The 56,834-nt window shown below is 29.6% G+C and overlaps 5 protein-coding genes across 11 annotated transcripts; 2 read left to right on the top strand and 3 right to left on the bottom strand.

Annotated features, from left to right (window-relative positions):
* The first annotated feature begins 6,913 nt into the window (after nt 1–6,913).
* Nucleotides 6,914–9,458, top strand: LOC137808676 (protein RGF1 INDUCIBLE TRANSCRIPTION FACTOR 1). The gene is made up of 4 exons (XM_068609921.1): nt 6,914–7,379; nt 7,528–7,725; nt 8,134–8,349; nt 8,755–9,458. Exons 1-4 carry the CDS (start codon nt 7,377–7,379, stop codon nt 8,983–8,985), a joined length of 648 nt encoding a protein of 215 aa, XP_068466022.1. The 5' UTR covers nt 6,914–7,376; the 3' UTR covers nt 8,986–9,458.
* A 19,439-nt stretch (nt 9,459–28,897) lies between these two features.
* On the bottom strand, nt 28,898–30,687 carry LOC137808675 (protein TORNADO 2). The gene is made up of 2 exons (XM_068609919.2): nt 30,106–30,687; nt 28,898–29,402 (listed from the first exon to the last, which is right to left on the bottom strand). Exons 1-2 carry the CDS (start codon nt 30,601–30,603, stop codon nt 29,091–29,093), a joined length of 810 nt encoding a protein of 269 aa, XP_068466020.1. The 5' UTR covers nt 30,604–30,687; the 3' UTR covers nt 28,898–29,090.
* Nucleotides 30,688–34,902: 4,215 nt separating this feature from the next.
* Nucleotides 34,903–36,617, top strand: LOC137808674 (putative RING-H2 finger protein ATL53). Its single transcript, XM_068609918.1, has one exon. The coding sequence runs from the start codon at nt 35,416–35,418 to the stop codon at nt 36,463–36,465; it is 1,050 nt and encodes a 349-aa protein (XP_068466019.1). The 5' UTR covers nt 34,903–35,415; the 3' UTR covers nt 36,466–36,617.
* Nucleotides 36,618–46,174: 9,557 nt separating this feature from the next.
* On the bottom strand, nt 46,175–48,282 carry LOC137808673 (transcription factor bHLH71). The gene is made up of 3 exons (XM_068609917.2): nt 47,534–48,282; nt 46,677–47,087; nt 46,175–46,563 (listed from the first exon to the last, which is right to left on the bottom strand). Exons 1-3 carry the CDS (start codon nt 48,002–48,004, stop codon nt 46,465–46,467), a joined length of 981 nt encoding a protein of 326 aa, XP_068466018.1. The 5' UTR covers nt 48,005–48,282; the 3' UTR covers nt 46,175–46,464.
* A 1,387-nt stretch (nt 48,283–49,669) lies between these two features.
* LOC137808672 (transferases, transferring acyl groups) lies at nt 49,670–56,139 on the bottom strand. 7 transcript variants are annotated; one of them, XR_016519360.1, is made up of 16 exons: nt 55,912–56,129; nt 55,759–55,822; nt 55,631–55,676; nt 55,008–55,129; nt 54,754–54,827; nt 54,552–54,627; nt 54,380–54,469; nt 52,314–52,387; nt 51,868–51,955; nt 51,175–51,301; nt 50,990–51,086; nt 50,740–50,866; nt 50,572–50,623; nt 50,440–50,484; nt 50,014–50,112; nt 49,670–49,923 (listed from the first exon to the last, which is right to left on the bottom strand). XR_016519360.1 is itself a non-coding variant. In XM_068609913.1 (16 exons), exons 1-16 carry the CDS (start codon nt 55,965–55,967, stop codon nt 49,771–49,773), a joined length of 1,398 nt encoding a protein of 465 aa, XP_068466014.1. In that variant the 5' UTR covers nt 55,968–56,139; the 3' UTR covers nt 49,670–49,770. The 7 variants fall into 7 exon arrangements, 5 of the variants coding, with proteins under 5 accessions (XP_068466014.1, XP_068466015.1, XP_068466017.1 ...); XR_016519359.1 differs by having other exon boundaries at nt 50,990–51,094; nt 51,179–51,301; XM_068609913.1 differs by having other exon boundaries at nt 50,990–51,094; nt 55,912–56,139.
* Between the last annotated feature and the right edge of the window lie 695 nt (nt 56,140–56,834).

The following is a 56,834-nucleotide window of genomic DNA, read 5'->3' as shown; positions in this document are numbered from 1 at the left end:
AGTGTATACAACATATTGTCTAGTTGTTCAAAGTCCATTAGATCATCTGCTGTAAATTCTTCTGTTATGGATCGACAACAACAAATTTTTTTATTTTGGATCTGATTAATCAAAATCCAATTCACTTACTTGAAAGAGAATTAAAAAAAAAATTGAAAAAAATTGAAAGAAAAGTGGAAACAAAATTTGAGGACCCTTTACTCTGTTTTTTTACTATGGATCAATGTCAATAAATTCATCATGTCCATTTTATTTTATTATTTATTTCAATATATAATTTTACCAAACATTTATAATTAATAAATGTTTATAATTGGACTTAACAACTTTATTACATGTTATTACTTTTTAGTGTTTAAAACTATTTTTAAGTTAATTTTTACCAAACATAACTATATAATTCTATAGATTAGTTTAACAGTTTTTAACTATCAATTAATTCTCTAATTAGTTATTTTTTCAAATATAAGTAATTTGAGAAGCATTTTCAAGTAATATTTATTTTTTCTTACGAACTAAAAAACTTATTCCACTTTACAATAGACCTTAATAAAAATCTCACGTGTCATGTTTTAACCGATATTGAGGAAGCAACTTCCAACTACTTAACAAGTAACTGCAAGTGTCTTGTCTTAATCTTATATTGATTGCACTAAGAAAAAGTGTCTCCTCTTCAAAACCCACTTCCTCCTTCATACAATTATTTTCTTTGGGAAATCGCTTAATAATCCATCTCTAGTGGATTCCATCAAATCTACAAAATATTAAATTATTAATGTGATATTTTGCCTTCCTAACTTTTTTTTTATATGTTAATATTTTTTTATTAGTGTGATAATGAGTAACTTTAAATCTAACTTAATCTTATAAAAGTGATTTATAAAGTAAAATTTGTATTTACTTATTTTTAATCAATGTAGGATTTTCAACACACCTCGTCACGTCAAGATTTGTAAACTTGTGTGTGATACTATATATTTATGGGAAACTTAAGAAATTATTGTTATAATAGATTTTAAATGACTTTGATACTATATTAAGAAGTTGACTTTAAGTCTAATTTAACATTAAGAAACCGACTTATAAGATGAGATTTCTATCCACTTTTATATCACTACAAGCAAATCATGAAATATAAACCAATTTTAGAAACTAAAAATAATTAGTTGTTATAGTGTCTAGATTAAAGACCATTTTAGAAACTAAAAAAACTTTTGGTTTCTAAATTAGTTTCTATTATTGTTAAATGGTTTCTAAATTGGTATCTAATTAACTATCAAAGTTTTTGCTACCAAATTTAAAATCTAAATAATTGGTAGTTAAAACTTTGGTTGCTAATTAGATACCAATTTAAAAATTATTTAACAATAATATAAACTAATTTAGAAATCAATTTTTTTTAATATTTAAAATGGTCTTTAATTTAGTCATTATAGCAACTAATTATTCTTGATCTCTAAAATTGATTTCTATTTCATGATTTTCTTGTAGTGTATACTATAAGATGTTCTTATATTAAGTAGATGTAGATCTCCAACCCAGTAAGTATTTATCAAATCCCTATGTAATTAATACAAAAAAAAAATAAAAACTATTATAAAAACAAGTTGATTTAAGTATGTTTATCATAATTTAATAAGTTTTTAGATGTACAGATAATTTGGATAATTGTGTATCATAAAGGTTCTGCAATTTTATGTTTGTAAAAATTTACAAATTGTATAAGTGATTCTGTAATTTTATTTGTTTGTAAAACTCACACGAGAGAATTTATTAACTTTATTTTTATAAAAGTTGCATTAAAGAGTTTGAAATTTTCTTCTGTATTTTTATTTATAGATTTATTTGTTCCTCTAGAAAGAAATCATAATTCTATTTGTGAAGGTTTATAGGTTAATCAAACATAGAGCCAGTGACAATTAATGAAGCAATTAACTCATAAAGGCAACCTGTTACAATCTGCTTTAATACAAGATTATGGTAGTTTATGTGATATTCAAGATTTAAATATTTAGACATGTTTTTTCCATCTGTGTTGTTTCTTTAAAAACATATCCATGATTATGATTAGGGACACCAATTGCATAATTTTTTGCCCTTTTTATATGTTTCATATCATATGATTATAAGAGATGATTATGATTAGGTTTAGCCAATCGATGGAGTTGGTTCAAGAATCATATATATTAATTATTGGTGGGTGGAAATGGAAACATTGGCTTAAAAAAGAGAAATTATTTATTTTTGGTTTAACACTTTATATTGCGAAGCAGAATTATGATGGAAATTGACAAGGGATACCAAATGCTTCAGTTTCTTTATGTACGACAAAACCTTCGATGCTAACACATCATCAATTCAAAATATAATATTAATAAACAACACAAGTTGGATTAGGACCCCGCTATGAGATGTTTCAAGCACTTCAATTAAACACAAAAGAAAAAAAAAGTCAGACTTTTCTCTTCATAAACAAACTCATATATCTATAGTTTAAGAGAGAGAAACAGTCATAGGAAAGCAAATAGAAAAAAAGGAGTTAAAAGTTGTATGATTGTTTTGTATTGGTTGGAAGTGAGAGAAGAAATCAAAAGAAAATGAAAGTCGATGTTTTATTTATATTTGTTTAATTAGGTAAAGGATAATATATATATATATAGATATATGTTTAAGTTTTTTCTAAAGAGTTTTTCAAAAATATTTAGGAACTTAAAGATCTCTATAAGATATTATAGATCTCTATAAGATATTATAGTTTTAAGTAGATCATGCAATTAATAATTTTTTCAAAGAAGAGTTTTGAGATGTAGCTAGCATCATCTACTTTGTGAGATGATATAAAATGAGTCATTTTGTTACCACAAAGATAGAATCATAATCCCATTTGGATTCTAGAGAGACCAAACACAAATGTTTACCTTAGGCACGTTAGCTATAAGAAGGGGTATATAGAGTCCATGAGACATTTACTTTACACTTAGCTCGGAGACAAGCTATGCATATAACAAAATCTTTGAATACGTGTGAGCAATAAAAATTATTTTTCAAAAACTGAAAGGGTTTTATCAACTCTAAAATGACCCATGAGACCTTCCTCACAACTTTCTTGGAATATAAGTTTCCTAATGAATCCTTGGGGTATACAAAGTTTTCCCTTTTTATAAAGATACCCCTTAGAAATGTAGAACCCATTAAGAGACTTCTTGAAACATGATGCAAATGTGGATGCAAAATTGATGTCATGCTCTTACAACTTCCTTATGTTATCAAAGCCTAAGATTTGGGAGCCTAAATAGATAAGAAATTTGACTAATTATTTTTAACCATATATTATCTCATAAGTTCATAATAGAACATAATGATATAGATAAAAAAAAATATTCAAAAAAAGTGATAAACTATCAAATTAAAAATTATTGGATTTTTTTTCTTAGTCAAACAATTTAGTTGAAGGCCCATCTCAGGTTTTATTGAGGATTATGCAACAATTTTGTTTTTTATCATAAAACTTATGGTCTGAAAATAGTTTTACCCAGGTCTACGATTAACACTAATCCCCTGTTTGCTTTTATGGATGTACTGTTCACAGGCAAAGAAGTGAGGGGATATCAGTTATTTGGATCTATGGTTGTGTGAGGAAGAGAGAGAGAGGATATACCTGTGAATAGTAAATATCATCTCCTCTCAAAATGAAGAGATGTAGAGGGTAAGTCATATCAGCATCCCTTATTTTCAAATTTACCCTCATTTAAATGTGTCACAGTGCTTCATTTGAATGTATTAGTATTTAATTTTTTTTATTGTACAATGTTTAATATATATATATATATGTAATATTTAAAATAAAGAAACAAATCATCATAAATTTTAAGGAAGTTTTAAGTTTGTTTATTATTTTATAAAATATAAATTATGTAAATAATGATAAACCAGTATAAAAAAATATAGTTAAATAAAATCTTCCATTTATATATTAGTTATTAGAGTAAATCAGGTTATACCTATTTTTCAAGTTCTAATAAGATATTTTATTAAATGTGATTGAATTTAGTTTTGTTTAAAGAAAAGAATATACTATATCTAATTAACATTGAAAATATTACCTGGGTTGGATCATGGGCATCACCAATATTAAACATTTTTCATTTTATTTTATCCTTATTTTTTATTATATTTTTTTATGAAATAATTTTCTATGGTTAATTAAGGTATATTTTTGTTGTTGTAGTATTTTTTAGATTGCTTTATTGTGAGATTTTTTAATATTAAAAAATAGTAACTTTCTATTTATATAAAATGTGATTTATTTTCTAATTTTATAGTATACACTACAAGAAAATTATGAAATAGAAACCAATTTTTAGAGACGAAAATAATTAGTTACAATAGGAACTAAAATAGAAACCATTTTATAAACTTAAAAAAAAATTGATTTCTAAATTAATTTATATTATTTTCTATTATTGTTAAATAGTTTCTAAATTGGTATCTAATTAGCAACTAAGGTTTTAGCTACCAATTATTTAGTTTCTAAATTTGGTAGCAAAAACCTTGGTTGCTAATTAGATACCAATTTAGAAACTATTTAACAATAATAGAAAATAATAGAAACTAATTTAGAAACTAAATTTCTTTTTAGTTTCTAAAATGGTCTCTAATTTAGTTACTATTGCAACTAATTATTTTGGTTTTTACAAATTGGTTTCTATTTCATTATTTTCTTGTAGTGATATGTTTAATATTTAAAGAAATTATTTGAAGTTATGTTTTTATTTAATTTGTTGTCGTGTATATATTAATATATTTCTATGTATAGTTATTATGTTTATGAGTTATAATTTTTTTTCTATTATTAATTACGTTATATATATATATATTTTAGTATTTTTTATTTTTCATTACTACAAAGTTTTTAATTTTAAAAAATAATATTTTTTTATATAAGATTTGATTTGTTTTTCAATTTTATAGCACATGTTTAATATTTTAAAGAAATTACTTGAAGTTCTGTTTTTATTTAATTTGTTGAATACATATTTTTTTTCTAATTATAATTTTTATATTATACATATTTACATTTAACGTATATTTTTTTCTATTTATAATTTTTAAATCTACGAAATATGTGAAAGTTGTTATTTTTAAACAAAAACAACTCATTTTATTATTAATTTTTTTAATAGACAAAGGTAAATCTGTAAAGTAACATTTCACACCTTTAAAAAAAATTAAAATTCTCTCACAACCATCACATCACTCACAAACTCCTATAAACTTTCCTCACACATCCACCCTAACATACATCAATCCAAACACCCTCACTTTCTTCACACTTTCCTTACACATCCTCACACATCCACTCCTTCAAGTCTTCACATATCCTCTCTCTAATCCAAACAGAGCCTAAATGTTCTAATCAGAAAAGAGTGTGATTCTCTTGAGGTGGAAATATTATTTCTGAAAAACTGAGCTTGTACGACTAGATTAATTATCGAATTGTTGACGAAGATCGAGTGGAGTTTCATTTGTAAAAATATTTTCTAATGCTCAAGTTAATAAGAATTGGAGAAAATATAAAATATAAAATATATAAATATTAAAATAAAATAAAAGAATTGAGTGAGTACTCTCTATAAAATCAATATCAATATGTGTATATAAAGTTTTAGTCTAAACTAAAATATCCAAATGATAATTAAGATAGGAGATATAATTGTTCATTCAATTATAATCAATTATCTCATATATATATATATATATAAATTATTTGAATTATAAATAATATTTTATATACTGATATCTATATCTATGGAAATATTAAAATGAATTTTGAAACTAATATAGTGGTTGAAATAAACAGGGTAATATAAAAAGTATCCGAAAACGAATGAAAATGAAAAAAAATTATTATTTGCAGTTTTCTATGTACTATAATAAAGAGGTAAAATAAGAAAATTGTATTTTATGTATATTATACATAGTAAAGGAGAAATTTAATTAACAGTTTAAAGGCAATATGATTAAATATAGGAATCTAGAAGTATTTATATGAAAAAAACGTTATAATTTAGTAAAAAATATTTGCTTAATAAACGTTATTAATTAGGTCAGATAAACTAACTAATAAAAAAAAAAGTTGGCCGAAATATCGTATCAAACATATTCCTACTATAATTAAATGGTATTAATTAATTTTACCTATATTTATGTTTACAAGAAGCATGCAAACGGAAGTAACTAGAATTAAAGTGTGATTTTGAATTGGATTTGAAGAGAAAATAAATTTTAGCCAAATAAGTTCAATAAAAATGAATTGCATTAACTTTGATTAACAGTTCTCTTAATATACAAATGTACAATATTTCATTTTTATAATTAAAAATAAATTATCTTGTGAAAAAATCACACATAATTGTATTATTGAATATGTGAACAATATATTCTTATTGTTATCAACTTAGATTAATCAAGCAATAAAAAAAATGGAACTTATAAATTTCATACATAATAATAATTAATAAAAAAAATCCACACCATTGCTTTGATTTGGAATTTATCCTATTCGTGAATTATATTTTATTAATTGCGATCAAATTCAATTTACTTACCATGCCTCCAATTTTTTTTATAAAGATTGAAGTATCTGAAATAATAAAAATTATTTATTTTATTTTTGCTAATAAAAAATTAAATTTACTTAACTTAAAATATGAAACTCAATTTTCTAAAGTTAAAATTGGAATTATAATTTTGATTTAAATTTTAAAATTGATTGAACTGGTGTTCTAAAATAATAAAGATTTAAAGTTTAATTATGATATTGAAAGGTATTAGAAGATATTTGTGGAGTAAAATGGGAAGAGAAGAAGATTTGAAGAAATAATAGAAAGGAGAAGGTGGAAAAACCAAAATTGATAAGAACAAGGAGAATAGGAAAATGAAAGGAAATAAAAAGGAAAGAAGGAGATGGATTCCTTACCAAGAACGCATCTGTTAGGTTTGGGTTTGGGTTTGGGTTCGGAGCTAGGTTTGGTCGTGTGAGACGACTTTGTTGTGTGGATAAGAACAACCTCTGTTCTCTCTCATACACACTCTGTCTTGTTTTTTTTCTCTTTCTCTCTCTTTCTCTCTCAAACATCTTCTATTCTACCGCCTCCAAATTCTACAAGAACCCATTCCCTCTCACACCGCCTCAAAATCTCACTCTTTCTCTTCTTTCTCTTTTCTTTTTCTTCTTCTTCAGAGCAACACACTCTCCCCCACTTCCTCAAATTCACCACAGCACACTTCACTTCTTCAAAAGCACCTCCTTCAAGCTGGCGTTCCAAAACCAAACCATCACTGTCCGAGAAATCAAGCCCAAGAACCGCAGAATCATGGTAACTCAATCTCCCACTTTCACTCAACTTATGCTTTCGTGCATCTTCCCTCCACTTTCTCACTGTTTTCTTCTTGTTCTGTAAAAAAGTGCAATTAATCATTCTTCTGCTTTCTGGGTCTCATTCAAATTTTGAATTTTTTGAGAAGGGTTCTGGAGGCCCTGATGACGCGGACAACCGGTGGCCACCGTGGCTGAAGCCTCTGCTCAAAGAGAGCTTCTTTGTTCAATGCAAGTTGCACGCTGATTCGCACAAGAGCGAGTGCAACATGTACTGCTTGGATTGTATGAACGGCGCACTCTGCTCCCTCTGCCTCGGTTACCACAAAGATCACCGTGCTATTCAGGTTCCTATTATCAACTCTCTCTCTCTTTCTTTCTTTCTCAGCTTCTGACACACTTCTGATCCTCACTCATTGTTGTTAAAAACAATCACTTTTCCTTTTGTGGGCGTGTTAGATTCCTTCTTTTTCTGGAACTTAGTTAAAAAGTCCCATCTTTTCCCCCTTCTCTGCTGAGACATTTGAACTGTCATTAATTGGGTTCCGATTTCAATTTTCTTATGTGCCAAATTATTAACTGTTTTGGGTGGTTGATTAATTCCCTTTTTTTTCCCTTAATTTCCACGCTCCTCCTTTTAACAAGTCCTGTGGTGGGATAGGTAAAAGTCACAGCCTTGGAACCAAAAGATGTTTTTTCAATGCAACAAATGTCCATTCCCTTCTAATGTGCTCTGTTTTTTCTTTTGGTGACAGATAAGAAGGTCCTCATACCATGATGTGATTAGGGTGAACGAGATTCAGAAGGTTTTGGACATTACAGGGGTCCAAACCTACATTATCAACAGTGCAAGGGTTGTTTTCTTGAATGAGAGGCCTCAGCCAAGGCCTGGTAAAGGAGTCACCAACACTTGTGAAGTCTGTGAGCGTAGCCTTCTTGATTCATACCGTTTCTGTTCTCTTGGTTGCAAGGTAAATATTCACTCCACACAATGCCATCCATTGCTTGAGATTCCAAGCCTTTTCAAATCCAAAAAAAAAGGGTTTCCTTTTTCAGTTTCAGCATCTCCTTTTTCAATCCCTTTTTCTTTGAATTAAAAACCATGGCATTGATATTGATATATTAATAATATTAAACCAAGCTACCATTTTGTTTACCATAGTTTGCTTTGTTATCAAGCCAGCACTTGAATGGGTTTGACTTTTTCATTTATGCTGATGAATGTTACTGTGGGTTTTCAATTAATTGCTCTACCCAATATTTGAATTTTGGATTTTCAAGTTGATCTTTAAAAATTTGAATGGTCTCCGTCTTCTTGATTTGAAGTGTGGTATTTTTTTGAATTAAATATTAATGAATGCAAGAATGAATTGTAGATTGTGGGGACTTCAAGGAACTTCGAGAAGAAGAAAAAGTCAACAACAATGGCATCAGACTCAGAGGATTCATACAGCAGCAACAGCAGCCATGGGAAGAACAACAGCAACAAGGTGCAGAGTTTCACACCGTCCACCCCACCACCAACTTCGGTTAATTACAGAACGGCCAAGAGAAGAAAGGGAATACCACACCGTGCCCCAATGGGAGGACTAGTGATAGAATACTAGACAGATAGTAACTCTAGGTTATTGCTGAAATGCCCTCATATTTACCTCAAAATGCAACTTTCTCCATGCAGTTTCACCCGTTCCAACACTCGTGCTTTTTGCTGAAAAAGGCCGGTGCTGGAAGTGTTCCCTTCTCTGTTCCTTACCTGTTAATATTGTTTGTCCATATAGGAAAAATCCAATAGGAAGTGGAAAATGTTGAGAAAGTAGAAAATAAACATCTGTTAAATAGTTTCAGAAAAAAAAAATGTGTAGCAAAATAAGCAAGTTCCTTTCAACCCAAAGTACAAGACGGTGAGGAACATTATAGGTTTGGTTTCTAAAGCAATTATACTTAAGTTTTGGGGTTGGGTGTAAATAGTGCTTTGGTAAACCTGTGGGGTGGGGATGAAGACAGTGACATTGTACTCTTCCCAAATAGGTGGACTGTCTATATATGGAATGCTGATATAATAGTAATAGATTTTATTAAATCTTGTGTCTATATTCACTTCAATTACCATTTCATTTCAATTACTCAACACTACTAGTAAATTTATCAAAATTGTAAAAAAAAATATTTAATCTTGAATTATTGGATCACCATTATAAACTGAAGATTCTAATAATGAGTAATATAATTTAGTGGGTTTGGTACACAATTATTTCCTCTCATGATTTTTTATTCTTTCAAGTGAATTTTCTGATTTTTAACTTTTGGGATTAGTGGTGGCTAAAATCTGATGGGACCCACCCGAGCCGGTTTATGAGGGGCTGGTCAATGTTTGGGTCATAGTTGAAGCCACGTGTCGTGTTTTAATTGGAGGAAGGAAAGTGGAAGGCATTGGTTGTCGAAAACAGAAATTAGGTCAGCCGCCCTAGATTGGGAATAAAAAAACAAATGGTATAATTGTGTGGGCGGTTTGGTTTTTGGTGGTGGGACCCACATCAAGATTTGATCCAAGGGATGGCATTGGTGGAGAATGGACGGCTGTGATGAAATGGGTGTTCCCCAAATTGTGGATGAGATTATCCTGTTTCTATAATAGGAAGGTTTGGAATGTTATAGTTAGTGGGCATAAGTGATTTTAGTGATCCATTGGCAAAAGCATAAGTGGGTTTAGGGTGATAGTGATTGAGAACTTTCCTAGCTTAGCAATTTGTTGATGGGTCTAATCAAGGAAAGTGGGAATGGAATCAATCTAAAATCTGCAAAACTTCACTCACATTAATCACTGATTTGTATTTAAGTTTAGTAACTGGAAAAGTTCATGTCACCCCCTGAGAGAGTAAGAACCTGCTCATGTTACAAGAGTGAGGGTTGATGCAATTTCAAATGTTTCCCCAAGAAGAATGTCCAACATTTGTGGGAATTATCATGACTTGGTTAATTCATGAATGTTTCTTATATGCTAAGATTTCTTTTAACCAATTCTATATTCATAGGCCTTTTGATCCAGGCTTGGTCATCTGAACAACAGCATTGTGTACTTTTGAAATTTAAAGCAAAACATAATCTTACAAAAAGCTTTAAATTCACTTTTAATATCAGAGGTACAATTTTGTATCTTACTCATGAATAAGAAGGGCAAAATATATATGCTTTTCTGTAAGCAGATAATTGATAGTGTATGTCTGAGTTTTAGGTTGTTTATTTCTTATTGAACTAATTAACTCATGAATCTAGAGACATAATGTTTTCTCATTGCTACTAAAAAGGCTAGATAAATAACTACAAATATAATTAGTTAAAAATAATTAATAATTTAATATAATAAAGTAAATTGATTTATAGGTGGAAGTGATTTATATCATTCAAATTAAATGACGGATATATTTAGGTACTCGTTGGTAGCTGCAATCTTTAACACATCATACCTGTGTATGTATAAAGGGATGTCATTATTGTTGAACAAGGTGTTTTGAGGTCTCCAAATTCAAGTGGAAAACTTGAAGACTCTGTTGATGTGTGTGTTGCTTAGTTGTTTGAAACTTGTTAATTCACTCCTTAAGATGATTCAATGTTAATTGAATCTTAATCTTTTTGAAAATATGTTTTTTCTAAAAGGTTGTACAATTTTAACATGTTGAAATGTCAAATCAACTGGTTGTTTGACACTTAATGATTTTTAAAATGGTTAGAAAAACTTTGCTTTGTTTTGGCTTTACTGTCAAATAGATTCAATCAATTGTTTTGAGGAATCAATTGTTTTTTTTTTAAACCTTAACAAAATTCTATTAGGTGGTTCCAATCTGTTTTAAATGATTGTAACTGTTTCTGGTTTTTTATTTAACTGCTTTGACTAATTGATTAAAGTATAAAATGTTGTTTTATACTCATATACATTAACTAAGAAAGAAAGATTAATCAAAAACAATTTTTAAGATTTCAAAAGCTTTTGGGTCATCTCAAGTGTGTGGAATAGTATTAGATTTTGTACTTATGAATTTTAAACTTTGATTTACCCAGGTGTATTTTATTCCCTTCTTATTTGAACATTGTATTTCTCTGTGTTCTAGTGTGGTGTAGTTTCAGAAGGTGTTTATGGAAACAGTTTGATTTTCCAAAAGTGGTGTGTGTTCTGAGGGAGTTCAATAACATCACTTTTTGTATGTGTTTGATTACATAGTAAATTTTCAATGATTAATTGGTGTAACTTTTGGTTAAGAGTGAACCAGTATAAATATCTTGTGTGAACCTCTTTATTCTTATACTCATTAAATTATTTTAACTTTATTTTCAAATCTGTTGGTTGTTTCGTAAAAACATCTGGTTAATTTTCTGTAATCAATTTTTTTTTTCTATTTGACTAAACATATTTTCAATTAATTAATTTTATAGTTTTATACTCTACCTTTAATACTTATGAAAATCTTTCAAAAACAATTCACCCTTTCTATTTAGGCTTTTAATTCTAACAATTATTTCTTTCAAAGTATCATTAGTCATAACAATCTCTAATAGTACGACTATATAATGTCAATGTAAACTAAGTGCTTCTTTCTTTGCGGACTTGATTTCTGATACTACAAAATAAAAAATATTTTTATTAAATTAAATATAATACATAAATATAAATTAATAAGTACATATTAATTTCTTACTGGATTCAACAATAAATATTAAAATTATGTTCATATTAATTATATAAATAAAATAATATTAATTAGAAATCACAAAATTAATTATAAAATTTTATTAATACTAACTATAAACCCTAATATGATGGCTATTAAATTTTATTAACTAAAATAATATCAATTATAAAAATTTAAATTAATTAGAAAATTTTATTAATACTAATTATAAATCCTAATATTAATGATTAAATTTTATTAATCTTAACTATATAATTAAAATCATATTAACTAAAATAATATTAATTATAGACGCTAATATTAACTATAAAATTTTATTAATATTAATTATATAGTTAATATAATATTAACTATAACGATACTAATTATAAATCTTAAAAATAATTATAAAATTATTTCAATACAAATAAAAAAATTAAATAAATAAAATATAATTAAAAATAAATAAAAACTAACCTGGTAGTGGAGTATAACCGAGAGGTAACAAGGAGAATGCAAAAAGCTCTAGCAGCGAAGGAACCAGCAACGAAGAAGCAACTAATGACTGTGGCAGAGGAAGCCAAAAACTAGAGAACAACAGACCTTGAATAGAGATCAATTACCTAGAAAAAAATACCATTAACAACAAAAATGAAAGAAAAAACTAACAAACAAAGCAAAATGGAAGAAAACAACGATTTTTTTTTCAGCAATAAACCATGAATAAATGTGAGTTATTTTAGGGGTGACCCAACCTTTATACAAAACACACGACCTTTAATCTTTTTTACAACGCACACCCCGCCAACTCCTAAATACTTAAATAAATCCGGAGAGAACCGCCTACAACCCTCACTTTTATACCCAAACAAAACATCAAAACATGAAGAAAACAACGTATCAATGACAATGGAGAAGAGGAAAGCTTTCAAAACTTACAATCCAAGTGAGCATGCAAGGAAAGAGGTTTGGGTTTTGACTAGAAAAGACTATGAAGTCTCTTCAAATAGGGGAAGGTTCTCTCTATAACTATCACTTATGCCCCCTCAAATATTTTCTCCCCATTGTGTATAGACGACAATTCTTCCCACAACCGTTATCTGTATGTTCACATTATTCACAAAAATGTCACCGCATTTTGTTGATATCGTGTGACTATCAAACGATATTAAAAGTTATTGTTAAACATCGTTTTTGCACTAATGTGAAGATGTGTATATTAATGGATAGATAATACTTATTGGTCCATTAAATTCAACAAATGCATCTTAATACGAAGAAAGTGTTAAAATAACAATCTTATTCTTTTGAACGTCTTATAAATATTGTTATATCTATGTATGTATTGAATATCGTTGAAATGACTGCAAATAAAATAATCAAATAGTTTTCTCATAATCATTTATTTAAATTTGTATTTACATATCAAGATTACCTTTAATTGATTTTTAATATGATTTGTAATTAGGATTAGTAGATATAAGATTGTACAAATATTTATTTTTGTATTAATAGGTATCCTCTTATATATTATTTAATGTTGTTATTTTCATTCAAACATTATTTATTTTTAGTTGTTAGCTAAATAATGATTTTATTTTAAATCATTATATTTTAGTATATTTGAATTATGTATGAATATGAGAAATATATGAATCTATGGATCATAAACTCATTAATCCATTGAATAAGTATAATTTTTAATTAATAAGCTATAGTACATAATTTATATTTGTCATAATAATTATTTTTTAATGGAGACATCATTGGAATCTACTTATTATATTTCGAAACAATCACAATGTTTATAAACGGCACATGTTGAATGAGGAGAAATCAGTTGATAAAATAGCTTCCCCCTAAAAGCGTTTCGCTTTTCCTATTTCTTATAATTTCATGGTGGTTTCCATTTTCTTTCCAAATTTACCTCTTAACGCAAAATCCATTCATTCACCACGTTTTGGATCTCCTACTTTTTAAATTTGACCTGCTTTTTCATTTTCGGGAATCATATTTTACTATTTTTTACCACAATTCACCAACCAAAGTGGTGTTCGTACTTCAAACAAAGGTTTATGGAAAACAAAATCTTCCAAGTGGTTTTCCAAAGCTACTTTTGTTTTTCATTCATTCACCACATTGTCCCACCCAATTCATAATGAATATAACAGTGTCACGTCATGTTATCATTTTTATTCTTGTTTTATTTTTTCAAAAACACAAACCCTTATTTCTATATTTTTTTATTATACTTTTTTTATAAATATATATTATATTTTATTTTATATGATTCTCTTTTTACTATACAAAAATAAAATAATTAAATATATATTCTATTAAAGTTATGTTATATCCTCATACCACACAGCAAGGAGTTTTGTTAAAGAATATATAATCTACAATGTGCATTTGCATCACTAATTTCCTTCAGCTCGGGGTTGGTGTTGAAAATAAATGGTTATTTGTAAGACAATTACAATCAATAAGGAATATTGATGTTTTTTTTACGGTGAAAAACAAAAATATTAAAGTAAAACATTTAAAAGATCTTCTAACCGTGCACAAAAAATCTATTAATTTTATGTATTATAGTTTCTCAAGTTACAACATAATTTTAAATAAACAAATGTCTCAACCTATAAAGATAAAGGAATAATGTAAACTTTTTTCTTCAGTTTATTTATTCTTCTTTTCATCTTTTATAAAAAATTTGTTTTCATTTCAATTTTCAATTGGTTGTGATGTTAAATTATTATTTTTATTTTATAATGTACTTCTTCCCTAAATATTAGTTTTAAATAGTTATTTTGACTTGTTTGATAAATTATTGTTTTTTCTTTTATTTATATTTGTAGTTCTTACTCAAAAAAAGAAAAAGACTTTGTATTATGTATAAAACTCGTTAGTTGTTTGTTATTTTTAATTATTTATTAATGAAAAATTGGTTATGACTAGTATTAATTAAGCAGTTGACTCATGAAAAAGAAGTTATTTCCCTTCGTTTGTAAATTTTCATGTTGATGCAAATTTTTCATTCTTAAATTGGTATTAAAATCTCACATATAAACTAACCCTATTCACTGTCCCTTCGTTTGTTCGTCCCTGTTACAAATCAATGCCAACATGTGAAATAAAGTTTGAGAGTGAGAGATAACCAAACACAGCGTGTTTCAGTTGCTGAGAGTTAAACAAAACCAAGTTACGAGGATAATTCCTAACTAAAAACCGTCACAAATCAGTTCACACTTTTCCTGCTGTAGTGATTCATTTTATGTGGATTGGTTTGTTCATGGTCCAAAGTCATAACAATAATATTCTTGAAAACAGAAGTGTTAATAAAAGACAATTTCTCCATCCACTATGCTTAGAGAACTTATCTATTTGTGTTATGTAACATGGGATTAACAAAAGAAAAAGCTTAAAAACACGATTTCCCACGTCAAATGCAAAAGTGTTAGATTTATACTATTTTATGCTAGTTTTTATAAATAGGTTAAAATGATTGTTTATTTCATTTTTAAAAAATAAAATAAAATTGATTACTACGTAGATGATTTTTTTTTATATTTTGTTGGAGATCCCACATGTACTAGAGATTAGAGTATTTCATTATATATAAGTGAGTGCAAATCTCAACCTTATGAGTCAGTTTTATGGGAGTTGAGTTAGACTTAAAGTCCATTTTGTAATATGGTATCCGAACCTCGGTTTTATGAATTCATATATTAAATAAACTTTCAGTTTACGTTGTATAGGTACCAACGTTTATAATGAGTCTATGACAATAGATTTAATTCTTTTAACAAGATACAAAATATAAATAAAAATCAAATTATAAAATAATAAAACTAAAAGTTATCACATATTATAAAAAAAAAAACAAAAACATACATAAGTTTTGATATGAAATGGTAGTTTGTCATGATAGAAAATAATGACGGAATTAAAGCCTTTTATGAAGTTATTATATAAAAATTAAATCTAATTATAAATATTATATCCATAATTTAAAATAAAATAAAATAAAAATGTAAAAAAATATGATAGGTAACTCAAAAATTACTTGAATATGATAAAACTAAACGAGAATGAACTATATTGTTTATTTCATATATATAATTAAATATGTAGTTTGTAATAAAACTAGTACGTTGACCCATATTATTTAGATGAAATGAAATTAAATATATCGCAATAGTATAAGTTAACATACTTTTACGAATTTAATATAACATAATAAATTAATGAATATATTTTTTTATAATAAATATATTATAATATAATAACAATATAATAATTTAAATAAATACATTATATAAATAATATTATCTATTGTGTATTTATGATGAAAATGAAGTCCTCTTCACCAATCTCATGCTATTTTCATACTGTAATTTAATCTGAAAAAAAACTCTCCAGCAATTAAAATTATATAAGTGTGTATTTCTTACATAGTATATATTATATTTTTAAATACTTAAATATAAACTTGTTTACTGATTTGGTTTCACCTATAAGATCTAAGTTCGTCATAGCACATATATGCATAGTTACCCTCGTTCCCTGTAATGGAAACTTGCTACTCTGCTGCAAAATTCAGATGCTTAATGTTTTATAGCATTTTTCATTGTTGAACTTCAATTACTACTATACAACAAAACTGGGAATAGATAGGAATGCTTCAATTGGGGAATTGCTACCTTAATTTTTAAGTTTTTTTTTTTTAATTTTTTGTTCTTTAAATAGTTTAAATAATGTTAAAAAATGAATAGTTCAGAAGAATAAAAATAGACATTGTAAAATTAGACGAAAAAGATAAATTTGAAAACTCATAATACTAAATCTTAGATATGTTTAAGGATACGGACACATTTTACCCATATTTTCTTAATTTTATAACATTTTTTTACAATGAAATTAAGGATTTTTTAAATGTTTATTGAAAAACAGAAAACTTGTGCTACCGATAGGTAAACTATTTATCTCTTCATTTCATTCTATATTTAACAAGTGTTTATTTATGTTTTAACACTTACAAGTTTCAGATCACTTAAAAATTTATATTAATAATCATTTTTATGTATCTTCTTCTCTTAATCTACACCTCATTTATTATTTATATAGTGAAAAAATTCTAACAATAAAATTGTTACAAAAACATGATGATTAACTCTAATAATCTTATTACTTTAATTAACTTGACATTGGAAGAAATAGTAAAATATGAGCAATTAATGGTGTGCTTAGAACAGGAATTAAAAGTAAAATGATGGAAGAAATATTCCTTCATCATTGTGGCTGTGCCCAAAAAAAGAACCTGCAAATAATGAAAATGCAAGTATTCATATCTAAGTGGCATATGCTAAGAATAATCTCCACTCCAATTATTTATTTCTTTTTTCTACCAAGTATGTGTTGGCAGCCTTGTAGGAGCACATTATTAGAGTGAAAAAGTAGTGGGTTGATGGATACTTGTATATCTCACAACCCACCTTCTACACTTCCTACTACTATTAGGATCATAATCTAACCCTTTCTCTTTTTTCTTTCCTTTAGAAAGAAAAATACTTTGAGAGTATGACATGGAATTGCATTTCTCTATATTATGGTGTGCTTGTCAAATATGCACCCTTGGTTAAAAGATAGAGACACAATATTTTGATGAAAGAAAATGGGTCCTACTCCTTTATCAAGTTGCTTAAGCCATGGTGTTATTGAAGTTTGAAGTAAGCAGATTCAGTTTTGAGTGGGTATTTGTTTGTAGGTGAGAAAATTTGATTAATAAATGTGTTTGTGAGTTTCTGATTGTATTAGGAGATGTTTTGTTTGTATTATTTTGATTAAAGATTGGTTATAAGGACCCTGATACTGTAGATGCTGATTTCTTTTAATGTGGCTTACCATTCCTTTCAATCTTGAAGATTGATTTAACGGTTTGTAAATTCTGAAGAATATCTGTAAGTACGATATTGAGTAGGTTGACCTTGACCACTTTCTTATTATTCTAAAGTATCTCATTTTATTCTTTACTTATTAAAAAAAAACTAAGTCTTAAAATAAGAAGATGGTGATGATGGTGGATAAAGCAAAAGAAAGCCTCTTTCATGCCCACACCATTATTCTATACAACACACTTGATCATCCTTGTGTGGGTCCCTACTTCTGTGTTTTCTAGCCATGATTGGTTGTTCTTGTTTCAGGTTGCCAACAACACTCACTTTACTATATACATATTACTCTGCGTACATATTTGAAAATCCTCTGTGTAGTCATTTTCCATGACTCCTTTGAGACATTTTATATGGTTTTATACCACCCTTTGATTGCAAAATTTCTATGAACTTCTCCACTGATTAATTAAAAGCAATTAACAAGAGCCAAAATTAATATTCTATAACCCAGATGCTTATTGTAAACATCAGCATGATGTAGACGCTTAATTGAGTGTTTCATTATTCATAATGATAGACCCCCCATGTATTATTCTATAGTTAGGTTCTATTTTCTTCCTTCTTTAGTTTAATTCGATCCACAACTTGGCTAATGTGTATAAGTTACACATATTATATTATTGAGTTAGTTAATGTATATGAATTATTTATATTATTACTCAAATGTCATGTAACATTATACTAGTCTTTTAAGATAGGAGTGTACTATACTATTTTCTCTATATGTTAAATTTTTTATATTTTAGTATTTATGTATAGTTTTTGTTAACATATGAGTTTTGATCTAGTATTCCGTATTTTTATAATTTTTTTTAGGTGATGACGAATGATTGTTGTTACTTAAGGTGTCAGTTTAACTAAGATCTTAAGTTGCATAGTGATACCTAACAAAAAAAAGCTCTTATTTAAAAAAAATTAACACCCAATATTTGTTTTGCTTCTTGTTATACATGAGATCAAATTTTAGTTGAATAGTGATTATTACTTTAAAATTAAAATAAAAGTTAAATTTGGATTTGTGGAATTCATAAATATAATACTTAAATGTTTTATTGAGATTGAATGTAATGTGTGATTCACTTATATAATTTATTAGTATGAAGCCAATGAATGAGTCTCACGGTATTCGATAGATATGTTGCATTAAAAGTTTTTTTAAAGTGTATCCATATATAGAGAGATCGAGAATCTTAGCATAAACATAGAAGTATGATAACATGTTTTGTTTGAGGGAGCTAGAAGAGGAGTTCAAAGATAAAATCTCTTTAAGAAAAAAATACTTACAATGTGGAAATCACTTGGACTTTAATAAAGTCTCAGATTAAATTAAAAATATAATAAATTGAAGAATATAGAAGTAAGTAAAATGAATAAATATCTTAATTGATTTTTGTTTTGGTGAAAATAATTTATTTATTATTTGCAATGAAAGAAGTAGTGAAAAGAAGTTTAGGATGGATAAAGAAAGAAAAGGTAGTGTGTAGAGAGAGGTGGACCTTGGAGTTTATACTGAACTGGATAAGAAGGTAAGTAACTATCAGAATTTGCTTGGTCCAAGAACTGCTTTGGTGGGACTCTCAGACACATTGGCCCCAAAACAAAAAATCATTCAAGAAAATTCGAACACGCAACCCAAGCTATACTTCAACTGATTGGTGTTGTTTATGCAACTTTTCGATATTCGAGATCTATTAGAAATAATTTGTTTTGTTAGATCATAGACCTGGTCCGATGTTTGGTCATTTATGAGTCGTTTTCCGATTTGTGTATCTAACATTATGAAGGAGCACAAGTCAAGAGATCACAATCAATCAGACTTAATCATCCTTAATGACTCAATTAAGACAGAATCATGACTAAAGGTGAAGAGGTTATAATTCAGTCTATATATACCTGATAATACTCTACAGAAAAAGATCATCTAAACATCTAATAAACAACACAGGGAGTACTCTCAACTCCTATTTCATATTATACTCATTATATTTATGCTCTTACTGACTTGAGCGTCAGAGTGTCATTGCAGGAGGAACCCCTCTTGTTTCCAGAAGGTCTTGCTCATCCAAATTCCGACCGACCTTAAGTTGGCTAGAACAGTTGGAAATTACACATCAATTAGAAATAATTTGTTGAAAATTATACATCGATTTGAGATAACTTGTTAGAGATTCCGCATAAATTAAAAATAATTTATTGAACAATGATTAAAGATAAAAACATTTTATAATATATATAAGTAGATGTAAACTTCATCTTATAAACTGATTTTATGAAATTAAATTAAATTTACAATTTATTTTTTCATATTTAAAAAAAAATAAATATTTAAATTGTCGTTAATCTATGTGTGAAATTATTAAATATAACAAGATAAATAATTAATTTAAAAGTTGGAAAAATATTTCTGTAATGACCAACTTTGGAGAGAAGGGAACGACAAATTTCATGGAGAGGTTTTATATACTAATAATAAAAATGCTGTGTTTTAAATATGTTTTTTTTTTGGCGTATATTCATTTTTTCATTTTTTGGAGTTATGTTTTATCGTTATAACTCTTGTAAGGTACAAAAATTTATGTTTTCTTGTTCTGAAACAAAAATACAAAAATAGCTCCATCGCATGTTGTCACTACAAAAATAGTTACGCAGCAGCAACGTTGGATGAAGTCACGTTTTTCAGTAATAGAAAATGATAAAAGAAAAAGTTAGTCTGGAACTATATTGAAAAAATAATTTTAATTAAGTATGTTAATTAATTATTATGTAGAAGAAAGAAAAAATGATATAGTAATGATATGTGATATAAATGGCAAAGTAAGGAATGAATTGCATGTGATTTGTAAGATGAAAAAGGGTTGCCTGGTACTTATTCTGTACCCCACGCTCACGCTATGTTGCGGAACGCATTAGAACTGAATATAGTGCTGATTGCAGTTTGCATACATGAAAATATTTGTTTTTTATTAGAGACTAAAATTTTTATAATATTTATATAAATAGATGCAAATTTTATTAAATTGTTATCCGACCATTCATAATATATTGTCTCATACATAAATTGTTGTTTTTGATATAAGTGTAAACTTCAAATTATAAATCGATTTTATAAGATTGAGCTAAAAATTTTTCCTTTTCTAATCATAAAAACAAAGATGATGAATATTTCAATAGTAAAAAAAAAATTTGCTTTTTAGAATCTTTAGTGGCAATAGGTTAGAATCAGATATACACAATCTGATCTTCTAATTGGGTTGAATAAAAATATTTAATTTTTAATAGCTGTCAATAGAATAAATGTAACAAATGTTGATGTTGATGTTGAGTTGGAGGATAAGTACAAAAAGAGTAAAACAAAATGAATACAGAATCAATCTAAGCCAGCATTAAAAAAGTTTATAATTTTCTCCCTCTCCATTTTCTTTTAATCTGCAAAAATGAATATAAGTCTTGGTGGTATGTTAATGTAAACTTTACCCATAAATATTGGGTAGGCAAAGATTCTTATGTATGAATGAAAAAACTAAAGAGAAGTTTTGAATGATACTATTAAACATCTCAGGTCATTTTTATTGTTTTTAAGTCAATTTCATTATATTTTCTTACAAAAAAAAGACATGGATATGATCAACTTTAGAAAGAAAATCTATACAAAATATGGTTAAAGATTAGCATAGCAAATTATTCTGTACCAATATCTGGCTAATGCTTGAAAGCATAAAGTACACCGTTAAAAAGTCATCGATGTTATAATTACAAATAGTGTTATTTATTTTTGTCCACGCTTATATGAAATATTTATGTCCATATTTCTATGATAATAAAAGTAAATGAATTCAATTAAAAAATTTATATACCAATTGGTACAATAAAATATAGTTACTAAAAACATAAAAGTAATAAAGTTGTAATAAATATGTATAGAAAAATAATTATAATTTTTTTTAATTCTTATTAATTTTTATAATTATAGAATAAAAAAACTCTCAATTTTTATTTATTGGATCATTAGACCATTTTAATTCATTATTTTTTTTTTTGCAATACTTGGTTCCCACGGTACTTGTCTTGCACGCATAACTCTCTGTGGGGGAACACTACTTCCTTTATTCCGATAACGTTGCTCTTGTTTCTATGTGAGTAGAGATCTTGTTTCTCTCCTCCACAAAACACATATCACTCTTTTAAAAATAAGATTTTTTTTTATATCAAATAATGTAATTTTATTTAATATTTTTTAAAATGAATAAAAAAATGTTTTGAAATTGGACTATTGGCTAGGCCGAAAGACCGAAAGAATGTGATGAAATAAGGAAATACGGTATGAAAGCTCAAATAAATAGGTCCAAAACAGTTATAGTATATTTCATAATTGTAAGGTGTAAAAAGTAAAAGTCCAATTAAGTCAGAAACCCAACAAGTGAGTGTTATAAATAGGCGATCTGCCTAAGAGGTATGTAGAGTGATTTTTATTTGATAATCAAATATCATTCTAACTTTATCATCGAAACCTCTTGTAGGTACACACCCGCCCGAGAGTTAACCTAGAGCCCAAAAGTCGAAAGTTGAACCTGACCAAGCTTAACAAGTGAGAACCCATATCCTTTACCCAAAATTCAACCCAAATCCAAATTAGTGGACATTGTAGCCGAAAGTCCAAGTCAATATCAAGAGATTGAGAAGCCGAGAAGACGAAAAAAAAATGAGTTAATTGTTTCTAGATCCTGAAAAAACATTTTGACATATATGTAAAATATGATTTTAGTAAAAATTAATAAATATCGTATTTATCAGATACAACTTCAGTTTAATATAAAAATTAAAATTATGCATAATAACAATTATGACTTGTTGAATTTTTAAAATATATTTTTATTTTAAAAGATATCAAATGAAATTATAGTGTTTGTGAAAAACAAAAACCCATTTTTTGTCTACAAAATATCGGTATATATGAAAGGACAAGTTTTTCTTATACTTTGAAGCTTTGAAATAAATTCTTGAGAATATTATTTGGGTTAACAGCCACACATTTGGATTTTATGTTGGAAATTATAATAATTTGGCGGCACAGGAATTTAATATGATAATCTGGGTATAAAAAAGGTAGGGAGTAGAACACAAAAAAATTATAGGAAAAGCTATATTATTGGCAGTGAGAATTTGTTGGCATATATAGGGAAATTGATGATGACATCGCCTCAACAAGTTGCTAATTTAACAATTCACAACGCATGACTCAATTTATATATAGTACACTCATTAGTGTACCACTTTCTCTATCCTTTCTTCTTCCATTTCGACTTTCATCTATAAGGATAACACACTTCGCCAAATACACCTTTGTTTTCAAGTATACGACTCACCAATCAACCAAACAAAAGTATGGTTGCTCTAGTATATAAGGATGAAGCAAAGCCCCCATAACATTCTTGTCCCTAAGTTTCAACATTCTCTCATTGTAGTAAAATAGACTTTAAAACGAACAAAAATAGATTTCTGAGACGTAAGTAATCATTGTCCATAAGGATCTATTCGCAGTGTATTGCGCAAGTTCCTCAGGATACAACAGAAACTTCCTGAAGATTTTCGATGATCAAAACTAGCAAGTTACTCTTAAAAGAGTAATACCCAATAGAACCCAGAAATATAATAATAGTAAATGATGAGAGAGAAAGAGAAAAAGTGAAAAGGTAATAGGAAGAAGTCATATGGTAGAAGGAAGAGGCAATAAAGATGTGTTTTTGAAGAGGATGGAACCTCCTTTTTATAGAGGGAGAGGAATCAAAGATTTTTTTTATCTCCATAACTGATTTTCATTTGTTGTTGCACCTTCAGAAATGAATTTATTTTGTTGTTGCACGTTCATAACCGCATTTGACACATTTTCTTCAATCAACGCTCTCCAAAAGCTTCCGCAAGACTAGGCACCGTGGTTTCAAAAATCGCTTTTCTGTTTCTTTGCAATATCTACTTTCTATTCTACAACAATTACGACCACAAACATCTGGTGACCTGATCGGTTCAACAAACTTTTGTTATGATATATTCTAATAACTACGATATCATATTAAGAATAAGTGAACTTTAAGTCTACCTTAATCTCATAAACTAACTTATAAAATAAAGTTTATACTTATATTATAAAATGTATTTATTTATATTTGATGTGAAATCTCTTATTAAAAATGTTTGTGGTACACAAAAACAAGCAAATGAGAGGGAATGAGATGTATTTGGAAGTTGAAGATGACCTCTAAGGGAATGGGAGAGAGGCATTTTGAAGTGATTAGTTAATGGATGGGATGAGGTGATAGGCACAATTATTCTAATCCAGTTAACGTAACGTAAGAGAAGAAGGAAAGTGTGGGGTATGTGTAGGAGTCAACTCTCTTGAATATGAATGAATGATTTGTTTTTGTTGGTTTGTTAAGATAGTTGTGTGAAGTCCCTTCCCAGGGGCCACGCCACTAAGATTCCAATCATCATCCACTTTTAGGGTTTAGGGCTGTCACCCTACCACACGTCCTACAATTTCCACTTCATCCATGTCATTCATGGGACAAGTACAACAATATTGACTCAACCCACCCACACATATTTTACGCCTATCCCTCAAAGCAGACACTTACCAAAACACACTTCACCAAAGAGCACTTCATTTTTGTTTTGGTGTCTTAAAGTTTAGGGAGTGTCCCACATTAATTGGTTTCCCACTCTTGAATTGACTATGGGATTGGTAGCAGTCCTAATTCCTATTGAACCTAAACTTTCTGGGGCCACCACAATCTCACACACTTACGCGTGAAATAGGAAAGGGTCTGATCCCTTGCACCTTATAGAAATGACTTCTATCTGATTTCCATGTTAAGTTGTGTGTATCTGAAATGAGTCTAATTATTTAGATCCGTTTGGTCAATAGAAAATGTGTTACAAAATTTAATTAGTCTCGTCTGATCCATAAAAAATTATATTATGTATTTTATAAAATTAATTTCAGTAGAATAATTCAGTCTAAATTTTATTTGAATATTAACTTTTTATTAGTATTAAGAAATTAAACTTTTAAAATAAATTAACAATTTCAACACTATTTTTTTAATGTTAAATCTTAAAAAATTACATAATAAAAACTTAAAACAATTTTTTTTTTATTTTAAAAAAAAGGACATTAATTGGGCAATGTGGTAGGTAATTTCATATAAGGCCACTAAAATGGAGGGTACCAACTGATTTGGTAGGCCTAGTTTTCAGTTAAATAAAGTGGGCTGGGCTTGGACAAAAAGATATTATGGGCCCATGGCCAGCTATAACAGGTTGTCAAAAATGACTAGTCTCTAAATCTATCAGAATTGATATGAACCAAACAAGGTTTCCCTCAAAACCGATTTTGTCTTATTGTTTAAAGTTCAACAAATATGAACTGTCATTAAAGCTACCAAAACCAGTACCAACCCAACTCCTAACCTTGCTTAAGACAAAATAATATGGATATAATGTTCTGGAATGGTTCAAAATTACACATTTAATCACAAATAACATTAATTTTGTTATACACACTATAACAAAATCATCAAATTACAATTAATTTTAAAAACTAAAATAATTAATTATTATTAAACTAAATTAAAGATCACTTCAGAAATTAAACAAGTTATTATATCTAAAATAGTTTTTATTATTAATAAAAATTTGTAAATTTTAAATTAGTCTCTACAACCATGGTAATTAATTTAGATATCAATTTAGAAATCATTTATAAATTTTTATTAATAATAAAAATCACTTAATATTAGGGGTGGCAAAGCGGGTCAGCCCGCCCCGCATTGGCCCGTCCCGCAAAGTTATTGCGGACTAGAATTCTCGACCCGCCCCAGAGCTGGCCTGCGAGTTTGCGGACCGACCCACGTTCTTTTTTTTTTAAAACAAATTAAATATTTTTTTTTACATTTTGTTCTTAACAAATTGTTAAATTAAACCTATATATTTGTTATTATCAAACCTAAAACTTCCCTTTCAAACATAGTCAAACATCAAAACATTAAACATTAAGATAAATATCAAATATCATTATTCTTCCACTTCCAAAACATTAAAAATACCTAATTCCAAAACATTATTGACGCGATTGTGTTGTGTTTCTTTCTTTTAAATTTTGTGAAAACCTAATTACATTGTCCTGTTGCTGCTAAGTGCCAAATTTTTTTTCTTGCGGATTAGCAGGCCAGCCCGTCCCGCCCTGCTGCTGGCCCGCGTAGGCTGCGAGCTAATACGGGGCGGGCTAATGCGGGTTAGCGGGGTGAAAAGGTCAGCCCGCCCCGCTTTGCCATCCCTACTTAATATATAAATAATTTTTTAATCTCAAAAATAATATATAATTTAATTAATATAATAACTAATTATTTTTCTCTCTAATTTTAGTTGTTATTTAATGAATTTCTTGATGGTTTATGGTTAACTATTATTTGACATTTCAACAACCCTATAATTAACATTATTAGTTAGTTATGAGATAAAATTATCATTACATAAGATACTATAAACTTCTTAGAAATATTTGATTCGATCACAATCATTTGTTTTTATTCACTTAACCGAATAAATGTTTCGTTCAATCGCAATAATTATTTTTAGTTACTTAAGCAAATTTAATGATATTCATATACAACTAACCAGTGATAATTTTATGGTATTGCTAATCTACTGTAAAATAAAATTAACTACAACTAAATATTTTAATTATTTCATGATTGTATTAATCATATGTTGATAATTATAAAACTATTCTAACTAAAAAATTTCACGGATTATTTTAGGACATTTTACATCATTTAAATACATATAACACTATTAAAAAAAATATTAAATAATAATTAAAATTAAAATTAAAAATAATTAATTACTATATTGATTAAATTAGATACTATTTTAGATATTAAAAATTTATTAGTAATAAAAACTAATTTAACTACCAATAATTTTTTAGTATCTAAAATAGTATTTAATTTAATTAATACAGAAAGTAATTATTTTTTTTGTCTCCAATTTTTATTTAATGATGTAGGAAAAATCTCATGGGTGCATGCAAGTATAAGTTAACAACATTTTTTGTTTATTTTTCTAATACCAAGTACCCTTCCACATTTATCATCCATAAACATAAATCCCTTTTGAGTATTGAGATTTTAGGTGGATATGGATTCTTTATACTTCAAATCTTGATCTATTACTCAATTATATAAATTCATCCTAAATAATTAGGGTTCCATTTCATATCTATGTAACCAAATGTACAACTAATTGAACCATGAGATAAAAAAAATGGAAAAAAAAAATCTCTAATTAATATAATATGACATATTACAAACATATTGACAAAAACCAACACGATTTTCAATCTTGCATTTAATATTCAACAATGTATTAATAAGACTATTATATATATTTTCTCCACTCAAATAACATCAATACAATGTCTTATAAAAAAATGACAAAATTTGGAAGGTCAAACATTGACCTCTTCTTCCATATATTTTTATCATGTAACTTTTTTTTTCAAGGACAATCTTAAATAGCTTGGTCTACTCTATTAGGCTTTGTTTGGATTGAGGAGGGGATTTGTGAGGAGGGGAGGGAGTGGATTTGTGAGGATTGGAGAGGATATGTGAGGTTGTTTGGATTGAGGGATGATAGAGTGGATTTGTGAGGATGGTTTATTGTAAGTTTACAAAATTGTCATTCTTATTAAAAAAAATATTTAAATAATGAATTATGATTTTATTTTTTTAGATTTAAATTAATTAAATATTTTTAATGTATAATATTCATAATTATTTATATTTTTAATAAAAAATTAAAAAATATAATATAGAATATTTTGGTGTTAAATTGAAATAAATTTATTAAATACATTAAAATTTATGAAAATAATATTCATTTGTTAATTTATATAACTATATATATTGTTGATATTATAATTTTATTTTATTATTTTATTATTTATAATTATATGTTGTTATTAATAGTATAATTAAATATTTTTGAAATTATAAATAATAAATAAATTTATGTAATATTTAATTTTATATATTAAAATAAAATGCATGCACAAGGGTATTTTGCTAAAATGCATTAATCCTACTAAATTCCCACAAATCTCTTCATTTTGTGAAGAATGAAAAAAACCTCCACCCTCTCCCCCATCCTCTCCCCCACTCTCAAAACCATGGAAACAAACACAAAAAACACCCCCTCCCTCCTCCCCCCTCCCTCCTCCCACTTGGAAGCAAACACACCCTTAGTGATACCCTTACCTACGTTGTTAGGGCTGCTTCTTCCTGCACCTCCATACCTTCTTCTCTCACCTCCATAGATTTTCATATTTTCAAAAATGCCCCTCTAGAATATTCCGGATTACATAATCCATAAGTCGTTTTTTAAATTTGTAATTAACTTCCGAATTATATAATTCAGAAGTCTTTTTTCATATGTATGATTACTTTTCGGATTACATAATCCGAAAGTTTTTCTTAACTTCCGGATTATGTAATCCGGAAGTTTTTTTTCAAATGTGTTTCCAGATTACATAATCCAGAAGTTATTCTATGGGAGTGGCACAAGAAGGATAAAAATGTATTTTCATGTTGTGTATGGAGGTGTCAGAAGAAGATATGGAGGTGCAGGAAGAAACAGTCCGTTGTTAGCTTCTATTTAGAGGACTTAGCCCACACTACTAACTACATGCCGACACAAAAGAATTAGCATCCAACTTTGGAACACACACCCTCTATGGATGCTATTTTTGGATTGTCCCTTTTTTCATTTTTATGTCTATCTTTAATCCACTAAATCTTTAACCCACTCTAAATATAATTTTTCTTGTAGTGTATCTTCAAAATACTCAAAAGTTAAATAGAAAAGAAAAAAATCTTCTCAAATAGATGATTAAAGGAAATAACACAAATTCATATGGTTTCTCTTTAATAAAAAAATTCAATAACTAAGAGAACACAAAATGAGTTTCCACCACCGGCAGCATTGAGTGTTCATTATCTAACACTAGCAGTCCCTCAAAGTATAAAACATATTCGATGTTCTGAATCAAGAGTAACCTTGCTTGTATTTGCTAAAGAGCTCATCCGTTTTGGTATTCCTAAAGGCAAAGCACCCTACCAAATACACTGCAATTAAAGCAACAAGGGTAACTATCAATATCACATTGGCCCTTCTCCACTCCACCCTAAGGGTTGCCAATAAACCAGCTTTGCATGAGTCACAGTTGTAGCAAAGTTGTGCTTGGTCGTTGCTCCACTTCATGCAATCCATGTCTTCTGCCGTGTTAATGGGGCTAATCCAATACGTTGGGTTCACAAACGTGTAACCACATTTTGTTGGGGGCTTGCAGCACCCTGACTGCATCACATGAAAATTCAAAAGGAATAACATTTGAGGGGGCAAAAGCTGAATTAACCTTTCTCTTCTTTTTGTTCTTATCAGAAGCCAGATATCTCAAATGATGGTTACTTGCACAACAAGCTATATAGTTGCTGAGGCTAAGAACAGGTATTGCTGCTCCCAGACAAGTTAGTTGACAGATAAAGTTTTTTTAGATTTTGAAGAAATCAAGTTTAATTTTGAGTGGTTTTGTGGGTTTTGGTTGTAGGGGAGAGAATTTGCTTTGTAAATGTGTTTGTGGGCTTTTGATTGTATTAGAGGATGTATTGTGTGTATTGTTTTAACTAAATACTGGTTATAAGGATCTCTTATGTACATGCTGATTTCTTTTAATGTGACTTATCACTTTTTTTCATTTGAGGACTAATTTGGTGATTTGTAAAGTTTGAAAAATGTCTATATATTAACTTTGGTAACTTTTTTATAAGGATCGAAACACTTCTGAAGAGTCTGTATAAGAGTTAAAACATTCTTGAAGTGTATCATTTTATTTTATTTTGCTGATAAAAAAATTTGCACAACATGCTTTGCTTGGTGAAGAAGATTGTGTTTTAAGGGAACAAAAAAGTTTAGTATTAATAACTAAATTAACTAGTTGTTTACTCGCAATGATGTTATTAGAAAATCAGAGTGTAATTAGGAAGTGAAGAAATTGAGTTACCTCAATGGGGGTTAGGTGTGCATTAAAGAAGTCCTGTGGCGTTCGGTACCGTTGATCCAACTCAGCACATATATTTGATGACATAAGACACCGTCTAACGTTGTCCCATCTGTTGGAGCTTCTTACTCTTCGACGAAGCCAAAGTGAGAAATCATCGATACGATATTCCAAGTAGGAGCGATTTGGTTCAATGTTCCCATGGCCTCTAAGGGTCACAGCATAGGTGAAAACCACCAAGCTAACAAGCAACACAATAAGCACAAACATGGCAACCAGGTAGAACACCAGAAGCGAAGGCATTCTCCAAAAGGCTCCTACACACCCTGCTATAGCCACTACCAGTATCAGAACCCCCAAGATTATCACAGGCCATTGCAGAACTTTGACACACGAATCTGCTGGCTCTGTTGTTAGCCAGATCCCTGCAGCAATGATTGGAATTGAGAGAAGCAGTGCAACGAAGTTGATGGCTCCTATCACATTGTTGCTGAGTGCCATTATGGTTTGATTAATTACAAGGAGAATAGATAGGTTTTAGATAGCAATATAGAGGAGTCGTGGTTCCTAATTAACCCCACGTGAATTTGTTCCTTACCTTGGATACTTAAAAGCTTCTTTAGCAAAGTTTTATAGCATTTTAATAATTAGGGTTTTCATGTTCTAGGAGCACTTTTTGGAAAGGAATAGCTTGTGTATTAGTGCAAAGGGAGGAGAAAGTAGAAAGGCATGAGAGCAATGTGGGTCTTTGGAGAAATCACAAGAAAGAATCTAGTCCTCCTCATCGTGCCTTTGCAGTGGGGTTGTAGCTATTCTATCACTAATGATATTAATATTTTATTTCAACTTCTCTCCTTACATTATGATATCATTATCATTGTTTAAACTTATGATGCTACTTGTAAATTTTTCACAGCCCCTCTTTTTTAGGTTAGACCAATGTTGAATTCACTTTCTCATATATCCTTTTCTTCTTCACAAATTGTGGTTCTAAAGAGTTTCTTCACAAATTGTGGTTCTAAAGAGTGATGCATTGTAGTAAAGTGTTGAATTCTTTTTATAAGTTAATTTTATGAAGTTGAATTAAAATACACTTCTTACTATGATATTATAATTATTTTAATTTTTTAATAATTGTTTGTTAATCTTATATGTCGTTATCGACCACCATAATATATAGTTTCACTTTGAGTTAGGTTTTAATTTCATAATTAAAAATCATTTTTTCATTCTAAATTACACGATTCTTAATTTTATTTTTTTTAAAAAAATACTTTTTAAATTATACCATTCAAAATTTATTTTTGACTTTCAAATTGCATTCGAAAATATTTTTTGCCTTTAAATTACACTATTTGGAATTGTGCAATCTAGAAACAAATTGATTTCTAGATTGTACAATACAGATAGCAAAATGGAATTTTTTATGTTTATGGGATGAAAAAAAAGTATGGAAGTGGAAATCCTTTCATCATTTTTACCCTTCTTAAGTTCAACTGGGCTAGAAAAAGTTTCTATTCGAACCACGTAGAAATATAGATTTTATTTCTCACCCGTCACCTCCAAAACATAGATTTTGCATTTTGGGCTAGCAAGGCCCAAATCTAGGTTTATGATCTTTAGCCCGTCCCAAGAAGCTTGAAATGCACATTGTAAACAAAACTAGACAAGTTTATTTCAAAAAAATAGTTATTGTTTAATTTTTATTTAATAGAAATAAAAAATTCTTAAAATAAAATTCTATGTTCTTATAAGTTAGAATTCATCATCACACGTAATGTGAGATGGTGGTGGCAAAAGTTGGTGACGACAAGTGATATATAGTGTTGGGTCGTCGAAAGGTGGTGCTACAAGGTTCTCCAACTACGGTAATAGTATCAAAACAGAGGATTTTAAGTATATTTTACATCAATCCAATTAATAACAAATGTAGAATATAATATATTTCATCTCATTTTAAATTAATATAATATGTCAAATTTTATTTTAAAAATATTACGAATTGATTTTTCATTACAGTTAATTTATTTTTCAAAGTATGCATGAGTTATATTTTTATACCTATGGTCTTTACTCACTCATCTATTTTTTTTTTCTTGCTATAAAGATACCCGATATTTTTATACCTATGGTCTTTACTCACTCATCTATTTTTTTTTTCTTGCTATAAAGATACCCGAACAGATATTGTATGTAGATAAAATGGACCTAGATAATACATAAAACTAGTTGTACAATTGTTATGTGTCGGTTACCTATTCATTTCTCTTTTTAAATTTTTTCTTTTAATTGTTGGTGTTCGATCCAAATTGACTTGAAAAAAGTGTTTCGACAATCAAGTAAGTGTTCTGTATAAAAGTGTATTATAAAAGTTGATTAAAGTATATCTTAATAAAGTGTTTATTTATAATGTTTAGTCATGAGTACTCATTATGATGAATTGAATAATCAAATATCAAGTACTAACTGATTTTGTTGGAGATCCTCATCAAGTACTAACACATTGACTAAAAATTAGGATATTTCATTGTATATAAGTGAGTGTAAACCTCATCTCATAAGCTGATTTTATGAAATTGAGTTAGTTTTAAAATTCAGATTTATAACATAATTCTAAATTTATAGAAAAATATATTGATAAATTGATATATTAATATATTGATATCACTTAAATTTATTAGTAGAAAGTAATTATTGAAAAGTTTTCATAATTATGATTACTCTCATTCAAGCTCTGTCACCGAAACCGAATAACCTAATAACCTGTCCGTACCGATACATACAGATCCAGAAAAAAGGAAAGAAGGAGCTAATAATGGACATGAAACTAAGGATCTCCTTTTAAGTTGATCTGTCAAATACTCAAAAAGGGCTCATTTCAAGAATTTCTTGGTTTTTGTGCCTATCATTCTGCTGCTCCTTTCGTTTGTAACGACGGCTGCTTATGGTATCAGACACATTCTTAACAAACTAACACTTCAAAACTGTATCTATCTGTCTATATATATATATAACAGTAAGATCATAGATGTCTGTCTATCAGCTAGTGATGCCACCCATGAAATGAGGTTGAAAAAGCAGAAAATAGGGTCCCTTGGTTGGTTAAGTGCTTCTTGAAAAGTGACAATTATAATTGACCACAACCTTTAAAACGGACCATAATTTTAGCCTCTTTTTTTTCTTACTGCACCTTTATTCCGTCATGAATATGTGCAACATATATCATGATGTCAAATGAAGCAGCGATATAATTAGGTTACCAAATGAGTAAAGGATTTGTTGTCGTGTAACACAAGGTTTGGTTTATTATCTATGATAGGGTACCCTTCAAGGACTTATATATTTTAATATTGGAATATTTCCTTACAAAAGAAGTTAATCACAAGTTATGGAGAGAAAAATATTTACTAAGGAAAAAAAATATACACATGCAAAACATAGTAGTAAATATGTTACGATTCACTGTACGAATCATACAATACGATACGGGGTTCCAGATGTATGCGATACAAATTGTCATAACACTACAAGAAAATCATGAAATAAAAATGATTTTTTAGAGATCAAAATAATTAGTTGCAATAGTAACTAAATTAGAAACAATTTTAAAAACTAAAAAAAAAATTGGTTTTTAAACTAGTTTCTATTATTGTTAAATAGTTTCTAAATTAGTATCTAATTAACAACCAAAGTTTTAACTACTAATTATTTAGTTTCTAAATTTGGTCTCTAAAACCTTGGTTGCTAATTAGATACCAATTTATAAACTATTTAACAATAAGATAAACTAATTTAAAAGCCAATTTTTTTTTAGTTTCTAAAATGGTCTCTAATTTAGTTACTATTACAACTAATTATTTTGGTCTCTAAAAATTGGTTTCTATTTGATGATTTTTTTGTAGTGTAATAATTGTTTTTATTCTTGTATTGCAGTTGTATCGTGTGAATAGTATCACGAAGTATATGAATTGTGAACCAGTTCTATATCATCGCTTAGAGTTTTATTTTAGGTTTAGGTGTGAATCATATAAGATCACTTAAATTTTATAAAAACTCTAATTTTAATTTTTCTTGCATTTAACAAAGTAGTTGGACCATTCAATCCAGTCAAATCCAACCATTATAATATTAACCTAATCTGATTAGCAATACAATCATTCTTTTTTAACATAATTGTGATTATTAATTATATTTTTACATATTTATGTTTTGTGTTATATTTTTAAAATATTTACGAATCTTACTATTTACCATATAAAATGATTCACAATTAAAAATATAAGTTCTTGGATTCACTATAGGATTCAGAATTCAAGTAAAATAGGATAATCACAGCTAAAGTTGCTGAAAGGATCTATATGATGCATAGGGAAGAGACAGTGGAGCACCATATCTTATTAAATAGCAAAAGTGCAAGTGTTCACAGCAAAATAGATTCGTTACTATTTTTTGTGAAATCTTTTTTAAAGAGCACTGTGATATGCTTACATTCAAAGACTCACCACAGAACCAGAAGCAATTTCTCAAGATATCTTTCTGGTTTTTACATGGCTTATGGTGATTGAATACTGAAACATGTTCAAAAATTTATAGCATAACCCCACTTCCATGTCAGGTACAACTAACTTGACGGCCAAATTATCTCCTCTCATAGCTGTAGCCATTAATGAACTCTTAATAATCTATAAGATGAAGAATTGAAATCTCATTGAATTGGATGGTAGTATAGGACAAAAAGAAAAATCAAAAAGCATTGATCATTTTAATAAATTCCCAACCAACATCACCACACCGTACTCCTCCCTCTTGGTCAACAAAAAATTTCAACCAAGATATATAAACTAGACAAAAACAAAAGGAAGCTATGAACAGCAAAAGAAAAAGAAGTAGGAAAAAGAAAAGTTAAAGTATTCCCACCAGAGTTCCAATTTGCTTTCCATCTAAAGCATTTGGCCTCTTATTCACGTTTTCTCTTGTCTTGAAGGAAACGTGAGTTCTGCCAAAACTCTCTCTGCATGCTCTTCTTTCCCTTTCTCTCTCCCACTCATAAGCATTTCCCTTTATTTTGTACCTATGCTTCTATTCATTGTTTTCACATATAACTTTTTCACCCCTTAATTTTCCTTTCTTGTTATGTAATATACAAGTTCTTCTGCTACCTATTATTGCTATCTGTTTGTTATTTAAGTCGTGTTCTTTAGTCCTCTGAGATGTTAAACTGTCAATAGCTTCTTTCACTTGTCAGAAAACGAAAACATACCAGATAGGAACACAGAAAACCATGATTCTGAGATAATTCATGAGTTAGTATCCATGGCCGCTGTTGCCAACCCCAGAACTTGGATTCCATACATGAACAGCAAAGACTGTTCTCAAGGATTTTGTAGCTTGTATTGTCCACAGTGGTGTTACATAGTGTATCCTCCTCCTCCACCTTTTGAGTACCCTGATGATGATTCAAGCCCAAATTTCTCTCCTCTTGTCATTGCAATCATTGGAATCATGGCCACTGCTTTTCTTCTGGCTAGTTACTACACTCTCATATCCAAGTACTGTGGCCCCAGAGAGTCTGCACGCAGAGACCCAAATGAAAACTTGCAAGCCACTCACAATCCCTCTCTCCACGAACCATGGAACGCTTCAAGCACCGGGCTTGACGAGGCTCTGATCAAATCCATTGCAATTTTCAAGTACAAGAAAAGGGATGGTGGTTCTGTTGCAGTCACGGATTGTTCAGTTTGTCTGAGCGAGTTTGAAGACGATGAAAGTGTTAGACTGTTGCCAAAGTGCAGCCACGTTTTCCATGCCCCTTGCATCGACACTTGGCTCAAGTCTCACTCTAGCTGCCCCCTTTGTCGTGCTGCCATATTCACCTTCAACAACGGTTCTGTTCCTCGGGCTCATACCCCAGAGGAAGAGGCTCCTTCTTTAAGGAACAATGAAACTTTTTCTGAGAGTGAAAGTGTTGGAAGTGGCAATGAGTATGGAGTGGTGGTGATGTTGGAAGAAGAAGGCATACACCATGCCAGGGCTTATCCAAAGCCTGCATTGCGTGCTTTTAGTGACTTGAGTAGCTTGCAGGGAAGGCACAGAGTGATTGAGATAAGAGATGAAGTGTGTGAATCCGTTGGTAGGTCAGTGTCAATGGACCATTCGTTTCAGAGGCATGAAGAGGAAGATTCATATGTGGAAGGGTGTTCTACCACTGAACCTGGCCCTTCAAAGAGATCACGCAGAGAGAGTTACAAAACAAGGGTGCTGCATTGTGTGTTGAGTCCAATTGCAATGAAGAGATCGTTTTCCAGCCACAGATTCTCACTGGGCAAAAGTAGCAGAGCATGGCATGGAACTATACCCATCTGAGAATTTCTTTCTGTAAGATAACATTCATCATGTTTTTGTGATTAATCTGCAATGGAACGTGATAACAGTTACAGTTTCTGGGATTCCCTAATTAACAAATAATCATATGATATGTTCCAATACTTTCAATATAGTCTCACAATTGTTCAGAATTCTTCAGAGTTCAGGTCAAAAATAGTTTATAAACACTATCAATGCAACACTTCTTCTAGTCCCTTTAATATAATCCCAGTTTGTTTACCATAAGGTCTCTGGTGTTAGAATTTTCTTAAAATGTTTAGGGAAGGTTACTTTCAATTTTGAATGGCAATTCAAGGTGATAGAAAATTTACAAGAACTTACCTAATTTACATGAATCTCAGACATTTGGCATTCACACCGTACATGTGATTTATATATGGGCAATTCAAGTGTGTATCTATTTTGTGTCACATCCCACACATATTGGACTCACATCACATTAAACTCATCATGCTCTCTTTGAATTGGGGGGATGAGATTCTTTGAATTGGGGATGAGATTTTTCATAGTGAATTTAGACTCATTTGGAAAGCGATTGAAGTATCTTAAAGTAGATTTGTGAGAAAAGTTTATTGAATTTTATAAATGATACGATGGTTGTGTTAAAATTTTTAATTTTTTTAAAAGATTTAAAATATATGTTTATAAATTTATCTTTATTTTTAAAAATACATGAATAATAAAAAAATAATTAATTAATTTATATATTTGTTTTTTATAATTATTAATAATAATATATTGTATAAATAATTATATTTATATTTATTATTATTATTATTTATATATATATAATAATATTATTAAATATTTTATACAAATAAAATTAAGGATAATTTTGACTTTTTAATGGTATTATGTAAATTTGTAATAATTATAAAATATATATTATAAATTAATTTTAATTTTACTGTTATTTATTTTTATCATTATTAATTGTTAATTATAATTTTTTTAATTATAGTTATTATTTCATAAATTTATTATTAATTTTTTTATTTTAATTATCATTTTATATATTTATTAATTTTTTCAGTAATTATTATTATTTATAATATTTTATATAATTAATTATACTTATTTTATTATAATAAAATATAAATATGAATTGATTAATAATATATAGTTAATATAATAATTATAAAATATATATTAATATAATTTATATATTTTTAATCACATTTTTCGTAAATCTTCGCAAATATGTGAACATAGAAGACTTAAAACACTTTTGCCTCAATTTTTGTATTTTATTACTTTTTATTTCTTGATTTGTGAGTTTTCCTACATTTCTTCGCCTCTTAAAATGTGATGAATTCCAAAAAAAAAGAATATAGAAATAAGTTGAATTTATACTTCAAAATTTATGCGGGAAGTTATCACATTATCATTATCTTGATAAAAAGACAATTAACATTGTCTAGTTATTGGTAGAATAAACTCTTATAACTTTTAAAACTCAATTGCGTTTCAAATAGCAAGTTAAGTCATGAAAACATCAATTAAATATTTTCTTTTGTTATCTTTCTTTATGTCAGTGAGTTTAGTAAACAATAAAGTCAAAATTATCTTTTTGTAAAGATTCCAAATTAAATATATTTCACTACTACACAATACATATCATTACCTCATTGGTAAATACTATGGTTTACATCACATCATAGACCATCAATTCACCCGAAATTACATTTAAGAAGTCACCAATAAACACTACATTTCTATAAGCATAATTCATTCAATAAAATTAAACAATTCAAATGTTAACATATAATTCAATATTTTTTTATAAATGTATATACATTTAACTAAACTAAAGAAACACCTTTTTAAAATATCTAAATTAATTTTATTTAGGACTTTTATCTTGAGTAAAAATTGACATCAAATGAGCAATAAATCCTCACTTGAAAGATAAAGTTCTTGTTTGAACAAAAATCGAGTCAAGAGCAAACACATTTTACTGTCTAATTTTCATTTGAACGAGATTTATCTTGTTCGATCAAAAATTAAATCGAGAGTAAACCTAACTTACTGCTTCAACTTCGCTTAAATGAGATATATCTCGATTGAGTGAAAATTCCTACACAACTTTATTATTGGGCACATACCAATTCATTTCTATATTTATTGTTCCAATTATTTCAATCCAATTCTAACAAATAAAATCTAATATACATTTAATCTCAACAACTATTCAATTCAAAATCTATATGAATGCAATATAACTAAAATAAATAATAGTTTTTCAAATATCATCACCCTACCCGATCTCCCGACCTAGTGTTATAAAAATGTAAGAACAATTTTAAGTGTCGACATCAGGTTTGATGTCGGACACAACAACCGAACAGCCTGCAACGATGTCCAACTATTCAGATGTAACAGTGTCAACGTAACATTCAACACTTGCAATACACCCATGAAGAACTCTTCCAATGGGAATCGAACGTGAATGTCCATTATTAGACAAGAACAAAAGTAGGAAAAAACTTTCTCATCCATAACACAAAACATCAAAAGATACATTTTCGCAGGGATATAGTATCATCAACACAATGTCCTATAGCATATCAACACTAGTGACAAAGGACTCGATCATGGACGAGCATCAATACTTCGAGAAGTACTCTCGAACAGATTCATCCACCCACCCATAGTCAACATCACATACATGAATCTCCCCAGACTTCGCACCTTTGACAATGAAGTCCGCCTAAGGACCCTTGTCGTTAGCTCCAACAATCACCTATTGTCTATCTTGCGACTAATCCAAGAAGACATGATTGTGTTCCAGAGTCACTAGAATCAGAGTTAGACAAATTTACAAAACTGACTTGAACATTTGTTAATTTGTGACATTTTACTCATATATCATCTTTTACTCAAACTAAAACTAATTTGAGTATCAGAATATAATTGAAACCAAGAAACAAAAGACAAAATAGCATTGGAGATTGGATTTACTTTCAAATGTTACCGTGAAATGAATACTATAATATTTTATATGTTGAATGCTGAATTTTATTTAAAATTTTAAAGATATAAAATTTATTTATTTTATTTTTTAAAGATATTTAACATCAATTTTGCTCTTCAAAATTATAAAAGTGATTTCACATTTTTTTTCATATATAATGATAATATCAAGCATCAAATTTAGGATCGAAATAGATTAAGTCCAATTAATTTCTAATATAGAAATATTATATATATATATATATATATAACTGAAAATTGGGTCATGTTATATATGATTAAAGTTAATTTCATTTTCTTATGACGCTAAATATTTAACTTGAACCCGGTTCATTTGGTTTACGAATGAAATTCAACGAATCAATTATTACAACATAATTAATTTGGTTTGAATCATTTTCAGTCTTAATTGAACCTAAGACTTTTAGTTCTCTACCACAAAGCTGCCATTACTTTGCTTTTCAAATATTTTTAGCAACAGTTTATTCCTTAATAATACAAAATATCACAATTTCTTCGACCACCAAAAATTTATCATTTGTTTTTGCTAAATTAAGAATTTATTACAAAAAGAAGAAGTTAAAACTTATCCTAAACTCGAATTCAAAGTATATGAAGTCTCAATTTTAAGCACTAGACACTATTTAAAAAAATGATTTTTTTATGTGAATTAAATATGTGGTTTCGTGGTAATTTTAATTGTTATTGTTTCGATTTTCATCCATTGACGAACTGAACATAACTTCGATTACCTCGATTTAAAATAACTACTGCTATTACAATTATTAAAGTCGATTTTAACCACTTTAATTTAATTTTAAAAATCCACATTCACTATCTAACTGCTGTGGTAACTGCTTGCAAGATCATAACTTTTTGTAAAGTAAAATAAATTTAGTTCTCACTGAACAAAACCCATTAACATTCATGGTGATATACTTAGACCATGGTATGTGATGATCAATGAAACACACTAAACAATCAATGTATCTTTTGAAACCTAAAAATTAACACATCAATTAATTTTTCTAAAACTATAATTTAGAATCCAAGTATGTTATATATTTTTACAATATCACATATGTTATAATCCAAGTAAACATGAAATGGTTACTAGCAAATTTTATAATTCAATTAAGATGTGTAGAGAAAAGGAAGAAGAAAAAATGAGACCCAAAAAGTCAAATAATGAATGGTGAGAGAAAAAAATTTGAATAAAATTTAATTTTAAAGATTAAAATAATTAGTTACTATTTAATTAAATTAGAGATCATTTTATAAAGGAAATCAATTAGTAGTATCTAAAGTAATTTCTATTATTAATAAAAAATTATAAAATGATTTTTTAATTGATATCTAACTTTTAACTATCAAGATTTTAATTACTTACTACTTTATATTTTAAATTAGATTCTATTAGTCTTTTTGAGATCAATTTAACATATAAAATATTAGTAACTAAAACTTAGGTAGTTAATTTAGATATCAATTTAGAACTATTTTATAATTTTTATTAATAATAGAAACACTTTAGATACCAATAATGTTTTAGTCTCTAAATTAATATCTAATTTAGTTAATAAAATGACTAATTATTTGTTTTTTTTTTTTATCAGCAATAAAAAATCAATAAATGAGAACCACTTCAGGGGTGGTCCAACCCTTTTACAAACACACATACAATTTAACTTCTAAATCGACACCCAAAACACCGGTCAAAAAACCAACCAAACCAAACGCTAACTAGCTTTACCGAATCAGCTGTATACAGATCAAAGGATCCAGAACCCAACAGGGATAGGAAAAATAAACTTCTCATTATATGTTGTATCTAAATTTAATTGTTATTTAATAATTTTATTCTAGTAAATGCTAATTTTACATAAACACAAAGCTTTTTGAACTTATTTAATTCCATATAATATAGTGCATAAAAATTGCAATAAATTGATATTGACTGCAATTTTAGTCTTACGCGATTTTCCTAGTTAAAAATGATTTACGATTGAACTAAATCTATGTCTAATTAAAGTTGTATTAATATTAGTTATCTTTGACGACATTAATGTGAGCATTTTTATTGAATAATATAATAGAGACTCACTACTTGATTATGATTTTCCATCTGTATATTCCTACCAAATAGGCAATAGTGGGTCACACAAAACCTAAAATTGTGTAGCTAACTTTAGTTAAGCAATATTGTGGGGTCTTGTGTAAAAAAATGTTTTTAATATAAAAAGTAAAAAAGAATTAGTTTGAATTAAAATGAAACGAGCTTATTTGGGTGCAATGCAAGTCCATAACTAAATACGTTGGTGTTTTGATGTATGTCAATTTCTAAATTCACCACCACACCATCTCTTCTCTTCTATTATCACTACCTTCACATTCTTCTTCTTCTTTTCTCGATTCTTCCACCATAATATCATGATAAAGTGTAGTATATATGTGGAAGGAAGAGAAGTTTAGTTTGGCAAATGTATAAAGAAAAAACGCATGAAGATTGATTATTACTCATGATATGTGCCATTAATTGTGAGGTATACGCATTGTATTAAGTGCATATTACATTAAGCTCTTCTATTAAGGTGAGTTGCATCTATGTCCTTTGGATTTTTGAGTTTTTATGATTTTTCGGTATCATCAATATAGTCTTAAATCAGGGAGTCAAGGCTAATGACACTTTATACTTTTTCATGATGGGAAAAACACACGCGGAAGCAACACACATAATCATGAATCAACTGAAGAAAATAAATAACACATGATTTAACGTGGTTCGGTTACCAACTGCAACCTACATCCACACGTGTAACTATTAGGTTTTCATTCTGTCATGTTGTACACCAATTACAAGTACACTGATATATTTAAATAAAGATTATAAAATGGACACAGTGATTAAGTAGTCCCAATCCAATTGGTCATGACTTCATACCCAACAATTTTTCACTTGAAGTTACGGAACAATGTTCACATGCGCTTCAACAGTGTACAATGATTAAGCTCACTCACTAAATATGGTGTCTAGTCAGCCCAACCCAATTGATTTTGATTTCATATCCAACATTTCCAACTTCAATTAGACATCTTTTAAAGAAAAAACCGTCATAAAGCATCTACGAAATACGAAATTTGAAACATAAGAGAGTTATGAATATTCAACATGGTCTGAGGAATCATGGGAGAAGTGGTTTGAAAATATTTGAGTTTGCACATGCTATGTTTTTATGGTTGAAGGAAAACATGTTCCACGCGCTAAGGTAATAATGATGAAAGCGGTGTGGGACATAATTGCAATTCCCTTACCTCCACTCACTATTCTGCCTTCACCAATCATTCAAATCTTATGCTATCTCTCTATTTAGACAACACACACAAACTTCTATCTTCAATGGATTCAATAAATAGATGCTGCAGGACAAATAATACATGTTCCATTCATTTTATCTTCACATTCTGCAGATATAATATTAACTACATCATTAAGATAATCATGTAATTATCATACTAAATAATCTGTTTATTTTTCATACTTAACTTTGCTTACATATATATATATATATATATATATATATATATATATTATAAGTGAGTATGAGGTTTATATGCAAACACAAACATTAAAGGTTTATATACTTAAATGAAAATGGGTTATATGTGTCCCATAACTAATTAGGGAGATGTTGGTGTGCTACATTAGTGTGATAGATGTGTGCATTTGATTAAGCTTTTAAAAAAACATTAATATAAATATATACTTTAATATCTTTGAGTTTATTTTAACAAATATATTTATTAATTTACTATATATTTTAATCTAGTGCTGATAGTATATAGTTGTGAAATTTTTATGTTCCATTTAAGTTATATAGTATAATCTTTAGTTATATGTATTAAGTAATGTGGAACCACTAAGTTATATAGTAAAAAAATAGAAAATAGTTCTTTCAATTATTCCGATGAATATTAAAAAGAAGGTTGAATTGCATTGGAAAATATTTTATATTATCATGTTATTTTTATTTTATTAAAGGATTATTTGCTACCTACAAAAAATGTTATTTATTTATTTTAAATAAAATTATTTTCACACATAGGAGGGATGAAAACAATTTTCATTTGACTTCTAAAAAATTTCAATAATAAAGTAATATAATGAAATATTTTCTCATGACTAATTGGTTTGGTTTGGAGCTTACATTCATGATATTTTGAGTAATATTCTCTTCTATCTAATTGATTTGTGGTTCATAATATTTTAAAATATATATAAATATTAAGTAGAAAGTTATTTTTTTTTCTAATTTATCCTAAAGTTAGTTATTTTATTCTGGCATGAATTTTATATTGTCTTAAATGTTAACATAATTAGAAATATAAAGATTATATTTATGAACTTTAAAATAATTACTATAATTCTTTTAATTCTTTCTGAATATCACTTAAATATAAAAGTTGAAGTATCACTTAAATTCTTCATTCTATTTAATTATTTCTTTATTGATAATTTTATTTATTTAATAAAATTGAATTGAAATAACTAAGATACTCTCAAACTTTATATTACATCCACAATTTTATAAGATGAAATTAAACTTAAGATTAAACTAAACTTAAATTCTATTTCTTAATAATAATTTTATAAAATTAAATTAAACTTAAGATAAAAATAAATATTATATTAAATATATATTTTATAATTATTATATTATATAAAATAAATATTATATTTTTATATTATTAATTCATTCATATTTATATTTATATTATAATAAAACAAATATAATTAATTATATAATATAAATAGTAATTATTTATCTACAACTTTCAATCACTTACAAACTTTAATATAATTTCTTTACAAATTTATTGTAACATACCCAAATATAAAGAATCTCACTTTCTTCAGACTTTTATTTCAAATCCATTTCATCTCAAATCCAAACACACCCTTAAGCTCTTGCTTTTTTTTTAAAAAAAAAACTAAATTTATGAAGGGTTGACTTTGACAACCAATTGGATAAACCAAAGCCTGCTTGGGCCCAATTGGTCCCACAAGGACCATTCTGCATTAATACACTATACTTTTCAGCTCTTTCTTATTATCTTCTCTCTCTCTTTTGTAATATAATATAAAAGAATAACTACAGGTAACAATTCTCATAAAAGATTTATTATAATTAGATTTTGAATGATATAAAAGGTATGAAGATTTGATTAGTTGATAAAAAAAAATGTAAAAAAGCTAAAATGTTGTTCTGCATGGAGTGACACAGGGTGGTGTAGAGTTGCAGAGAGCCTTGAAATTCGTCCCCACAGCACAGAACAGCACAGGATAGAGGAAAGGGTAATGCAGTTGATTTCCATTTCTCTGATTCTTCCTCACACTAAATGACACAATCTCTTAATGAGGATATTGATCTATCGATCACACACAACCAAACAAAACTGAAACAAAGCTGAAACAAAAGTAAAATTGCATTGATCCCAACTATTTCATCCAACCCTTTCATGCACAACAACACTAAAATCAAATCAAATCAAATAAAAAAACATCACACACCCCAAGGTGAAAATGACTCATAAAAAACCATGCTTTAGCAAAGGAAAACCAGTGGCTGATCATATGAATCCCCCAGAAAAATGTTTTCCTTTATACTGCTTTCTACCATTCTTTTTGGTTTTCTATGACCAATTAACTTGCACCTAATTTCCTTGTTTGGCTTGCAAAAGCACAATAACTCAATTGGGTAGGACAGTTTATGTTTTTCTTTTCTACTTGAAAAAAAGTCAGGGATGGGGAGAAGCTCTTCCTTCCATGTGAACACTCAGAAAGTAATTCTTCATCATTAAATTTTATATTGAAATACTGTGATTGATTATATGAAAAAAAATTATTTTTGTCATTTCATAAATTCGTACAAGTTTTAGGTAGAAAAATGAGATTATATACTGATACAAGTTGGCAATATATCAGAAAAGTAATCAAAACGAAGATAAATGTTGTAAGTAATGTTGGTAATGAAGGTAACCAGGAACCCCACTTGCAAGTTGCAACCTCAAGTAAATCCAAAATGGTTATCTTTAAAACTATAACTTCACATACATTTTTGCATTATATTATCTTGTTGCAAAGATGAGTTCATTAGTCTTGCTGGTTCAGGTTCACTATCTCCCATCCATAACTGAAAAAAAACAAAATTTATAAATGTAGCCACAGCGACAACATGGGCTAATTTTGTTTTCTTTTACCTCCCCCTTATATAGGATACACTCTTCTTTAAGTGTGTCAACACTCAAATGCATTTTTGCCCAAACAAGGATTAATCCACGACTGTGCCTGATTGTTCTTAAATAGAACCATGATGCTGAAAGTTTTGGCTCCTGTTTGCCTAAAATTATTTAGTTTACCATTCAAATGGATTCATCGATCAAACCTTTTGTTTCTCAGTAACACAAGATATGTTTCAAAAATAAATAATAAAATTTTGAGATATGATATGTTTAGGACCTTCAATGTTTATAATACCACATTCTGCAAATTAAATAACTTAATTCAATATTTTATTAATGTACAGAGTTGCTAAATGGAAGGAATGGAAAATGGGTTTTCAAAAATAGTTTTTTTTCCTGGAATTTTATGTCATGAAAGATTAGCATCCTTATTGCATAGAAAGTTACGTACTGAATTAATACTTCGAACAGCAAATGAGAAAAAGTGTATCAACATTTTTTTTCATTCGGTTTTTGAGTCTAGTGTGTCGAAATTTGTGGAAATTATTCCAGAACAAGTTGTACTTGAAGCAACCTAAAAAAAACCATCTACTGCAACTATGTTTTAGGATGAACACATCAGTTGGACATCAAACAAACAAAAACAAAAACTACAGCCATCAGCAAATATTCTTTCCCCATCTCTTTCTCTCTCTCTCTCTCTTGAGGTGGATAGAGGGGTGATTTGGCCATTTCACTAAAATCTCGTGCCCCATATGAACCTGATCAACAGCAAAGCAAAGCCTCTTCTTCAATTCTTGCAAGCAAATGATGAACTGCCGATGCAATACCATCTACTGAACCAAGTTGGAATCCTTCTTCAACCTTCATAAAAAAATGCTAATATTTTAGCTAAACTTTCACATAATTTTATAATCCGGAAGAACATGGAGTTGAGAAAGGTGGAAAATGGCCATACTTGATGGTTAATTACATACCTTAGCACTGATGGAATAGAATACCAAAGGGTCTATGGTGGTGACATTAAGATGTAGGACAGTGAGGTGGAGATTTTGGAAACCAGATACTAACTTTGTTAGCTGGGCGGGGGTTTTCCTGGTGAGAATTCGAAGATTTGCATGGGTCTCGATTAAAGTGACCTCGATATCAGCTATGGCAGCTTTGGTCTTGGATGTGTATTTGTTAGGATTCTGGGACCATGTGTACTGAGGATACAAAAAAAATTGTGCAAAAGGGGGTTGCATGAGTTTGGAAATGGCCGTATTTTCATTGGTTTGTGCCACTTCTTGCTGTAAAAGTTGCAGCTTTCTTGCTTCCAGTGTTTGCAAGAGGTGCTCCAGCTCCTTCACAAACTCTATGGCACCACCCACTATAGAGGCCTGGTCACCCTAAAACATCAAATTTGCATCTTGAAAAAATCAGTTGCATTTAACAGAACTTTAATTTATGCATATGTATGTACCTGGAGTGGCCTAAGTATGAATGCAGAAAATGTTATATTTCAAAGTTTCAGTTATTTGGAAGCACTAGAAGTGGACTATAATTTAGGCTTAGTATTGCTTCTTTTGATTCACCTTACAAAGAGAAGTAAAAAAAAGCAGTATAAAGAACATTATCTTTGATTCTGCATAGTTATTCCAGCTCAGATATAAAGTTTAGAATGTTGGGTTTAGTTTAGCTTTGTCCTGCTTAGCATTAATCTCCTCATCTCTACTATAATAGGACCATAACATAGTAGTGATTTTGAGAAAAAATCCCAACTACATTCGTTATGAGAAAGAAAGAGGAACCAGATAGAGACTGAAAAGGAAAAAACAAGAAAGCCAAAACAAACCCTCTGGACGTAGGACTCAGGCATGAGTGAACGAAGGACAGCAAGATGCTCATTCATCTGCTTTCGGCGGTTTCTTTCCACTGTAATGTGAGTGATTCTCTGTGTCTCAGCCTCTTCCTTGTTTTTGCAAACCCTTGGCTTCCTTCTCCTCTTCTTCCTACCTTGCACTCCCACCACATTCTGCTTCCTGTCAATGCCTTCTGGCTCGCTGGCTTGGCGCTTTCGTGTCCTCATTGAGCAGTTATCTAATGAGGGGTCATGTTCCTGATAGTTCCCAAAACTTTCCAAGAAACTAGCCTCAGAAGAATCATGGCTGCTAAATGGAGTTGCAGAGATAGTGTCATAGACCATGAAGTTGGAAAACTCATTGGATGGAAGAGTTTCTAAAGCCATTGTTATTCTCTCTTCAACTGAAACCTGTCTGAACTTCCCTACTTGCTGAGAAAAGTAAACCACCACCAGAGTTTTCATGATCTTTTCGTAGTCATGACAGCCATATATAGAAAATATGGCTAACTTAGTTGATGCAGTTTGAGTCACAGAGGAAGATGAAGCTGAAAGTTAAATATTGGAGAAGGAGTTAATTTAGATTAGAGGATACGCAGCACGTGAGAAGGGCAGAAAAGGTGTTGTGCTTTTCAGGAATCAGAAAGGTGTAGTAAAAGGAAACAGGCTCCTCACACATCCATGCTTTGGTTTCCTTCCCAATTTCATAGATGCTGTCAAACACTGGCACAGCTTATGCCAATGAAGAGTAGAGTGGGGGACCCAAATCTATATAGAAATAAGCATAAAAACAACAGAACAAGCTGTGCAATAGCAACCCATCACATTCAAATCTGTGTTGGGCTTTGCAGGAAATGAATGGCTCACGCACCCGAGATTCCTATATAAATAATTTAGACAAAGACTGTGCATGTATTTGACAATCCACCGGTACAACATTCTACATGTCAAACCCATAACAACATTGTGTTCTAGACAAAAATCCCATGGTACATATTATTATTCCAGGGTACGTAGAGATACCCATTAAACAGTATCTAAAATTGCTGCGTAAGTAATTAGATCTTCATCATTACAATCTGCAAAATTATTACTTAACTAGAAAAACATTTATCATCTATCAATTAACTGTGTTGATGAAAACAGTGTTTGGTATACTTAATTTCGTATAAAGCCAACACAGCCCCTACTACAAGCTACAAAATTCCTTTACTACTTGTATTGTACAAGGGGGGCTAGTACACATTGGTTCCATACTGTATACAAAAGTAAGGATGGCCAGGACCACCAGAAACTTGGCAAGGAATATCTTTGATGTCCTTTTTCAAATACGTGAATTATAAACATGTAGATGCAAGTGCATAAAACTAAGCCAAGCTTAGGACATGTAGATGCAAGTGCATAAAACTAAGCCAAGCTTAGACGTAAAAGTGTATACTTTATGAGAATTAGCACAATATTAATATCCATGTGGCATAGTCTACACCTCGATGTGCATGTTTTTGTAGACACCAGAACTTTAGCCATATGTGCTGATGAGGACACACGAAAGGACAGAGGTCGAGCTAGGAGCGTGGTCCAAGTTGTCAGACTCTGCTGCATTAACCATGTGACTGTAAGCTACCCTTCTCGAGAAAGTACATCATCTGCAGGTCCACATCACTTAGGCTACATTCAAATCCCCAGAAGTCAGTTTCAACCTTTCTTTTTCCATTATATATACTGCCTAGAAAGATTTATGCATCATTTTACCGCCCTGTTTCACTGTGCAATCATGTACAAAAACTACCAAGGGCTTGCCAAATCAAGAGGCATGAAAAGGAAGCATGGGAACACAGAAGCACCGAAGTATGAGTTGTAGGTTGAATTTGCTCAGTGGTCAATTGGTACCCATGCTGAGATACCATAGATACCATTCAATTGCATGTGCAGGGGAATGACTATCTTTTTTTTTTTGGGTCAACGAAATGGCTGTCCGTAAGTGCCATAAAGATGAGTTTTGTCCAGTCTGCGTCATTTTTAGAGTACACATGCATTCCTAAATCTTAAGTTTGTTAACCAAGACCCTGTTCAAGGGCAGTACAAATTTCATAATGTATACCTTTACAATCAACCATAATTGCCACACCATTTTTATAAAAAATTCAATTGATGATTAAAAGAAAGAATTCATATTCTGAAAAGAAATCATAACACTAATAGAAGAGACTGCAGCATAGCAATGGACTGCTTCACCAAAATTTTAATTTAATACCAAAATAATCTAAAATACCAATTACAACTGATAAAATATAAGCATAGACCAACAAGATAATGAGGGCCGTGATTGATGACGCGGACAGGGTATCAACAGACAAGTTTACCAACCCCGTGAGAATATTTGCCTGCACACAAATTGTCCGAGGAAATTATAAGTGATGATGTCCAGAGAGAGAAAGCATAGCGTTTGTAAGTAAGGAATATCTTGTTTTCACCAGTAGAAATGTAGCCAGTAAGTTCCGACTGAATGCTTCTTCAAGTATTGAAGTTTTCCTTCCAGGAACAAAGTCAGCCAGCATTAAAATTGATAACAGCTGAAAAATGGGTAAAATTCAGATTAAATAGTCAAATCCATAATCAGATTTCAAATTAGAAAATACAATGTCAACTACAACTCAAGAATACTGTGCTGTGGAATTAGGACCACGGTACTGATTGAGACACCATAAGCTGCATTTGATATGTCGGACTTAAAAATTTAATTGCATAAATAAAAAAATTTACAAACTACCAACCAAGATAGAACCCAGAAAGAATTTTAAAATGTAGCAACTGCAATGCAATACAAACAACAAAGTCAAAATGTCCTATCATAATATGTTAGACACCGATCCATAGAATAGAACTGAAGTGAAAATGACCTGTAGATTGTCAGCCAATACCATAGTAACATATGGAAGGTTGCACTGCACAAAATATCAACAGTTAGTTTCCATCATTGATGCTAAAAAATGCCCCCTCTAATCAAGAAACTGCAATATAGTCAGACATACTGTTCTCCGTGAAACTCTTTCAACATGCCTGTCCAATAGTATAGTTAATAACCTGACATGGGAATCATGAAAAAGGAATAAGTTCGAAGCTGTAGACAGGATAAATGTGTTTTGGATCAAAACAAGATTACTTAGTGCAGGATAAACAGGTTTTGGATCAAGCTTTACCAAAACAGGATGGAGAGAGCCCAAACCCTCATCCGTACCCATCTGCTACTTCTAAATCCAGAGGAATGGCTTCCAAAGATAAGAGAGTTTCCTAAATGAACGCCCAGAAGGTACATACCCCAGTATCCTGGAGACAAAATAATATTGCTTGACCAATTTTTAAATATAAAAAACAAAACGACTAGAAGTACTTGTCAACAAAACAATAGCCTTAGAATCAAGATTGAACAACGCAGGGTGCAATTCTCACCAAATATGCTAAAAATTCCCTCCTTGTTTTGACTTAAAATATCCATTCCTCTTTCATCAGAAAGTAAGTAATTATTTAAACCTTGCACCAAGCAGAACTGGTATCCTTGGAAACAGAAATTAAACTTGATAAGAAAATCAGATTTCAAAAGACAAGGCATAAGAATAAGACAAATAAAAATGTACCTACTAGTAGAAGTGAACCAATAACTCCACAATATTGAGGAGCAATATTAATAAAGGAAGTAAGGATTGACACAGCAGCAAGTGTGAAGAAGAAATTCCAATGCACACCATATTCACCGACATGTACCTATAAAAAGGATTGATCAGTTGTTTCCTTGAGAATGTCTTCACACTTGGATTAGAAATTTATTACTCACAATTAGGAAATAAATAGGCAAAACAGTAAACCAGTGTGAAATTAAAATTGAAAAAAAAATAATGAAAACAAAAAAATGATTACTGCCTACATTAAGAAATTAGATTCCATAAACAGGTAAAAACACAGAGAATACCAGTCATCATTTTAATTAAAACCTGAGGAAATGAAATAATCCTGCATACTGCAATCAACATTAAATTTCATTTAGATGCCAGGTTTGCAGAAAAAACCCTACTACCCCTGCATTCCACAGCACTCAGTTTTCAGGCTTATGGGCTAACGTAATCCCTGGGGTTTGACGCAAGTTATATACTGCCCAAAAGATTATTATCCGTAATATTCATGAACTGTCATATTACTTTCAAGCATAAAAACATATAGGTGACTAGCCTTCCTAAAGCTTTAGCAAATAAGGGTATTTGTATATGCAAGAGAAGTTAATCTATTTGAGTTGCCACAGTTCATTCTAAGAATCCCAATGAAAAAAATTCCACCTGATAATCCACACCAGTTGTTGTAACAAGACGAAGAAATCCTAAGATGATCAGTGGACTAGCTGAAACTATAGCAGTCTTCCAGTTTCTGTAGCATGAGAAAAGATGACATGATCAGAGGAATACATAATGCCGTAAATCTGAGCAAGATTATTTAAAAAGCATCAATGTTATTATAGACCAGATAAATAAAATGAGAAAAGGAGAAACTTAGTCTTAAGAGATTGTCAGCAGCAAGGTTCATTCTGTTCACGTTGCTTCTTCAGTCATTGTTAGGATTTTCAGAAAGTTCTCTAACTCATTCAGGTAAAACATCTTATAATCTATCAAACTAAAAAAAATACATTTTTACATCTTACAATAACTATTTTCCAAGAGGTCATCTGTTGAATTATGAATAATACTAGAGCCTTGAGATATTAGATAGGGTAAAATGAATGACTCACACTGATGCGATATTCCGTGCTTGCCGAGAAACTAGCGAATTTGCTAAGACAAATGCTCCAACTCCAAGATCCATCTGGAATGCAAAAGTAATATCAAATCATAACAAAGCAATCAAATTTATTGAAGATACTGAGTTTTAGAAATATTATGAAACAAAAATTTAGGTGCACAAGTGAAGATGACAATAAAATAAATAGCTGAAGTGAGAGAGAGATACAAATTTATAACGTAATGTAATCCAAAGGAGCATTAATTTATGTTAAATAAAAAAGGTCATCTTCTCCAACTCCAAACATAAACAAACACCCATCTCCATTTCCAGTCGTATATCATCCAAGTGATAAGTAATATAGTAAAATGTTGGATCAAGCTTTTAACACTAGGCCAAAAGCTAACTTATAATCAGAACGCAACTCTTTCTACTTAAGAGCATAACAACCTAAGTGTCATGAATTTTAGAAATATTGTGAAACAAAAATTTAGGTGCGTAAGTGAAGATGACAATAAAATAAATAGCTGAAGTGAGAGAGAGATCAAAATTTATAACTTAATGTAATCCAAAGGACAATTAATTTATGTTAATAAAAAAGGTCATCTTCTCCAACTCCAAACATAAACAAACACCCAATTCCATTTCCAATCGTATATCACCCAAGTGATAAGTACTATAGTAACAAATGTTCGATCAAGCTTTCAACACTAGGCCAAAAGCTTTAACTTGTAATCATAACGCTATTCTTTCTACTTAAGGGCATAACAACTTAAGTCTCATGATTCAATTGTGACGAGACCCACCTAACCTAGATCACGGAACAATTAATGCACCCTACAACAATCTCCCCCTCAGCAATTGTCCCACTAGCAATCGAACTCTTCGATTATGACTCAGCCACCTGGCCTATGATGCAAGATAATTGTGTAACCTGCAACAATCCTCTCTTGAACAATTGTTCCACCAGGAATCAAACTCATGACCTTGGTTCTGATATCAATTCTTGCATTGAGCGCTTACCACTAGGCCAAAATTTATACTTATAGTCAGGACACAATTATTTCTACTTAAAAGCATAACAACACAATCATTATGATTCAATTGTGACTTGGCTAAGTTGGTCTGCACCACAAGACAATTGATGCACCCTGCAACAATTTCCCTCTTAGCAATTGTCCCACTAGGAATCAAACTCTTTGATTGTGACTCGATTCATCTGACCTACACTATGGGATACTTGTGCAATATGTAACAATATCTCCCTAAACAATTGGTCCACTGGAAATTGAACTCGTGACGTGACCTTGGCTCTAATACCATTTTTTGGATTAAGCGCTTAACACTAAGCCAAGTGCTATTGTTGATAGTCAGGCACAACTCTTTCTACTTAAGAGTGTAACAGCCCATGTGCCACAATTTGATTGTGACTTGACCGACCTAGCCTACTCTACGGGACAATGCAATAGTCTCCCCCTTGAAAATTGTCCCACTAGGAACTGAATTCTTCTATTGTGACTCAACCCACCTAACCTATGCCACGGAATAATTGTGCAACCTGCAACAATCTCCTCATGAACAATTGTCTCACTGGGAATCGAACTAGTGAACATGACTTAGATACCGGTTGTTGGATCGAACTCTTACCACTACATAAAAATTATAGCTTATAGTCAAACAACAACTCTTTCTACTTAAGAGCATAACAACCCAAATATCATGATTCGATTGTGAAATGACCCATATGACCTATGCTATAAGACAATTGATGCACCTTGTAACAACATATTACCATTACAAGAGAGGAAAAGAAATCCTCCTTAATCGAACAAAATACACATAATTTGTTTGGATAAAGTTCTCTATAAGAACTTATAGGAGAAGAAAATAAAATCAATTGGGTTTCTCCAATAAGCTAAATCCAACTTGCGTACTTCAGCTTTTGAAGTAGTGCAAGAAGTGTTGGGCTAGGAAGTATAAAAATCATAATAAATGAAAACTCTTTTCCTATATCCTTATTGTAAAACATGTGTTTCATTCTCATAGAACCGTGCCAGAACTGCAGAAGAATCATACCAAACTAGTTCCATAAGTTTCAGTCTTTGCATATCTTCTAGGAAATATTTTGAAGTCAACAGCCAAGATGCACAAGAATGTTATAATCATCTGCAAAAACAATTTTCATCAACATGAAAACAAAAAGACAATCAGAACAATGGAATAAAGAATTCTATATGGCACTTCATACCACAAGAACCCTGTAAGAAGTCACATATGCCCGAAGAGAATTGGGCTCTCCTTCAAAAGAAGATGAGCAACCAGACCTGCAGTTTGTGTACAGAATCAGCCATTATCTACTTTGGTTCATGTGAAACTTTTGGCCTTAATTTTCTGTTTTAAAAAAGTCCATATCCCATAAGAAAGTTACCAATACAAAATTGCAAAATTACCTCTTGGTTGCAATATATAGTAATGTCAAGATAGTCAACGAACAAGCAAAGATATAGATCCAATTTGCAAGTACCTATCAACAAGTTCATTGTAGTAAGTAATTACAAAATAAACAAGGAGGGGAACTTGCGACCAAAGGTTTGTTACTACTGAGTAGCTACACTTAAACGAGCTGTAACAACTTTCAAGCCACCCGTTTTCAATTTGTTGGCAAAACATCTGATGCTATTGGTACTAGGGAGGGAGCACTTACAGTGAAAAATAAGAGCATAGGAACAACAATAACAAGAAAGTCCAGAGACAATGTGGCTAAGTATGATTTGAAATTCCTTTTACCGGAGGGTGCATCGTCATTTTTCTTCTTCAGCGAGGCACCTATAATTAATAAAAATAAAAAGATAATCAACAATCAGTACGAATATACTAACGAGCTTGCATCGAAGTAAACAACAGAAATATAGACCTGAGATTATAAAAACATAAGGATATTATACCATTGGGTCCCTAGAGGTGTATACCACTGTTGAATTGGTCCTTAAAGCAAAGAAAATTCTATTTTTTAAGTCCTGAAATAAAAGTCCATAAACTTGACCATTTATTATCATTCTGAACACTAAACATATGTTAAAATTATACTTAACTTTTCTAATTTTGGACTAAAGTGTCTTGCAGATTAATTGTACTTTAAGAGACTCCATTTAATTTTCAAACACTAATGTGAAAGCCTTATACACTAACAATAATCCAAGTTCTGCCCCCAAAACATAGGATAAGAAAAAGAGTCACGCGGAAATTAAAACGAAATATTGCAATTGAGCATAGCCAAAATGTCGTAAATTTAAAAAATTAAAAATTGAAGTGTTGTAAGGAACTGACCAGTAACGGAAATGTAGGAGATGGAGTGACGAATAAGAACCAGAACCTGTAATGGGAACACAAAACAACCACGACGGCGTCACATGGAAGCTGGTATGAACAGGCATGCAAATGGCAGAATCACTCACCGGAATAGTCACTGTAAGTGCCGCAATTTCCGACACAGAGGATCCCGTCAAGTTGCTAACAAATCTGCAAAATTGAGAGAAAGGAAACACGAGATCAGTGGTGAAAATTTGAGGATTATTGTTACAGAGGAGAAAGGTAGAGAAGAGGGTAACTGTTCTTTGAGATGCTTGTTGGGGTTGAAGGAGGGTTTAGGCAGAGGAAGATCCATGGATGAAATCCAACGGTGAACGGTCGAAGACGGAGAATCACAGAAACTGAGAACGGAACAGGGGAACAATACTCACACTACACATTACCATCACTTCAAAGACCCATTCCTCCTTCTTTCTCCATTGTCTTTTCAACCCAATCAATTTTTTGGGGTTTTTTTTCTAAATATTGGATTAAATTACTTTGTCCTTAATTATTAATATAATTAAAACACGTGTTTATTTTTAATTATATCTTATTTGATACATCAACCTTAATTGTATTTATTTTATTCATTCCAACCCTTATAATTATTATTTAAAAATTATAGATAAGAGTATGACTGTTAACTAAAAATTAAAATTATAAAAGTTAAAATTACAATAATTTGACTATCACGCGCATGTTTATAGCCTTTATTTCTTTAATAGGAAAAAAAATTCTTTTAATTAGAATTATATTGTAACTTTTCAAAATAAATAAATTAAACTAGAATAAATTTTATTCTTACAAAACTTAAATGATTAAACTAACTTAGACTATAAAGACATTTATTGGATCATGTTAGTCGATAATCAAATATGATATAATCTTACTCAATTAGATTATGTTTTATTTATGATTTGGTCAAATTTGTCATTATTTAAACTAACTCATTTTTATACGAGTTAGGTGATGAGTTTAGGATGGATAATGAGATTCAATTTAAGAATCACTATTATACTTGTGTTATGGACAAAATGTGTTATTTTTTTATATATATTTTGAATTAATTTAGATAAATTTATTATAACTTATTGATTTGTTATAAAAAAATGTGTTATTTTTTTATATATATTTTAAAAGACAAATTTGCTATGACTTATTGATTTACTTGAAGTTTTAA

This window comes from Phaseolus vulgaris, chromosome 3 (assembly GCF_051622355.1).
Source record: "Phaseolus vulgaris cultivar YP4 chromosome 3, ASM5162235v1, whole genome shotgun sequence".
In the NCBI taxonomy this organism is placed as follows: Eukaryota; Viridiplantae; Streptophyta; class Magnoliopsida; order Fabales; family Fabaceae; genus Phaseolus; species Phaseolus vulgaris.
The sequence above is the reverse complement of the archived record's forward strand: the minus strand, read 5'-3'. Positions and strand labels throughout refer to the sequence as shown.

Bases quoted from the DNA above. Each gene is read 5' to 3' on its own strand.
- LOC137808676 (XM_068609921.1), top strand. The intron at 7,726-8,133 runs GTTCCTATTATC...TTTTGGTGACAG, and splicing joins AAGATCACCGTGCTATTCAG to ATAAGAAGGTCCTCATACCA. The intron at 8,350-8,754 runs GTAAATATTCAC...AATGAATTGTAG, and splicing joins TCTGTTCTCTTGGTTGCAAG to ATTGTGGGGACTTCAAGGAA.
- LOC137808675 (XM_068609919.2), bottom strand. From the start codon at position 30,603: ATGGCACTCAGCAACAATGTGATAGGAGCCATCAACTTCGTTGCACTG. The intron at 29,403-30,105 runs GTAACTCAATTT...CATGTGATGCAG, and splicing joins CACACCTAACCCCCATTGAG to TCAGGGTGCTGCAAGCCCCC.
- LOC137808674 (XM_068609918.1), top strand. From the start codon at position 35,416: ATGGCCGCTGTTGCCAACCCCAGAACTTGGATTCCATACATGAACAGC.
- LOC137808673 (XM_068609917.2), bottom strand. From the start codon at position 48,004: ATGAAAACTCTGGTGGTGGTTTACTTTTCTCAGCAAGTAGGGAAGTTC. The intron at 47,088-47,533 runs GTTTGTTTTGGC...TTGATGTTTTAG, and splicing joins CTGAGTCCTACGTCCAGAGG to GGTGACCAGGCCTCTATAGT. The intron at 46,564-46,676 runs GTATGTAATTAA...TTTTTTATGAAG, and splicing joins TCTATTCCATCAGTGCTAAG to GTTGAAGAAGGATTCCAACT.
- LOC137808672 (XM_068609913.1), bottom strand. From the start codon at position 55,967: ATGGATCTTCCTCTGCCTAAACCCTCCTTCAACCCCAACAAGCATCTC. The intron at 55,677-55,758 runs GTGAGTGATTCT...TTCCCATTACAG, and splicing joins CACTTACAGTGACTATTCCG to GTTCTGGTTCTTATTCGTCA. The intron at 54,828-55,007 runs GTAAGTGCTCCC...ACTTGTTGATAG, and splicing joins CTATGCTCTTATTTTTCACT to GTACTTGCAAATTGGATCTA.